The 60,948-nt window shown below is 40.4% G+C and overlaps 7 protein-coding genes across 7 annotated transcripts in view; 1 reads left to right on the top strand and 6 right to left on the bottom strand.

Moving 5' to 3' along the window:
* Positions 1 to 14,365: 14,365 nt before the first annotated feature.
* Positions 14,366 to 16,290, bottom strand: LOC146715261 (uncharacterized). The gene is made up of 6 exons (XM_085452817.1): positions 16,232 to 16,290; positions 15,698 to 16,042; positions 15,571 to 15,606; positions 15,366 to 15,476; positions 15,231 to 15,259; positions 14,366 to 14,540 (listed from the first exon to the last, which is right to left on the bottom strand). The coding sequence occupies exons 1-6, from the start codon at positions 16,275 to 16,277 to the stop codon at positions 14,418 to 14,420; spliced, it is 690 nt and encodes a 229-aa protein (XP_085308943.1). The 5' UTR covers positions 16,278 to 16,290; the 3' UTR covers positions 14,366 to 14,417.
* A 6,776-nt stretch (positions 16,291 to 23,066) lies between these two features.
* On the bottom strand, positions 23,067 to 24,950 carry LOC146715260 (uncharacterized). Its single transcript, XM_085452816.1, has 6 exons — positions 24,895 to 24,950; positions 24,425 to 24,769; positions 24,266 to 24,304; positions 24,029 to 24,139; positions 23,892 to 23,920; positions 23,067 to 23,244 (listed from the first exon to the last, which is right to left on the bottom strand). Exons 1-6 carry the CDS (start codon positions 24,941 to 24,943, stop codon positions 23,122 to 23,124), a joined length of 696 nt encoding a protein of 231 aa, XP_085308942.1. The 5' UTR covers positions 24,944 to 24,950; the 3' UTR covers positions 23,067 to 23,121.
* Positions 24,951 to 27,474: 2,524 nt separating this feature from the next.
* Positions 27,475 to 29,362, bottom strand: LOC146715259 (uncharacterized). The gene is made up of 6 exons (XM_085452815.1): positions 29,307 to 29,362; positions 28,865 to 29,203; positions 28,713 to 28,754; positions 28,481 to 28,591; positions 28,343 to 28,371; positions 27,475 to 27,736 (listed from the first exon to the last, which is right to left on the bottom strand). Exons 1-6 carry the CDS (start codon positions 29,350 to 29,352, stop codon positions 27,614 to 27,616), a joined length of 690 nt encoding a protein of 229 aa, XP_085308941.1. The 5' UTR covers positions 29,353 to 29,362; the 3' UTR covers positions 27,475 to 27,613.
* Positions 29,363 to 31,888: 2,526 nt separating this feature from the next.
* On the top strand, positions 31,889 to 33,964 carry LOC146715258 (immunoglobulin alpha-2 heavy chain-like). Its single transcript, XM_085452814.1, has 2 exons — positions 31,889 to 32,248; positions 33,155 to 33,964. The coding sequence occupies exons 1-2, from the start codon at positions 31,996 to 31,998 to the stop codon at positions 33,598 to 33,600; spliced, it is 699 nt and encodes a 232-aa protein (XP_085308940.1). The 5' UTR covers positions 31,889 to 31,995; the 3' UTR covers positions 33,601 to 33,964.
* A 9,192-nt stretch (positions 33,965 to 43,156) lies between these two features.
* LOC146715257 (uncharacterized) lies at positions 43,157 to 45,242 on the bottom strand. The gene is made up of 5 exons (XM_085451673.1): positions 45,178 to 45,242; positions 44,364 to 45,029; positions 43,681 to 43,803; positions 43,564 to 43,586; positions 43,157 to 43,408 (listed from the first exon to the last, which is right to left on the bottom strand). The coding sequence occupies exons 1-5, from the start codon at positions 45,230 to 45,232 to the stop codon at positions 43,274 to 43,276; spliced, it is 1,002 nt and encodes a 333-aa protein (XP_085307799.1). The 5' UTR covers positions 45,233 to 45,242; the 3' UTR covers positions 43,157 to 43,273.
* A 4,102-nt stretch (positions 45,243 to 49,344) lies between these two features.
* LOC146715256 (uncharacterized) lies at positions 49,345 to 51,787 on the bottom strand. Its single transcript, XM_085440990.1, has 8 exons — positions 51,665 to 51,787; positions 51,244 to 51,588; positions 50,787 to 51,153; positions 50,604 to 50,668; positions 50,378 to 50,400; positions 50,161 to 50,335; positions 50,044 to 50,066; positions 49,345 to 49,945 (listed from the first exon to the last, which is right to left on the bottom strand). Exons 1-8 carry the CDS (start codon positions 51,705 to 51,707, stop codon positions 49,829 to 49,831), a joined length of 1,158 nt encoding a protein of 385 aa, XP_085297116.1. The 5' UTR covers positions 51,708 to 51,787; the 3' UTR covers positions 49,345 to 49,828.
* Positions 51,788 to 58,989: 7,202 nt separating this feature from the next.
* LOC146715255 (uncharacterized) overlaps positions 58,990 to 60,948 on the bottom strand; it is a 2,195-nt gene continuing 236 nt past the window's right edge. Inside the window, exons 2-6 of the mRNA XM_085451674.1 lie at positions 60,631 to 60,948; positions 60,214 to 60,540; positions 59,917 to 60,024; positions 59,786 to 59,817; positions 58,990 to 59,690 (exon numbers count right to left, since the gene is read on the bottom strand). The exon at positions 60,631 to 60,948 is cut by the window's right edge and continues 27 nt beyond it. Of these exons, the coding sequence (XP_085307800.1) occupies positions 59,595 to 59,690; positions 59,786 to 59,817; positions 59,917 to 60,024; positions 60,214 to 60,540; positions 60,631 to 60,948 (881 nt within the window). The 3' untranslated portion in view covers positions 58,990 to 59,594. The remainder of the gene's footprint in view (positions 59,691 to 59,785; positions 59,818 to 59,916; positions 60,025 to 60,213; positions 60,541 to 60,630) is intronic.

The following is a 60,948-nucleotide window of genomic DNA, read 5'->3' as shown; positions in this document are numbered from 1 at the left end:
TACCCAAACATGGCCCAAATGCAAGTTTTATTTATGCTTTATTTATTCTTAATTCTCTGCAGTCAGGCAGGCAAAGGCTATCCTGTGAGTCTATCTTGTGGCAGCATAGATAACATGTGGCTCCAGGTCTCGTGTGGTAGGTCCACAGCTTCTTTTGGCTTTTTTTTGGAAACTTAGAGCTGCATAGTTCAGATCGCCTGAACTCATATTCTCAAATATCAAAGAATTTAGGTGAACGCTGTGTTTGTTAAAAATATGAAAAGTTGGTGGAGTTATAATATCTCAATAATAATACCGGATACACATAACATCATTACATATGCAAATCTGTAACACTCAGATTAATGACTATAGAGTCACCATATTATCATGTACAGAAAAACATTGAGTGGAGATGTAATGACCCAAGCCATCACTGTGACGTACAGTTTATATTGAGTTTTGAAATAGCAAATTCATAGCAGTTTGCTTTATGCACACATAGATACTTCAATAAAATATGGTGGCTGCTTTGTGTTGTAACAACATGGAAGAAAGTCTTTCTTTCTTCTTCTTTGACTTAACAAACTTCATGCTAATGCTTCTGCTTTCTAAAAACAGAAGATGTCACGGGTCTGGGTCCGTTGGACCCAGTATGTGGAGTTTCATGTTTTTGTTATTCCATGTTTGAGGTTATTATGTTTTGGTTTTAGTTTGCATCAGGGATTGTTTTCTTGTTCTCTTGTTGTGTTTATGATGATGATTATGATGTTTATTATTTGAGTTTCATGTTTAAGGATTTGTTCTCTGTTGTATCTCACATTTAGTTTAGTTCAGGTTCCATGTGTCATTCTGTCTGTCTCTCAGTGTCAGGTCTGCGTCTTGGTGTGGTGTTCTCATTTCCTGTTTTATTGTGAAGGTCTGGGTCTCATGTGAGTGTTCAGTTTTACCTCTGTCTCGTCTTGTTGATCATTCCCAGCTGTGTCCACCACCTGTGTGTAATTCCCCTGTGTTTCTCTGGGTGTATTTAAGTCATGTCCTCCGTTATTGTAGTTGCTGGTCCGTCTGTGTATTCCACCCTGCGTCATCTGTGTATCTACCATGTCACATCCGTGTGCTCTCCCTGCTGTCCATCGTCATTCTCCTCTGCTCGTTCTCATTCAGGTTTGTGCTTTGTAGTTTAGTTGTTTCCCAGTATAGTTTAGTTCCAGCTCCATTTGCCGTTTGTATTTACTTTCATGTTCAATAAACCACCTTTACACCTTCACGACTGCCTGCACTTGGATCCTCCTTCATTTCCTCCACACGGCTCACCTCACTCGCCGTGACAGTACGGACCAGCCAGAAATGGATCCAGCGGCATTCACCCCACCCACGGAACTTCGGGACCGCATAACGAACTCCGCTTCAAAATTAATCAACCTGTGGCTAGAGCATGAGGGAGAAGCATTTCTCTACCTTCTGGAAGCCAGGCTACAACAGCTTCTTTCCGATTATCCCTGGCTATTGGACTCACTGCACCCTCTGGTGCAAAACTTCATTCTCCACGAACTTCACCTACACCCACCAGCCGCTACCGCTTCCCAACCCAGCCGGAGGCCGGAGGTTTTGCCCGGCCCGCCGGAGGTTTTGCCCGGCCCGCCGGAGGTTTTGCCCGGCCCGCCGGAGGTTTTGCCCGGGAGGAAGCGACGATCGCGCCGTCGGCGCGTCGCCCCACAGCTGGAGAGTGGGACTTCGGAACTGCTGGCTGTGGTGAGTGGAAGAGACGTTCCGTCTGTTTCACCAGTTCATATGACTGTTTATACCGGGGCTGTGTTTGTTGAGTCAGCTGCTCAGCCGGTAGCTCGGTTAGCTGCCCAGCAGTCGCTAACTAGTCAGCCGCCCAATCATCACCTCCATTACAGTCACAGTCAGACCCAGTAGACACCATGTTACAGCCCATAGCCCAGTCAATAGCTCAGTTGGCAAGAGATTCATCAGCCTTATTATCGGTTCAGCCAGCCACTCCACCACCTGTTACTACTTCGCTACCTGTAGCTCAGTGGCCACCAGTTCAGCAGCCTGTCCACTCATTTACCCAGCCTTTATCCTCACAGCCTCATTACAAGCAGGGAACACACTCCACACAAACTGTAGCTGGTTCATTTAAGCTGGCCATCTCAGAGACAGTTGCTCCCTCTAGGGCCTCCCCAGAGGCTGGGTGCCAGTCACCAGCCGACTCTGGACCCCTAGAGGTCGAGATGCCTGCACCAGCAGCTTCATTAGAGGACTTTACTGAGCAGTCTCGGCCGTCATCCCCTGCTGAGAGCTCCAGTGAGTCCGCCCCTCTGCCCCTGTCCTCTGCTGGAGGACCAGAGGGACCCATTCAGCCGTCGATCCCAGCTGGAGGGCCTGAGGAGCCCAGCCAGCCTCAAGTCTCGTCTGCTGGGGGTTCTGGAGAACCCAGCCAGCCTCAAGTCTCGTCTGCTGGGGGTTCTGGAGAACCCAGCCAGCCTCAAGCCACGTCTGCTGGGGGTTCTGGAGAACCCAGCCAGCCTCAAGCCACGTCAGCTGGAGGGCCCGAGGAGCCCGTCCAGCCTCAAGCCACGTCAGCTGGAGGGCCCGAGGAGCCCGTCCAGCCTCATGCCACGTCAGCTGGAGGGCCCGAGGAGCCCGTCCAGCCTCATGCCACGTCAGCTGGAGGGCCCGAGGAGCCCGTCCAGCCTCATGCCACGTCTGCTGGGGGTTCAGGAGAACCGCACCAGCCTCATGCCATGTCAGCTGGAGGGTCCGAGGGGCCCGTCCAGCCTCGCGTCTCCGCTGGAGGGTCCGAGGGGCCCATTCAGCTGCCTGCTGCTCCATCAGCTCCGCCCACGCCGTCGTCTGGTCCAGCCTTCACTTCAGCCTCGCCTGGTCCTGCCTCCGTGCCTTCATCAGCCTCGCCTGGTCCTGCCTCCGTGCCTTCATCAGCCTCGCCTGGTCCAGCCTCGCCTGGTCCTGCCTCGTCTGGTCCTGTGGTTGCCATGCCGCCGTCAGAGCCAGCTCGACCTGTTCCGCCTAGCCTCTGCCGGCCGTTTTCCAGGCCTATAAGGTGGCATCATGGCCTTCGGGGACGGCCTCCGGAAAAGGTTTGTCGCCGCCGCTGGCATCGTGGCCGCCCTCCGGACTTCTGTTGCCACCCCCGCCTTCTGCATGGACGACCTCCTACACGCCGCCACTGCCTTCCGCATTGCCGGCCTCCAGAACTTTTAAGCATGTTGAGCATCGGCAATATTTTCATGGACCGGCCTTTAAGGTGTCGCGGATAAATACAACAGAAATAAAACTAGTACCGGTACCGAAAAAAAGAAAATTTATTCATAACGCACGTGAAAAGACCCAGGAAAACTGAGTAAACGATAAAAACAATAACAAAATAACGCTGAAAACCAATAAAAACCCTGAAAACTATACATTTCACACCTGAGCCTCAACTCTCGCGGCCCGGTACCAAACGACTCACGGACCGGTACCGGTCCGAGGCCCGGGGGTTGTGGACCGCTGCTATATTAGATACCAAAGGTTTAGTCCAGACTTATTGAAAGGACCGATTTTATCTAGTTATTTTGTCCCATTTATAAGTGCCTGTTTAAAGTTATTTTTAGAGCAATGCAGCACTTCCTTTTTATATATTTTTTAACTCAAGCCCAAGCTTGGAGAAGCCAAAAGGTATGGGTTTAATCCAATTTAATACAACTGAATCCTAAAAAAGTGAGAACTCATCAGATGCTTTTGAAACCTCTCAGCTTTGATGGCTTTCATTGTACTCTGTACTTCCTGTAATTTCTGGTTTGTGGAATGATGATACTGTGGTTTTTCCACCTTTGTCAGGAATGGGAATGCATCTTCCATACAACAGATAGAGGTGTTAAAGCATCCACAAACCTGATACACTGGGTTAGATGTCATAGTCTCTTAGACATGCTCTTAGAGGAGTGCTACTCACCACAGTTCAGTTTCTTTTCTTTTGCTGAATAAAATATTTAAGGATAGCTTTTAAACAGCATCAGATTAAGAGTGTTGGTTATTTATTTGCTGATCACCTGAGTGATTACTGGTTGATGGACTGGGACAAAAAATCGGCCCTGGCATTTTTGGTCCTGGCAGCCCACCATGGTCACTCAAAAAGAAAAGAAAATAGGAAAAGAAGAATGTATATGTCATGCATACACATATTATGTGTATAGTTTGGACATTTAATGATTTTTCTTTCATACATCGAATATATGATGCAAAATATATGTAGCAAAGATTGATAAATAACTCTAAATATGTCTTACATTTTAGATTGCTAAAAGTAGCCACCCTTTGCTTTGTTGACAGCATTGCAAACCCTCGGCCTGCCCTCAGTGAGCTTCATGATGTGGTCACCTGAAATGGTTTTTGAAGGAAATTGCCGTCCCGGGTTTCCTCCGTGGCGTGAGCGATAAGCAGAGTTTTGTCCTTTCCTTCTAAGATTCCTAATTATTTAAAGTAACACTCAGGTATGCCGTTCAGCTGGGTTAGTTACAGCGCCGGGAGCAGCTTGGGAGAACAAGGAAACACAGACTGCTTCAGGTTGCCTTCCCAAATCAACTCAAAGGTTTATTTGATACACAGCAGTTTATATAGATGAAAAAAAAGGTTCGTGTGTCAGCTTTCCCAGTTCAAACCGGTACAGACTAAATAAGGAAACGTCTTCCAGCCTTGTGAGCAAAGAAGTATCCTGTGTGTAGTTTATCAGTTCAGCTATAATTTATGATCATCCCAGCAAAATACACTCCTAGACATAAAATACAGAGTTCTTTCATTAGTGAATTCTGAAACGAACCACCTAGCCTTTAACGAGCCTTTTCCAGGAGATAAAGAAAAAGGGAGGATGGGAGTAAGGAAGTGGTCTCATCTCTGTGGTGTTTTCGACCTTGGGGTACCAGCTTGTGAGTCCTACACATTAATTCTTGGGTCACAGAGAAAGAGAAAAACAACTAGTAGATGGGCCATATTGAGTAACAGTTTTCCTGTATAAAACAATATCCTGTAAATGCTACTATGGTATCAAAATATCATAACAGTTCTCCCCTTTTATCATGAAATGATAACATAGTATAAAGACAGAATGTAATAACATAATATAAAGATAAATCATAAATGTGAAACAAATCATAAATGTAACTGGTCCTTCGAGTGAGCTTAATATCAAAAATTCCGAGAGCGTATACATGGTATCACACAACAGACAATAATCATCAAAAACATGCTGCAACGGTTACAAAGGCTACAATTAGTTTCTTCCATCTTCCAAACGTGTCCTGTAGCCACTTATGTAGCCACTGACCGTGACCTGCATTGGCAATTAGTTCTATCTGCAATGCTTCAAGTTTATTCATAGCTTGTGTGAATGAACCGTTAGGAGCGGTATTATTGGGAATGAAAGTACAGCATACATCAACGGTTACTAGACCACAGGTACCGGTCCAATTAACAGGTAAAGCTAATCTAAGAGTATTATTGCACATCCAATAAGCATGTGGGATTGCTCTAGTTAGGCGCGTGACCATGTGTGATTTAACTAACTCCCCCCAGTCAGTGTCATTTAATACACCGTCTGGGGGAACAATGATCGATTCTCTGCTCGAACTTGAACTGTGTGTGTGTTCCTCCAGATATGATACAACTTCAGCCACAGAGACAGCTAGCCATGTCTCATTACAGCGTGCACCTGGGGAGTCAGAGAAGAATGTATAGTTATCCTTTGTATAATCTATGTGTGTGTCTGGGCCAGTTAACTTTAGTCTGCGCAGACATATCATACTAGTATTAAAATGGAGAGGGATCTGTCCTAAGGGCAGTGAGGGCTTTAACCTATTCTTAGGGCGTTTCATTGGGGCGCAGGTCCCTGCGGTGTCATTAGATAACTTCAATAATTCGCCTAATGGAGTCTCAGGGTTAGTTGGTGTGTGTGTGTGTCTAAGTAGGCAGTCGAGAGGGCTCAGAGTCAACTGTAAAGCGTCTTTAAAGAGAGCATTATCTCCGCCGATTTTCTCTAGTCCCTCAGTGAGGGGGAAACCGGATATGGGGTATCCTACTATTACCTGTTCTGGATTAGCCTTTGAACAGACATAACAGTTACTGTTTCCTAAATCACGAGCGGCTGTTCTGGCATTTTCATACCAGGCGTTAGCTCCTGTTCTAGAGGGCGCATAAGATGGTTTATTAGTGGCGTCTATGTTGCTATTTACTGATTTTAGGGAACGTGAGGAGTGCATTAAGTAGGTGTCTTGCAAAATAGAGCATGAGGTATAGTCAGCAAAATATGACCTGCAGAAATGTGAACATGGTTGCAGTTTACAATACAAAATAGCAAAGAGAAATCCTAAGGTTAATGCGATAGATGTGATAAATAACCTAAATATATAAGAAAGACAGTTCTTCAGTCGTCTCCTGGCCTGGTCCCAGGTTCGAGAGACACAGAATAAGCGTCGTATGATGACAATGGGCATTTCATTTTCTCCATTATCAGGATGAAATGAGTCTGGCTTTATCAGGTTAGACATCATGTGGTACTTTTGGCTTTCTGTTCCTGCTGGATGTTTGAGTACCTTGTTGTTGTTCTTTCAGACGTTGTGTGTTAATCAGTGATTGCGTGTGTGTGTACATTGGATCCGGGCGCTGGCTCGCCTGAGATGTCATCTACCCGTGTGTGTTTATTTGCTCTGGATCCGGGCGCTGGCTCGCCGGAGATGTCGTCTGCTTGATCCGACGCCTGAGATGGTCCGATTGGGCTGGTCTTAACCCTGCTGGCATGAATCCACTGAGGTTGTCCGTCTGTGAGGATGCTGGTTCTTCGTCACTGCCAGTACAGTCTGGGGCTGGAACACGCGCGGCCTCCCAGAGAGTCCTTGGTTTTAGTGGCTTCTCCAACATGCATCTCCTTGTCTCCACTGGTGGAACTGTGGAGGGGAAAAGCTGAGAGAGACAAACTTTCTGATAGTTATTATTCAGTTTTTCTACCAGGTTGTGAACATCAGTGGACAATGCAATATACATCACCTTCTACTAGCGGTGCCCCTCTGGAAGCTGACCATGGTGTTGGAAATAGTCTTATTTCAAATGGAAATAATTTGGTTACTGCAGATTGAGTCATTCTAATCTCACACAGGACTTGAGTAAGTAATTTGACCCAGGTCATTAAAGTTTTAGCACACTTTTGAATTACTTCTAATGTGAATGAAGATCCTCTATCACTGTTAATCTGGTGAGGTATTCCGAATCTGGTTGCTCAACTTTTGACAGACTACTTCTGCAGTTTCTTTTGAGGTTGGATAAGCTTCTACTCATTTACTAAATTGATCCACTATTACCAGTAAGTACTTGATGCTTCCTTGTGCTGGCATATGTGTGAAATCAATTTGTAATGTATGAAATGGAAAATCTGGTTGTGGTAAATGCTGATGTTTTGCTTTTGAGCTACCTACATTAGTTCGCGCACATGTTAGACAGGTTGCTAATATGCTTTTTACTGCATGTGATGTTTTCTCAATTACAAATCTTAATTTTATTGCCCCTATTACCCCTCTTTGTCCGACATGACTCACACAGTGAAAATGTCGGGCAAGGACTGGCATCAGGGAATATGGGAGGGCAATCAAACCCTTAAGATTTTGTATAGGCCATCTCTGTCATCTAAGGTACAGTCATTATTCTCCCAATAGGTGTAATCACATGCAGAGGCTTGCTCTTGTATGAATTTTAAATCAACATTTGTGTCTAAATAGTCTGGGAGTGTAACAAGTGGCAGCTGTAGGGGCACAGATAATACTTTCTGCGGAGGTGGGAGCTGTGATGCAGCTGCAGCCTTGGCTGTCACGTCTGCTAAGGCATTACCTGTTGCTTCGTCTGTGTCAGCTGTACTGTGTCCTTTCGTTTTTACAACTGCAACGGCCGATGGCAGCTGTATAGCCTGAAAAAGTCTTTTAACAAAATCACAATTTAGCAATTTATTTTCCATCAGCAGATCTAAATCCTCTCTGTCTCCACAATGTGCCAAAGTCATGCACAACGCCAAATGCATAGCGGCTGTCTGCGTAAATTGTCACATGCTTATCCAAATGGAGCTCACAGGCGCGTATTAAAGCCATGAGCTCTGCTTTTTGTGCTGAGTGAAATGGTAATGAGTGAGCCTCTAGTATGATGTCAGGCAATGTCACCACTGAATAGCCACAAAGAAATGAGTTGTCATTCGGCCTTGAACAGGACCCGTCCACATAAACCGTGGCTGAGTCTGAGATAGGTGTTTGCTCTAAATCTGGACGTGGTGCTGTGGATTCCTGTATACGTGTCATGCAGTCATGATCATCAAGCCTGTCTGAGCCATCCTGTCGGTCAGAAGAACACAGCATAGGATCAATAAATGTGCTGGCGAATTGGGTGTGCTGCTCGCTTTTATAGTGAGATTTGCATGTGTTGTGTAGTTATGTTTGCTATAATGGTCGTGACCTGGTGATTGGTGTGTAGAATAGTGTCATGTGAGAGTGTGAGCTTCTCGCAGTCCCTTATCATGATAGAGCAAGCTGCTACTGCCCTCAGGCAGGCCGGCATTCCTGAACAATTCAGGCAGCACCTTTGAGTGGCGGAGGTCAGCACTCCCTGTAATGCATTGAAAGAGGCAGTCATTTCTGTGGACCACAGTATTCGAGGAGGCTTGTCTTTTTTACAACAGTCACGCAGAATGTGGTCATGAAAAGAACAGTCTGGTATCCACTGTCTGCAATAGTTCACCATGCCCAGGAAGGACAACATTTCCTTCTGTGTAGTGGGACGAGGGACAGAGGTCACAGCTTTGACCCTGTCTGCAGTCATGGAACGTTTTCCGTGAGACAGTGTGAATCCCAAATATTGAACAGAAGTCTGACAGTACTGCATTTTCTTTGCATATGCTTTGTGGCCAGTCTTTTGGAGGTGCTGGAGAAGCATGTGTGTAGCAGTTTGACACAGTTTTTCACTTTCAGCACAGAGGAGGAGGTCATCCACATGTGGATCAGGGTGCAGCCCTGGAGGAGTGAAGCACCATTGAGAAAGCAGCAGAGCTGTCTATCATGCCTTGGGGCAAACGAGTCCAAGTGTACTGCTTATTTCTATGTGTGAATGCAAATAACGGCTGTGTGTCACAGGTACTGAGAAAAAGGAGCGGAGCATAAATCCACCACGGTAAAATGTGTATGCAATGCATGTCAATATGCTGTGAACATCTGAAACGAGAGGTGGCAGAGGAATGTTGACTGCATTAATTTGCCTTAAGTCTTGTATGAAACGCCATACGCCAGGTTTGTTAGGCTTTGGCACAGGATTGACAGGAGTGTGGGCTTTATTACTCCTGTAGTCAATAAATCTCCTATGATGACATCTAGAGCTGCGGCTTTTTCGGCAGAAATGGGATGTTGCTTGACATATACTGGCTTGTTGTGTTTTAATAGGTGTACGTGATAAAGTGTACAGTCAATAAATCCTATATCATTCTCACTTCTTGACCACAATGTCATATTCTGGTATTCAGCTGGCAACATAAGTGCAGAAATAGTACAGTGGATAGGATAGGTTAGATCTATGTGACGACATGGTGTAGTTATATCATAACCTATGTCTGAGTTATGTGACAAAATCACTGTTTGACCTTCACTTGTGTGAGCAGTTATCATGTTGTTGAACAGTGTGAGAGAAACAAAAGTGTGGCTCCCAGTCATGGGATTACCTGGTAGTGGCGTCTGTACACGTTTTTTTGGCACAGTGTGTGACATACAGTACCGGACAAAAAGGATGTTGAGTTCATTCTCTGCTGAGGGTCCAGCTGACACAGAGGATGTTCCTTCTCCATCATGTCGGTACATAGGGCAGAGAAAACATAAGCTGTTATCAGTGTCAGCAAACATTTCACCCTTTGTGTTAAATTAAATACACAAATTCATTTTTGCTTTGGGTGTCTGCGGCTGCTGGAAAACTGAGCTAAATTTGCACCTCTAGCTTGTCCAACAGTGCATAAAGCGTTTTATGAATACTAGGATAGATTCATCAGGCTTCTGTTTACACATAGTTACTGCATTTAAGTCAATTTTGTCTCTGGACATTGTTAGCAGGAATTTCTTTAGATTCTTAAAGAAATTGGTGATTTTGTCATTATTTACCCACAAAAACTCTGCAGTTGTGGATGCTTTATCATGCTTTGGGTCTGTTTGTTTACTACCGCGAGTGTTGGCGTGAGGACCTTTGTCATTCCGGCTTTGTTTTTCCTTTTTTCCTTTTAGATAAGTCTTTATTAAAGTTCGGGTAACAGGTATTTCTTTAGCTACCTCTAAACCTCTAGCTACGATATCGTGGCGTTTCATGTGGGTGTCTATTGTGGACACTGCCTGATGCAAAAGTTTTTTCTTCATAGTCGTCTAAATTGTTTTTCATAAGTTCCTCACATTCTTCTTTCAAAAGTTTTTCTCTTTTTTTATGTTCTGCTAATTCTTCCTTGCGGCGTATATATTGTTTTTCCTGATCTTGTTTAAAGAGATGGCTAAGATCCGTTGCATGTGATTCAGATTTTTCGTCGCTTTCTTTTGAGCTGGTTGGATCAGAATGCTGACATTGTTTACGTGCAGCTGCTACAGCGACTATTAATTCGGTCTCATCGTAAGGGTGTGGGGCTGTAGGCTGAACGGCTGAACATGCAAGACTAGCTTTTCCTGCGGTAGGTTTATTTTCTATGCCAGAGCCTGCACTAGTTTTATTTGATGTAAAAGTATCTACACCTGGTTCCGGTCCCTTTTTCCATAGTGGTAACATTTGATGTATCACGTCGCGGCATTCTATCATATATTTTCTACAGGACTTTTTAAGCAGACTACTTTTCTTATCACAAATGATATTCAACATTTCTACTGACCTGTTTTCTGGCGATAATCGTTCGGGATAAGGCTCCGAAAAGAAATTAGAATGCATTGAACTTCTTAAGTTGTAAACAAAGTCAGTCACATAAGCACTCCCGCATGTTCTGGATACGTGATCATGGACGTCTTCACCGATTCGCGGACGTAGGTTACACGTAACCGGAAATGGGAGTTGTACTGAGCCGTTATTTGAGACTTTATTTTGTATTTTATTAATTTTTGGTTTTACAGGTACTTTAGATTTTTTATCGGACCTGTCTGTGGTCTTTGAATAATTCTGACTCATGTTCAGTGATTTCCAGAGGGGTTTACACGCTAGGAGGATTTAGGTTAGTATTTTCGCTGCGGCACAGCTGAGGTCACTTTAAATTTATTGCTAGCAATTTTTTGTTTGTGTGAGCAACTCTCACTTAGCGAGCAACTTCTCGCTTAACGAGCAACTTCTCGTAAAACAACAGGCAACTTCCTGTGTCTTTCTGCTTTTAATTTACTGCTTTTAACCCTTGTATGGTAATCGGGTCTGTGAGACCCGTTTTCAGTTTTCTTTCGTTTTTTTTGTTTTTTTAACAAAATTAAATTTAATTATTTACTAGCTTTCTGTGAGTGAGCAACTTCTCACTTTTTAACGTACGTTTCAAGATAACAGGCAACTTCCTGTGTCACTCTTTGGTGAGCAACTTCTCACTTAACGAGAAGTATTTAAGACAACAGGCAACTTCCTATGTCACTTTTTCTGAGTGAGCAACTTCTCACTTTTTAACGTACGTTTCAAGACAACAGGCAACTTCCTGTGTCCACCAACACCACACAAGGGTTAATTTACTTTATTCGGGGACTGAGGAAGTCGTCAGTGTATCTCTCTGGATCACTAAGTGAAACTTCGTCAGCATATCCCGTTTCTTTATGGATCGATCACTGAGAGAGGTATAATAGGTCTTTATATAAATATGAAAGACGCATATTTACCTTCTGTCAGTTATCCCACTTCTGACAACAAATTGAAGGAAATTGCCGTCCCGGGTTTCCTCCGTGGCGTGAGCGATAAGCAGAGTTTTGTCCTTTCCTTCTAAGATTCCTAATTATTTAAAGTAACACTCAGGTATGCCGTTCAGCTGGGTTAGTTACAGCGCCGGGAGCAGCTTGGGAGAACAAGGAAACACAGACTGCTTCAGGTTGCCTTCCCAAATCAACTCAAAGGTTTATTTGATACACAGCAGTTTATATAGATGAAAAAAAAGGTTCGTGTGTCAGCTTTCCCAGTTCAAACCGGTACAGACTAAATAAGGAAACGTCTTCCTGCCTTGTGAGCAAAGAAGTATCCTGTGTGTAGTTTATCAGTTCAGCTATAATTTATGATCATCCCAGCAAAATACACTCCTAGACATAAAATACAGAGTTCTTTCATTAGTGAATTCTGAAACGAACCACCTAGCCTTTAACGAGCCTTTTCCAGGAGATAAAGAAAAAGGGAGGATGGGAGTAAGGAAGTGGTCTCATCTCTGTGGTGTTTTCGACCTTGGGGTACCAGCTTGTGAGTCCTACACATTAATTCTTGGGTCACAGAGAAAGAGAAAAACAACTAGTAGATGGGCCATATTGAGTAACAGTTTTCCTGTATAAAACAATATCCTGTAAATGCTACTATGGTATCAAAATATCATAACAGTTTTCCCTTCAAAATTTCCATCAATGTCGCCTGCTCTGGCCCCTGGAAGAAAATTGACTATGGCTGGTGATGTCTCTAGCTTCACATGTCTCAGAACAGAATTGTCAAAAACCAAAGTTTGATCTCAGTCAAGTGTGTCGCCGAGTAGGGAAAAGCGTTTAGAGGCTGAGGAGTAACTAAACATCTGACACATGAACAGGAAAGTGCAGGAGGGACAGGTAAAGAGGCCATGCTGCTAGCTAGTCGGCTATGAGCTAAGCTAAGCTAGCAAAACCCTAAAGACACAGTGAGTGAATACTGTAACTATACATTTACGAGTGAAGCGAGTGTGCTACTGGTGAAGCACGTGAAGATTACACTGCTACGCATATAAGCTACCCAGCACATCACCGTTTGATGGAAAAGGCAGGAAGTGATACTCTACCACAGAAAGAGTGAACACCAAGTGACAGCGCCTCAACCTAGATATTTATACACACAGTAAGGTTTCTGAAAGTCAAAATTATTGGATTTATGAAGCTGAATTTAATAAATTGTGCATAAATTAGCAGTATTTATTTTCCCATTTGGATGTACGCATTTGTGAAATAGTTTTACGTGTAACCAAATTGCTGTGTATTTGTGGGTGGATTCAAGCATGTGCTTGGGAGTCTTCAGAAGTTGCACACAAATAATTGTACACATTCTTAAAGCTTAGTTTACACTTATGGATCATATGTTGCACATTTGCAACCCTTTTGAGACATATTTCTCTCAATACAGCAGCAGCATACTGTCACTGTGAGGCCAGGTTACTAGCTATAGCTGGTACTACTGGCAGCACTGACAGCTAACATGCAGGTTAATTTTGTACATTTTGCTGAATCTATTTTTAGTTTAGTTTCTTTTTATTGTTTTCTGTCAGCTTTTGACCTCCACCTTTCCACCACTTCTTCTAGAAGCTGCGTAAAAGGTTTGATTAGGCATTGTCCAGTGTAAGTAATGAAAAAGAAGGAATGGATTGCTGTCAGTGCTTGTACGGCCAGTACATCGGCCCAAAAGTGTGTTGGCCCACCAAGAAAATGCCCAGTAAGCCACATTACCAGTCCAGACCTGGTGATGCCCTGACTTTAAATCTATTTTCACAGTGCTTTTCATTTATGTTGATCTGATGTCTCAGCAACTCCTCCATGAATTTCAATGATATTTTATGACCCTGACACTTGGATTATGTGATGACACTAATCATTGATAAAGAACATTACTGAGAACACTGAGATATTTTTTAAATTAAAAACTTGTTCATAATATAGCCAAAATATGTTCTGTGTTTAATCTCTAACCATAGGCATTATGATTGTATAAAACTGAAGCAACTCGTGTAATAAAATGTTGAGTGACGTTGTTATTATTGCCCAATAAGTTTGTTTGACAGCCTAAGAAATTTAAAAGACATTGAAGATAAAGTTAAGACATGTAAACACAGAAAGCTAGTTTGAATCGATCGATCATTATTCTGTTGCTTTTATATCGTCCTCGAGCTCTGATTTTAGAGACCTTGTGGTTTTCACCTCAGCTCTGCTCACACCACACTGTGCTTTTCTTATTATCTGACTCCTCCAGACCAAAATTGCATTAATCAGTTATTTCTGAATCTTCTTTATCATGTCTACGTTTTTCTTCTCAGACAACGTGAATAAATAAGAAAAACAAAGAGGCACAAAGCAGAGATTTAGAAGAAAAAACAACCTTGAATGCAAATTTTATTCATAATTTTATGTTTTTTCCAAGATTCATGTCACCCACAACACACACACAGAAATATATCGGCAGGTTATATTAATAAGAACTAATTCTTCTTCCTAAGTCTATCGTGTGGCAGCATACACAACGTTAGGCTCCGGCTCACTCTGTGTCGCAGGCCTGCGGCTCCTTTTAGCTTTTGTCTGGAAACTCAGAGCTGCGTAGTTCAGATCATCTGAGTTCATGTTCTGAAAATTAAAATACTTTTTTAAACAGATGAACACAATCAACACAATCTGAAAAGTTTGTGGATTTGTGAGTCACATGACATAAGATTTCAGTAAGATTTTATTAGTTGAATTAAACAAGAATCAATAATGATTCTAATGTCTTAGAGTGGTTGCATTAATTTTCTTTAAAACACTGTTTTGCAACTGATTTACCGGTTGCATCTGCATTTCACAAACTACATACAACTAGCTGTAATGTAAAGAACAGCAGAGCAGGAACAGACATCCCCAACAAAGTAACTTCTAACCCAACAGGAACATTTATTTTGAGACATATTTTAGAAGAATAATTTATAATAATAATCTAATATTTTTATAATTTTTTCTACACTAACTTTTAAAGTTACAATTGGTGTTAGAAATCTCACAGACAATGTATCATAATGGTGTATGTATTCCTTGTATTTTTGTGTATAATTTTTAAACTAAACTATTGCTTATTTGCAGCTATCATCAAGCTTTTTTTCTGCTGGGATTATTTTTTTACTTTTTTAAAATTTCTGTCAGATACTGATGAATGTGGTTAATGAGAAGAAAATACATGTGGATGCCATAGGTTGATATTAGTCATAGAATAATTACATGTTTAAATGCATCTTTTTAAATCATGACATGCAGTTCACACAATATGAGTAAAAACACATTTACCTTTAGTTCTTCACCCTTAGGTTCCGTAGCTAAACAGCAAATAGAAAATTGAGATGAGTTAATTTTCACAAACATATTTTTTATCTTCTTGTTTCAGTTTACTGTAGCAGGTGAAACAGTTACAGCCAAGTCTACCTGTTTGTAGGTTCCTGACTTTTAAAACCAGAACAATGACCACCATAGTAAGTAAACCAGTCAGACTACCCAGCACGATGCTCATCAGGTGTATGCATCTTTCAGGCTCTTCTACAAACATAATTGGAGTGGAATATTTCAGTCTGGTTGAAGTCTGAGCTCAACAACAATCAAAGTGCTTAGAGACCAAAAAAAAATATCGTACTTTCAGTCTTAGATTCTTCATCATTCGTTTCACCACCTGTAAAGAAACATGAGTATTATAATAATTTGTGACTTCCAGTTGTCATTGAACGTCTCATCATGCTGTTGTGCTACTAAGGAAAGCTTACCTTCAAATCTTAACTCTACTGCATTGGAAATAATAATATGCACATCCATGTAAAATCCACAGAAATACAGCCCAACATCAGATAAACCCACTTCTGTCATTTTAAGAAAGACAGAAGTGACATTCGAACTCATATTGAATTTTCCATTTTGAAATCCGTTACAGAAAGAAGCTTGGCCATGAGATCCAAACATAGATGAGATGCAGCTCGTTTTAGTCGTGTTGATCACTCTGAACCACTCTGTATGTGTTGGACTTGTGGAAATGTTGGAGCACTGCAGTGTGACGTCTTCGCCACGCTGGACCGTCACAGTGTGAACCTCAGAGCCAGAGATAAAGATCCATCCTGAATCAAACAACAAAGACAAAATGAGATTCAACTCAAAGTGTACGGTACAACAGACGCTGTAACAGGGCAACAACTTTTCATTTGATTTAATTAAATCACTGCTTTCTAAACTCAAATTTAAAAACTCTTGGGCTCCTCGTCCCATTACTTATTTTAAGGTGAGAGTAGTAATGTGCCAGTACTTACTGAGGCTGCAGAAAATCAAAGCTGTTATCAAGACGAAGCTCCTCATCGTGTGTTTAATCCTTCACTGCTCGGACAGTTAGTGAACCATGCAGCTTTTATAAAGGGGTTTAGAGGGGCGGGGTGATTTAGTTTGTCATCTTGCCAATGAACTACAAAGGCAATGCAATGCATTTACATATCTTTTAGCACTGGCTAATATCAAACAACATTAAAGTAGTTTGTTTATTTGTTTGTTTATTTCTTATTTTGTGTTATGATATTCACACTCTTAGGATCCAGTCTTTTATCTGTTTTTTGATCAAGTATCTTATTTTAGTCCCTTAAGATCTGGTGCAGCATATAAAGGAAAACAAAAATGGGGATCAATAGTGTTTTTAAAATTTAATATACTTTTCACATAGGATGTTTGCATTCAGTAGACCTAAGTTAAAGCTCATTTTATATATCCTAAAGTTGTCAAATTATTTAAAGCTGTTTAACCCTGTAGTTGTTTTCCCATACTTTCTGTGAGCTTTTGCAATCAGAATTATGCAGATAACCCTGCAAAGTTGATAGACGATGCATGCAAATCACATGACCAATTTAAGATGATATAGCAGCAAGATCCACCCTTGATAAGTCTTCGTTTTAACTTGTGTTGAAAGTGCAGACTTCAAACTACCAAGTAATAAAGGTCAAGTAAAAACAAAGTTATGATAAATAATTCACACCATACTTTGTCTCAATACTATCATCATTTAGTACAAGAAAAAAACTTAAACAAAAGTATTTTCTAAGAAACATGACTTAGTTAATAATCTTAAAGATGTAGGGATGTAGATCGACCAGTAAATTGAGAGCCTCACTCTTGCACTCTTATCACCACGACTGACCAGTACAGCATCCGCGTCACTGCAGCCGTAGCACCTATCTATCCATTGATTTCCCCCTCCCCCCACTTGTGGACAAGATCAAAAGACATCCTCCACTTGAGGCAACAGCTCATCTCTGATCCGAAGCGGGCACTCAACCCTTTTCCGGTTGAGGACCATGGCATCAGACTTGGAGATGCTGTTTCTCATTCCCACAATTTCACATTCCAACAGAACCACATCATCTGCGAAAAGCAGAAACAAGATTCTCAAACTATCTTGAAAATTTCTGCCACTTGGCTATGCGAGAAATTCTGTCCATAAAAAAAATATTTAAAAAACTAGTGACAAGGGGTAGTCCTAGCAGTCCAGGAACATGTCTACATCGCCACTGACACCGGCCTCCTGCTAAGTAGGGCTGGGTATCGTCACTGATTTCTATAATCTATTGGATAACAAGGTCCTGAATCGATTTGATCCATGATTCGATTCGATTCGATTCTTTTTTTTTTTTTTTTGCCTGTCCCGTTTGGCTCTTTTGCCATCAGAATTGTTGTCTAAAGGCAAACAAAGATGCCCAACGGATTTACTTTACCAAATTGACCATCCCAGCCTTGCCGTAATGGTCCATTTGATTCACCTTTTATTGTTTATTTTATTTTCATTTACTGAATACAGGACAGACTTGACTGGGGGAAAGAAGGGGAGAAAGAAAGAGGGAAAGAGAAACAGCTGAGAAGAGGGACGGGGGAGAAGGGCAAAAAACATAAACCAACAGAACGGGCAGAGAAAAAAAAATGCATATATCAATCACCTGGATCACCTGCTGAGAAAGAAAAAAGAAAACAAGCAGAAGAGAACAAGAGTAATAGAATAAACAACATCACAATGATATATGGGAATATGACAGTAAATACTAAATATTAAACATTATTGTGCAGCACATAAGATCAACAGAACACAGTGTGCTTTGAGGTAGGAGCCAAAAAGGGTGTAGTTTGTGGGTGTGATCACCCGTGTGTACACCTGTGAGCATGGACGCGCTTGTTTTTTTTGTTTTTTTTTTAAAAGGTTCCTTCATGTAATAATCTGCTCGAAGGTGTGGGGGGGGCCACAGCCCCGTCCTCCAGGGCATGAAGCAGGTATGGAGGAGATCAAAACTCCAGACATCCAGAGGCCCCCAGAACACAAGAGACCAAGGAAGACCAACAGAGGGGCAGCCGCGCCACTGTCCCAGAAAGAGCTGAGGAGAGTCCCAGATGAGGGCTCACTTAGCAGAAGCCAGGGGGAGTTGCAGTGACGTGCCCGTGAGCTCCGCCGGCAGCCAGCCGTGCCTGAGTGACCGAGCCCCAGGCCGAGAGGCCGGGGGCACCCCACCTCCAAAGTGGCCCGAGCGAGCCCCAGGCTCCAGGCCCCGATAAGCGGCCGCCAAGGAGTGAGCCGGTGTGTACCTGGACGCCCATCCCCGGACACAAAGAACCACCAACGCACCGATGTCTGAGGGAGTCCGCCACTGGCAGGGGAAGTGGTGGTAGGGGGAGATAGACCTCCAAACTTTGGAGGGCCTGAGATGTCCCCAGAGAGGTGGCGCCTGACACCCAATCTGACATATAGACACAGACATACAGGCACACACAGATACAAACATCCATTCCCACCCTCATGCTCTCATATGCACTTACTCCACACTCAACCAACGTGGAGACAGACATAAAGAGACGCTGTACACACGATCACACTCCCCAAGCGTACTCTACAAACCGGGTCTAGGTACCCTTGCCCCTGGAGGGGGGAACTGCACCCAGACCCAGGTGGTGTTACCCTTTTCCTTGCGGTGGGGGGAGGCAGACCGCCCCGACTCCGCAGCAGCAGGAAGGCCCCACACTCCAGACCGCAGTCGGACGGCCAACTCCTCCTCCTAGCCCCCCCGCTCCAGCAGGTCACAGAGAATGGGGGTGAGAGAAGACTCCAAACCTCCCTCCACCCGCTCATTGTAGTGTTGATGCATGTGTGTTCTAAGGTGCATTTAAAACCCAGGAGGGCATGGAGCTACCTGCCAGAGAGCAGCAGGTAAGGTCCCTCCTGCTAGCCCTCAATGTCTACGTGTATTTACAATTGAGAGGTGGGCAACGACGCCAGGGGTGGGGTGTACACCCTGATGGTACTTTGGATTCCGTGTATCGTGCCCACCCCCAAGATCCTATATGTATGTGTAATGAGAGTGTGAGTAATGTGAATGTCTAAGTTGTGGGATAAAATTGAGGCAGAGGCAGCCAGAAGGGGACAGAGATTCTTGGAAATTTTGCCTCAGACAGTGAGAAATATTATAATTCAGATCACGCATCAGTACATTTCCATAAAAAGAAAGCTGACACTTGCGAGACTTTATCAAAGGTGTGAGCATCACAGCAGATGAGCTGAGGATAAAACAAAGAAAAACATGAAGGTGATTTTCCTGGGATTTTATAAAAAATATTCTGCAGTAGATCAAAAATGAAAGAAAACCATTAATCAACATATGAACATTACCTGATGCTGCTGAAGTGAAGCAGAGCAAAGTTAAAGAGGTTTTATTAGAGACACAGCTAAGCGTTTTGCAATTTTGCATAATTTTAAAAAGTTTAAATTTGTTCACTAGCCTATTGAACAACAGAAATGGGGTTTTCTTTTCGGAAGTAAGTAAAAGGAAAAAAAAAACACAGCGTCCGACAGCGCTGTAAATAACAGTAGACTTGTGCACAACAAGCAAGTGAATAATGCAGAAAACAGATTTTTAGACGGGAAACTGTTCTTGAAGTGTACTGAGAGAGAGAGAGAGAGGGAGAGAGAGCTGTGCATGAAGTGTGGTGGAAGCAAAACAGTAAAAGTCAGAGGGAATTCATGATGATGTTTATGTGAAGCGTAGTTTGGATCTTTTGCTGCTGGTTCAGTCAATATTGTTTGGAGAGAGATAAAACCTACAGCTTCAGAATCAGCGCAAAAAGGGCGTAAACAACGCGCGGACCCGCCGAAACATCAGAATCAGCGAGCTGTCAGCTTTAAGCCCCGACCGTGTCCGTGCTGTCATGTGAGAAAGGCGACATCTCACTGATTCTGAACCGTCAGCGGGTCCGTGCTTTGTGTTTACGTCTATGTGCAGAATCCGTGTACCTGCTCTCATTTACTGTTTTAGCTGTTTGGTGGTTGTTGAAATTTTGTGAGGTTTAACCTGAAATTCTGGCATTTCGGGCAAAATAAATTTATATAAAAAAATCAATTCAGGATTTTAATGAATCGATATCACGTTATCCAAGCTAGAATTGATTTTAATCGATAAATCGATAATCAAAACCCACCCCTACTGCTAAGCCACCTGTAGCTCTGTTGTCAACATTCTCCTGTCAAGCCACGCAAGGCTTCATGTTTCTGATGATGGCGACTTGCCAAACCCGAAGATCAGGCCACCTGAACTGCCTTTGGGTTTTTTTGTTTGTTTTTTTTGGACTCTTGTGCTTCAGATTGTCTTTGTTCAATTCTTAATCTAACAAATGTACTTCTGGAAGAATGGTCAAAACTTCCCATAAATACACACCTAAACCTTGTAAAAGCCTTCCCAGAAGGTGCAAAGGGTGGGCTGGCATCACATTAGACAGCCAGTTAAGGCTTTGTCAGGAGAGGAAGGAGGAGTAATGCTGACTCTGGCATGCTGGGTTTTAATAACAAAGAAAGAACGTGAAAAGTGAGAAAGATTGAAAAAACAAAAGAAACAGTTCTTTCAGAAGTAAAAAGTTTGGACCAGTTGGATGGGATACTATACACAGTATATGCACTACCAGTCAAAAGTTTGGAAACACCGTCTCATTTAATGTTTTTTCTTTATTTTTACCTCTTTTCTACATTGTAGATACGAACTGAAGACATCAAATATATGAAACAGGAAATTTGGAATTATGTAGCAAAGAAACAATTGATAAATATCTCATGAATAAATAAATATGCTTTATTTTAGATTCCTGAAAGTAGCCACCTTTTGCTTTGTCGATAATATTGCAAACCCTTGGCCTTCTCTCAATGAGCTTCATGATGTAGTCACCTGAAATAATTTTCTCTTTTTCTGTGGTGGAAAAGTCAGGTTGGTACACAGCTGACAGCAGTGTCAGGTTGGTACACAGCTGACAGCAGTATTTTGACAACTTCATAATATAGCAAGAACCAATCAGGTCAATTGGTCCAGAAAATTGCAAATTGTAAATGTGTGCAGTTGCAAAAACCATCAACTACTCCTAAAAACTGTCCTCAACTAGACCTCAACTATGTCCAACAGTCGCTGTTTATTGAATCTGATTTGTGGGTTCAACCAGCCCCACGCTATGACAGAGGTCCAATAATGTCTGGTAGTGCCAGATGGATCGGACACATTGGGATAAAAGGACAAAGCTGAAAGAGCAGTTCAACACACTGATCTCCAATTGAAGCTCCTGCACATTGGATCTGCAGTAGAGACTGACAATCATACACCTGGTAAGCAGAAATGTTATTACACCACCAGCAAGAAAACCAACAACAGAACAAAAGCAACAACAAAGTCAAATCTGGGTCTTTTACCCCAACAGAGCAAACAGGCAGAGAGGTTTTTATTACTCTTCAATTATTGCGTAAAAATGTAACTAAAAGTTACAGCTGCTTACGTTTCTTTAAGCAGGCGTGCTGGGCTCCTCCTAAGGAAAGTTTGAAACTTCATTTCCTTCATGCTGGTGAACTTTTTACCAAATATTTTCATCAAAGCTTCTCCATCACTGACAGGGATTGTTTGGATCTTCACACTCATCTCCACCAACCCTAAAAAATGAGTCTCACTTTGCTCATATAATGCCAGGAGTGTCTCCATATTCCACAAAAGTCTATGCAAACATGTAACAGTATCCCATATTCATATAAATATTAATGATATTATAACAAAAGCTGTCACCAACACAATTGTCCCAAGTGCTTTTTTTATTAGTTATTGCAAATGCTTGATTGCAGTTCTTGCTAGATGACAAAACCACTTATTAGGTTTAGAAGGAAATGACTTTTTCTACATGAGGTAAAGTTGGAGAGCTGTTTCCCCAAACTAAATGAAATCATCATTTGAAAAACTACAATCTGTATTTACTCTGAACATCTGTGTTAACATTTGAAATTGGAAACATGTAAGTGTAACAAACATGTTAAAACATAAGAAATCAGGAAGGGGCATGTATAGGAATTTCTTTTACTTATGCATTAATCACATTATTTTATTGTATGATACCTTGGTGCCACTGGATTTTAACATGTCTCACACTCATACAGTAAGACAAATGCAAATTCCTCTACTGTAAAAATTCATTTGACTGCCTGCAAAAAAGGAACTGTACAGTGCTCTTCCTCTTTTTAATAAAAATATAAGTAGAGCACAGGAAATATGTGGCACTCTGCCCTAAACATTTAGGATAAAGTATGGCAGTGAGAGAGAGTAAAGAGTTATAGGATCTCTGCTTTGAGCCACTAAAACTCCTAATATTAGCTATTCCCGCCACATCAGGCAGCTTTTTGATGATTAAATTTACTGCAACTGGAAATTCACTTTAATATCCAGTAAATTACATGCGACAAATGTTACTGAATGAAACTGATGTTATCAAAATGTCTAAACATAACAACCGGTTTAAATTAGAACTATGTCACCTTTATACTTCCTGAAGGGCTTGGAAACCTTGTGATTTTAACCTCAGTTGGGCTCAGACCACACAGTGTTGTCTCTTCCTGTCAAAATGTATTTCTACTCTCCCACAACAGAGCATTAGACTCTCCCCAAAAGAAAGCTTCACAATCGGTGTAAGACCATTGACTTCTCCCTCATCAACATACTTTAAGAGTAGTGTTTTCCCCCTCCAACAAAAGGTGGACAAATAAAAAAGACAATGACACAAAAGTAAAGATACAAACACAACTTGAATGCAAATTTTATTTGTTTTATTTTTTGCCATATCCTCCACAAAACAAAACCTTATCTGCAGGTTATCACAAAGCACGAGTCTATCTGGTGGCAGCGTACACAACATGTGGCTCCAGCTCTCTCTGTGTCACAGGCCTCCGGTTTCTTTGGACGTTTTTCTGGAAGTTGAGAGCTGCGTAGTTCAGATCGTCTGAGCTCACATTCTGAAAACCAGAATATTTACACAGCTGAGTTTGCTACGTATATATCACGTATTTGCTGATATGTGGGTTAAACCAAAAATGATTTTACATAAAATGTGATTTTTAGAGTTTAATACTAAAACATCATACTGGAAGAACACCTGTGCTGTCCAGTGTTAAACACAATTCAATTAGATTATACAGTAAAAAAAGAGTTTAGCTTCAGTAACATAGGCCAGAAATTGGAACTAATGCAGCTATGTAGGTAAAGATGTCTTTTAAAAAAACAAAAATCTTCAGAAGGAAACTACTGAGCAGGGATAGCTCAGTAGGTAGAGTGGTTGCCCTACAATTGGGAGGTCGGGGGTTCAAATCCACTGAACAGCTACCCTGAGATACCCTTGAGCAAGGTACCGTCCCTACACACTGCTCCCCGGGCGCCTGCTTAGTGGCTGCCCTCTGCTTCACTGAGTGTATGGGTCAAATGCAGAGGAAAAACAAGCAATTTCCACATGGGGATCAATAAAGTATACATTATTAATTCTACAGTTACCATGACAAACTCTTAGACACTTCTCTTTCCAACATTAATATATCATGACATATTGGTTGCGCATTCTAAGGAAAAAGAAAACAACAGGAACAACAAAAAACAAATAAACATTTACCTTGTTGCTTTTTGGTTCTTGTTCTGCCACTAAATACCAAATACAAAAGTGTCATTAGTTCATTATTACCAGCGTACAAGAGGAGGTACAAGATTTACCTGCCAAAAAGAAGTGAAACAAATTAAAGCCATGTGTACCTTTTTGAAGTTTCCAGATTTTAAAAACCAGAATAATAACCACTATAGTGAGTAAACCAGCCAGACTACCCAGGATGGTGCTTAGCAGGTGTGTCATTCTGTCAGACTCTTCTGCAAAAAACAAATACAAACAAAAACCCATCAGTCCACTTTAGTTGGATTGATTGAAACATAATATTGATATTAACTTTTAGCACATTGAACAGCAAAATTTTAGAAGCCATAAAATAATTTTACTTTCCATCTTAAAACCCTCTCCTTCATTGGTTTCACCGCCTGTAAAGAAACATGGCTATTATAATATTTTGTGATTTCCTTTTTGTCTCTGAGCTGATTTTGGATTACGTATGAACATAAAACTAACCTGGAGGACAAAAGTCCTCCCTACAAGCTTACCTTGAATTCTTAACTCGACTGCATTGGAAATGACAGTATGCTTATTCACATAAAATCCACAGAAATACAGCCCGACATCAGATAAATCCACTTGTGTGATTTTAAGAAACACAGAGGTGTTGTTGGAAGTCATATTGAATTTTCCATTTCGAAATCCATCACAGAATGAAGCTTTGCCTTGAGATCCATACATAGCAGCAATGCAGCTGGGCTTAGTTCTGTTGATAACTTTGAACCAGTCTGTCTGTGTAGGATGACTCGAAATGTTGGAGCACTTCAACGTGACTTCTTCATCAAGTTGGACCTCCATAGTCTGAAACTCAGAACCTGAAACAGAGATCCAGCCTGGAATGAAAGAACATGATGTTTATGTCTGAACCTACAGTGTTACAGGACAACAACATCAACTACATTTGTTTACCGGCGTTTCTCATTCCATTATTTGAGAGTACTGAGGTGCCAGTACTTACTGAGGCTGGAGAGAAATAAAGCTGTGCTCAAGACGAAGCTCCTCATCATGCGTTTAATCCTGTAACTGCATGGATAGTTTGTATCGCACAGCTCTTATATGGGGGTTAAGAGGGGCGGGGAGTCTTTTGTTTGTGTGTGTGTGTGTTGGCTTTATATTTTGTGTTTCATCTTGCCATTGCCGCCCTATACAATGCAATAGCTTTGCATGTTTTAGCTTAAGCGAATATCCATTAACATAAAATTTCCACTTTATCATTTTACATTATGTCTGCTTGAGATACGATTTTCAGAAAATTATACAAATACTTAAAAATCCAGTCTGCAGCTTCTGCAGTTAGAAGTATTTATGTGTTTCTAGTCCTTAAAGGTCTAAAAGGAAGCAAGAAGGGGGTACATTGGTTTTATGCTTGGTGCATTTATTAAGGATCCCATTTATCATGTATTATAATGTCTTATAATCCAAACTTCAGCTCTAAATTGTCTTTGATCTAGTGACACAGGACACAAAATAGAAAATATGAAATGTACACAAGTATTCACGACCTTTCCTCAATACTTGAAGTGCTTTTGGCAAGCTCAAGCTGCATCAGACTGGACGGGGAGGATTGTGCGCAGCTATTTTCAGATCTCTCCAAAGACATTCGGTCGAGTTCAAGTCTGGGCTCTGGCTGAGCTACTCAAAGACATTCGCAGAGTGGTCCAGAAGCCACTGCTTTCTTGTCTTGGATTTCTGCTTAAGTTTTTTGGCCTGTTGGAAGATGAGCCTTTGCTCCAGTCCGAGGACCACAGTGCTCTGGAGCAAGTTAATATCAATGATGACTTTGTACATTGCTGCATTTATCTTTCCCTCGACCTTGACAAGTCTCCCAGTTCCCACAATATAATGTTGCTACCACCATGCTTCATTGTAGGGATAGTATCCTTGTAGCATTATTCTCAAAAAGACTTGTGGCTGTAATTGCTGTCAAAGGTCCTTCAACAAAGTATGGAGCAAAGGCTATAAATTCTTATGTATACTGTATGTTATCCTTGACCTAGCTTTGACCCAATATTGGTCATGTGAAACATCACATAAGCCAAGATGAGAAAAAAGGCAATTATCATCATTCATGGTCAAGGGTGAAACGTCTGTGAGACCTTGCCCCACCTCATCATGTGACTTGTTAAAGTTACTGGAGGCAAGATATGAAGAAGAGGTTTAATTTGAAGGGAAGGGATCATAAGACTGGATTATAAGTGGCTGACAGCTGGTGTTGTAAGCCACCACCTCTGTTCAATGGCATTCTTGAAAATTTTGCTTTGCATTTTGTACAGATATGACCTTTTTACTCTAGTATCACCATGAATATGACTTTTGTGGTTCCCGTATGTCCTTAACCTGCTGTTTGAGCTCTTAGGTATAAGAATACCAGTCCTTTATTCTATGTTGTTTTTTTGTTCACATTGTGGTGGCACGAAGGAGGATAACCAGTGAAGGTGACTAAGGCATGTTGACAACACCGCCTGGGGAGGGAGCTACACCCCACGAGAGATTTCTATAGCCAATGTGGATGTTATACTAGCTACCAAAGCCCACAGGCTCGTTATTAGCAAGCAGAGGTGAGGCAGATCAATTTTACAAATCAAAATTTATTAGGAAAAACTATTAAAAGCATAGAACTGTAAAATCAGAGAACTTCTTAAGGTAGCAAGGCTGAGAATGCAAGACTGTTAATTAAAGCACTTTATTAACAAACAATGACTAAAACGACAAGGCTCGCTGCCACAGTGCTACCCTAGTAAAATAGAAGCTCGATAGAATAACTAAACAAAATGGTGGAGACCGGCCACTTGAGGAGGCAGCCTACAGAGAGGAGTGCCCAAGGGTGCCACCAATTACTCACCCGTGTAGTTCCACTGCAAACCTCACTGTCACTCACACTGCAATCTAAGTGGTGCAATCTACCTATTCCTGCTGTGTACACTCTCATGCATCAGGGGGGTATTCCACCTCACGTGGCTAACCCCACAGCAAGAGGCCGTACCTCCACTAAAGCAACAAAACAACAAAACATATACAATATTAAACAATTCAGTAAAAGAGATAAACAAAACAAATACAGCCTAAGATACACTTCTTTATAAAAGCATGATTAAAAGACCATGAAACCATGAGTCAGTCAAGGCCAGTCCATAAGCGTTTATAAAATGACAACAAGACTGAAAAAAGACAGCAGCAGTGGCACAATCCACTCTCTAGAGGGCAATACTAAAATGAGCAGCTTTCCTGAAGAATCAAACCGCTCTGCAGTGCTTAGCCATCTATCACGCTCGGCCACCTTGGATGTGAAAAGTATGCCAAAAAAGTATGCGCCCAGACCACATGTTGCTCTTTCTTCCTGTCAGACGTCAGACTGACATATGTATGTCACTCCACCCACAGCAGACCATTAGATTCTCCCACGAGGAAGTCAACAGACATCACTCTCATTTCTGACTCACTCACTATAATCACTTAAAGTTTTTTTTTTAATTTTATTTTTTTATCACAAAAAATCATCTGAAAATAACAAAAAAGCAGAGGATGCAAATATGGACTGGATGCACATTTATTTAGTTATTTTGTAAGACATTTATGTGAACCACGACACATACAAACAAAAAGAAAAAAATCATCAGAAAATTAACAGGAATAAGGTATATTCTGTTCAGAGCTTGAGCTGCAGGCGCTTCCTCAGTCTATCTTGTAGCAGCATACACAACATGAGGCTCCTGCTCTCTCTGCGCCACAGGCCTGCAGCTTCTTTTGGTCTTTTTCTGGAAATTCAGAGCTGCGTAGTTCAGATTGTCTGAAGTCATGTTCTGAAAATCAGGATATTTAGTTAAACACTATATGAGACAACCAAGGTGGATTTGTGGGTTATGTGAGTTTCAGAGTGAGATTTTTAGAGGTAAATATAAATAAAAATGAGAAACCACATATACAGTACAAATTATTTTCTTTCTTTTTTTTTTCCGTTTTGATTGAAAAAGTTAAAAAAAAGTCCTTTTGGAAAAATGAACGTGTTTAAAAAGCTTCCCAGACAGGAAATATGTCATAAGGACAAACTCTTCACAGTGAACGCTTCAGCTAGCATTTTACCCACATTACATTTTAGAGTTATAATTGGAGTTTTGCAAACTATAGATTTTGCCTGTTTTTAAAAAAACAAACAAAAAAAATTAACTTTTTATTTAGTCTAGATGAACTATTACTAAATAATTTAAAGTTATTAAGTTTTTCTACATTTCTGATATTACTTAAAGTCAAAGAAAATAAAAGATTACAATTGCTTGCTTGAGTTTACTCTATGATGCAACAGGTTGAGGCTATTCACAGAGTAATTAGGCATTTCAATGAAGCTTTTGAATCACAGAAAACAGTTGTTAGTTGTAAAAAAAGAAGAAAAACTCAAAAAGTGAGTTTACCTTGTTATTTTCTTCTTGCTCTCCAACAGCTAAATGGAAATACCAAAAATTATTGCTTGTTATTAACAACCAAATACATTGTTTTGGACAGGTTAATCAGTTTAGAAGATGAGTGAAGTAATTTGTAAGTAACCTCACCTGTTTGAGATTTCCAGATTTTTAGAACCAGAATAACGACCACTAAAGTGAGCAGACCTGTCAGACCTCCAAGGGCGATGATTATGAGGTTTGTCGTTCCACTGGGCTCTTCTACAAAAATAATTAGATAAAAACATAATTTTTATGATTACTTTAGATATACTATTGATGATAGTGAAATAACTACATGGAAACTGAAAAACATATTTTGAAACAAAAAAATCAATCTTACGATCAGTCTTATTAAAATCCTCCTCTTCTCTGGGTTCACTGCCTGTAAAGAATCATCGTTATAATATCATTTTGTGATCACATGACATGTTTTCATGCTAAACATGATCAAGAAACGAAACAAAAATATCTAAATCATGAACAAAAGCTTACCTTCAATTCTTAACTCAACTGCATTGGAAATGACTGTGTGCCCACTGATGTACAATCCACAGAAATACAGCCCGGCATCAGATAAATCCACTCGTTTGATTTGAAGGAAGACAAAAGAGACGTTGGAACTCATAGTAAAATTTCTGTTTCTAAATCCATGACAGAACGACGCTTCGCTGTCAGAGCCATACATAGAAGAAACACAGCTGGGCTTAGTTTTATTGACCACTCTGAACCAGTCTGTCTGCGTTGGATAGGCGGAAATGTTGGAACACTGCAGTGTGACCTCGTCCCCGTGCTGGACCTCCACAGTCTGAAACTCAGAAGCTGAGATCCAGCCTGAAACAGAAAAACAGATACAACATAACACTTATTTATGTAATGGACAGATAGAATTACATTTGTTTAATATTAAATCAGAATAATGATATGCTGTACTTACTGCGGCTGCAGAAAGCCACTGCTGTTATTAAAGTGAACCTCCTCATTCTGCGTGTAACTGTCTTACAGTCAGGAAACTTTATGTTCTGTAGGGGGGTTTCATTTCATTAGAAAGGGGTGTGGTATTGAATACATCATGCCAGGAGATTTGAATCTACACAGCCTATTTTCATCAGTACCGTTTAAAATGTCAGGCAGCAATTTATTCACACTCGTGCAGGTTTATAGAAGAGTTATCGACGCCTTGTGTGGAAGTAACAGCACACCAGAAAGTGAGACAATAAACATGAATCTGGTGCTGTGCTTTATTGGCAAGAGAAGTTGTTTTGAAGGTATGCAAGACTCTTATTTGGGTACTCCCCCCACGCGCTAAGAAACCAGCTTATTCCACTTATGTCCAACTGCAAATATTCACTTCTGTTTCTTATTGCAGCCCATGAGCGTCTTATTTGTCCTCATAAAGATTCAGGTTATCCATTCTTTGCTACACAAGTAGATGATGATACTTCCTCTTTCTGTTTACTGCTAATCATTATCAAACTTACCAAAGCAGCATAGTGTCAATAGTACTCAGTCAGCTATGTAGCCTTTTGGGATACCAGTGCCCAGTATGGAGGGGGTCAAAGGTGAACAGCCACAAACACTCTGAGGCACTAATGTTTATTCAATATTTGTTAGTAAGAACGCTTTTTAATAGTTCATTCTGTTCTATCTCGTGTTTCATGAACAACATGTTCCAACATGTTCTTTTTTTCAGCTCTTTTTTAATGTAGTTATCACAACCTCTGTTTCCTTGTCATGTCTAGGTTATATCACTTAACTAAACAGTGGATGTATAATAACATATAATAATAATAATAATAATAATAATAATAATAATAATTCCTTTAAATTTAAATATGTTTATATTGTCTATCCTGTAAAATAGTCAGATGTCTATTCATATTAATGTACAGAATTCACCTGCTTGCTGCTACTACTGCACATTCACCCAGTGTATATACTATATATATATATATATATATATAATGTTCCTCCTCTACACCCCCCCCCCCCAATTTTTGCACATGTCGAGGAGCGTGTCAGGCTACATTTCACTGTGTGTTATACTTGTATAACTATGCATGTGACAAATAAAGAACCTTGAACCTTGAACCTTGAACACTGACCCCTCTAGCTGATGTGTGTGTTTGAATGGGAGACTGACCAGGAATTGCATGTCAATGAGGCCAGTAAGTTACGTTAGGTGCTTTCATGAAAAAATGAAAAATTTATTATCATTTATATTAAAAACAAATTGTTATGCTCACTGCTAGCTCTGGTATTTTATTCTTTAATACCAAATAATCTGTATTTATCTTATACTGGGTCTGATAGGCCCTTGGTTCATCCGCCATCTGAAATGAGTCTGCAGATTTTCTTGGGAGTTGCTGCCTTTTCTAAACAGAAAACTGACCTGAATGTGGGGCTTCTGTTCTTTTAGGGAGATCAGTTCTTGCTCACAGGTAGAAAACACTGGAGTGGAAGGAGCATTTTTTACATTCAATAATCTCATTTTATGAAACTTTGGATTTGTTTGATATGAGCATTCATATCAAACATATAATGCCATATACATGGAAGAAAATGGGAAAAGGGTTTATAGGCCTAGTTGAATATATGCAAATTTAGGTCTGTTAGAAAATCAGACAGTTTATATCACAAATAGCTCTGTTTGTGGATGCAGCTTCTAATACTCTATAAGACCTCCAAGAGTCTTCTTTATCAGCTGATTCTCTGAGATCATAGTCTGGCTCTATGAGTCAATCTCAGCAACACGACCACCTGACTCACCACACATTTCAGCTTGTTAGCTCTAGGAGGCACTCCAGATCTCTGTATACTTAAGAAGAGCTGAATTCCACTGCAGTAAATATTTAGCCTGAGTCAGTTTTACTGGTGTTTTAAACAGTTTGAACAACTTTTCACCAGGACATCATTCTTTTTGGTCTGAAAAGAACTTTGAATTTGCTCTCTGTGTCAAGTTCAATTAAACTGCATATAACTACATATAACTGACAAACAATATTAAATGTTTAGTAAACAAATGACTTCATGAGGACTTAAATATAAATTTGTTTCTCAAATATAAGTGTTTAGTCTCATATACATAGTTACAGTCAGGTATTACAAAAAAGACTTCCACGTATTTATTTTATTTATTTATTTTTTAATTTTAAAAATAGATAATATAACTGCATGACTATTTAAAAAGTGGAGAAATGTAGAATATATTTATTTGACATGTGTGGCTTTGCTGTTAAACAGATTAATTTTTCTATGACACTGAGACGGAAGTTTAAAACAACACACGGGGTGACCCTTTTAAGAACCAATCAAGAGTAACCCAGTTTTTATGCTGTTGGCTGCTCTTTTCCTCCAAATCTTCAGTTGACGAGACCTCTGAAAAGATGCATCTCTGTATCATCCTCTGTGGGATATGTAAGTGTCTCAGTAGAAGATTCATGTATATTCAGGTAGGGTTATATTTTCATACCTGATTATGCTTCTTTAACAATGTGTATTTTTCTGACACAGTTCATCTGTCAGCTGTGAGCCAGTCAGCTACAGTCAAGCAGGAGACTGGGGTGAGATTTGCTGCTGTTGGGGACAACGTGACTTTGCGTTGCTTTTATGAAAGCCAAGTGGCGATGCACTTCTCCTGGTACCGACAATTCTTAGGAAGCCAACCTAAGCGCCTCTCTACAATTTACAAATATGATAAGCCATCTGAAGTCCTCCACACATTGGAGAAGAACCCTCGTTTCTCTGTGGAAAGAAAGGAAGGGACCAATCATCTACAAATCTCTGGTGTCCGCCTCTCAGATTCAGCTACATACTACTGCGGGAGCTCTCACTCCAACATGGTGGAATTTGGAGAAGGGATCTTTCTGAGTGTTCGAGGTATTTTGCTTCTATTTTTCATGAACACCTTTTATTCCATGTTCCTTTAGCGTTCCCGTGCTTAGACTCTAGGGCCGATGTGCCATTTCCCCCCAGTCACTCCCTCCAGCTCTTCCAAGGGGACACTGGGGCCTTCACAAACCAGACAAAAGATTTACTCTTTCCATTGAGTCGTTGTCTGCCTTGTCTGAATGACCTCAACTGACTTATTTTCTTTTTTTAAAATCCTTACCATCCAAAAAGATTCGTGTTTTATTGTCTAAATATTATAACTGGTATGAACTGGTTCTGTAATGGAGCTTTTCTACTGTAACTGAGCACTCAAATCACTTTAAACCAGCAGTCCCCAACCTTTTTTGCGCACAGACCGGTTTATGTCCGACAATGTTTTCACAGACTGGCCTTTAAGGTGTTGCAGATAAATACAACAAAATAAAACCAGTACCAGTACCAACCCCCCCCCCCCCCCCCCCCCCCAATATTTATTCATAACACACAGGAAAAGACCTATGGAAACCAAGTAAACAATAAAAATTTCACACGTGATGTGGATTTTTATATTTCTACTTACCTCCTTTGTTTTTTGTCCTCTCCACTTATTATTATTTTTAGTTCACCTTTGCCTTATCAGCCTTTGTCTATTCAGTGTAGCCTACTGTGCATTTAGCTTATATTTTTTTTTTCATCTAGCCAGTTAGCGAGTATATTTTTTTACCTGCCGTTATTGTGCATTTTTTTGGTTTTTGTTTATTTTGCAGTGTCCTTTTCTTTGAAAACCTGTTAATATTTTGTTGGTGTAGATTGGGAAGATCATCAACAGTATGTTCATTGATACATGCATATACATTCCAGATCTACAAAAAATGACACATAAAGCTACTTTCTCAAATTTCTACTTTTTTTCAGCAGCTAATCACCAGACAATTGACCAAGAACCAGCATCCATGACCATCCAAGTTGGTGACTCAGTGATGTTCAACTGTACAGTACACACTGGAACCTGTGACGAAGAACATAGCGTCTACTGGTTTAGACGCGGATCTCACCCAGGAATTGTTCACACATATATAAATACAAGTAAACCGGTCTCTGTGAAGTCTCCTTCACAGAGCTGTGTGTACCATTTGCAGAAAATGAACCTTAGCTCCGTTGATACTGGGACCTATTACTGTGCGGTGTCCTCCTGTGGGGAGATACTGTTTGGTAATGGAAGCAAGCTCATCATCAGTGATGATGTTAAAGACCGAGATGCTGAGGTAAAGATTTTGATGTGGCTCTCTATCATTAGAGCCGGGATTCTCTTGATCTTTCTACCCTTGTGTATTTGTGTATTTGTCAGAAAGAGCTGTTAATTCAGCAAACTTGTGTTACGCAAAACTTAAACACAAGTTTATTTGGTCAAGAAGAAAATAGATGAAGAGATGAACGGGTGTCAACATGTTCATGTACTCAGTCGCAATATTTGCCGTTGTACATTTTTATTTTTAGAATATAAGTTTATTACTGTAAAGACTTTTAAAAAATTGGACGCAATTAGTAACACCCACCCAGACACAGGGCATTTCAAAATCTGTATTATAGATTTCATACATTCGTTGTCATAATGATTGATTACATTTTCACATTGTGTTAGAGTTTGCTCATGTTTCATTTATATTAATTTTTTACATGACTGTATAAGTACCCTAAAGTGTGTAGTTAGTTTGTTGACCATCCCCGTGTATACACATATAGTTGTAACTGGAGTGATAATATGTTTGTTGCTTAATAATTGTTAAAAATAAAGACGTATCAAGAAACTTGAAATTTCTTGTTTGACTTGTTTCTTTTAGTAAATGAATTTAACCCCTTCATTCCTAATTCACAAACCATAAGCTCACACACACACACACACACACACACACACACACACACACACACACACACACACACACACACACACACACACAGCAAAATAATGCAAAGAACCAAATTTTTAAGACTGAGAATCCTTTGCAAACAGTAATAGTTAATTAGTAATCAGCAAGTTTCTAAGCAAAAACATAGCTTACTTTTCTTTACTCGTTGTTTGAGAAGGGGAGATGTCATTGTATTGCATATCATGCTTAAAACCAGTAAGAATAAAGTGAATGTGGAGTTTCAAACAAGCACATGACGTTTTGTTTAGGACTATGATAAGATCACTACTACCATTATTTTTTGATATGTAGCGCACAAAAAACTGATGACGACATAACATATAGAAATGAGACTGATACCTAAATTCATTATACATCTATAATGTAAAAGCATAAACATAAAGTACGGTAGCACACAATATTTTCAGATACAATCATAATGTTAAATAGGATCTTGCTGATACTTCTGTAAGAAGCTTTCCAAGTCACAGTGGTACAATGGTCCTTTTTTTTTTCCTGGTGTATTTCAATTCAGGCCTTTCAGTCTCTTTGGCTGACCATGACATCAGAATAAACCACGGTGTCCTGACTGTTTTTGAGAGATGATGAGATGAGATAGCCTTTATTTGTCAGTTGCAGGTCTTTTGCCCACAACCGAGATGACAGACCTTGCCGACCGTACATACAATACAAACATCACATTGGGGAGACAGGTCAGGCCAGGTAGCGAGGAAAAAAAAACATTGAAATGTGCAACACAAAAGGATAATACAGGAATGCACAGGTATCAACACACCATAACACAATAAACACAGACAAGCAACACGGGAAAGAGTTCCAGTGTGTACATCTGATCTGGGACCGCTGCAATCTTTCGACTGCGCCTCCAACTGACCCGATGTCCACATCATGGGGGAGGTAAGCGTTGGAGGTGGCGTTGGATCCGGGGTAGGGAGGGTGATGCGTCAGTGAGTGCTTATCAGTATCAGTATATGTATGTGTGTGCGTGTCCATAGTTCAGCTGAGACAGTGTCCTTCGCCCTGCCAGGCTAAGTAAACAGTCTTCCAGCCAACCCAGGTGGCCTTGTAGGGAATGGGAAGGAACAGACTCAACACAGTCGTTATCAGGGAGTTGTTGTTCGGCTCCAGCCTTGAGCTGGCGCTGAAAGGGTAGCCGCATTATGATGGTAATTGAGAATTTCAAGCTGTTTTTTAACACTCCGACACTGGTCTCTCAGTCTCCCGTTAATAGCTGCGAGCTTGTTATTAGCCGTCGATTCTGTGGTCTTGTCACTCTTTTTACTCACATAGCAGATTCTGAGACCTCACGACCGCAGCCAACTGATCCGAGGTGTAATCGAGCTCCGCCCAGAGATGTTGTTCTGAGTTGATTCTTTCCTGATGTAATCCAACATACATACGCTCAAAGGTGTTATTCTGAGCATTCACTGCAGTCGTAAGCAGTGTTGGGTAAGTTACTTTAAATTAGTAACTTAGTAACATTACTAGTTACTTCTATCAAAAGTAACTCAGTTACTTCAAGTTACTCGTTACTTTCAGAGTAACTAGTTACTAGGGAAAGTAACTTTGGTTTTACTCAGAATTCTCTTGTTAATGTGTTGCTTCCGTAACTGGATACCCAGCAAGATTGCCAGTCTTCTAGCTTGCTTACTTGCCACAAGTGCACTGTGCCACCTACCAATAGAAAGGAAAAAATAATGTGCACATTTCCACGAGAGAAATCCCACACCTGATTCTATCCTAGCCTGCTTTTTACATCCCACACAAAAACTGCAGTCGTGGTGCTTTCGATTGTACTCAGAACTCGGAAATTCTGCCTTCTGAATAGGAAGATGTAGGTAACACCAGACTGCAGATGAGCTGCATGCATGGCTGGACTGGGACAAAAAAATCGTCCCGGGCATTTTGACTAGAGACCGGCCCACCATTATAGGAAAAATCATAAAGCCTTTGAATGAAAACAAACACTGTTGTGACAATGATGTACACTGTTCTGATGGTATATATGTATCAATCTATCAATTGTTTGTTGCAAGACTCAGATAATTATTTTTTTTAAAAGTGAGACATTTTAAATGAGAATAAGAAAGTATTTCTTTGTGCCCCCCTTTCCCTTTTAATGCCCTACATGGCCCCCTGGCAACACTTTGCTAGATCCGCCCCTGCACAGTTACCAGCTGTCAGCTACTTAGAAAAGGATCCTGGTGTTATTTGTCTCTTAGAAACAGTTCATAACTTCCCTTCAACTCATTCATGTCACCTAAAAGGTAAACCTGTTTCTCCATCACAGCTCTGATGATTCAGTAAGGACATCTCCTGGTTTCATCTTCATGTTTCCCTCTCATCACATAACCAAACCGATATCATGACCAGCAGGTTTACAGCTGTGACTCCAGCCAACATCAGCTGATACTAGAAATTAATATTAAATAAATTCTAACAACAGCTGATCAAGCTTAAAAGTGCTGCTGTTGTTTACCGCGACATCTGCTGGTTTCCTCTTTCTGGCGCAAAGTGGGCAATAAACAAACAAGAGAGAAAAGCCGATCAGCTGATCATTGATCAGTTTCATGATTGAAGTAGAAACAGGAGAGGGAGGGGGGAGAATGAGAGAAGAAGAGGCAGCTGTGCAGCGTAAACACAGAATAAATCCAGCTTTGTGTCTTTTTCATTGCAGCTGAAGTCCGGGACAAACTGTGTTCCTTTTCACCTCAATACGAAACGCATGATATTTTCTCTGAATACGAGACGGTTCCGTTTTTTACGGGATGGTTGGCAACTCTAATAATTAACCATATGAACAAAATAAAGTTCAACATCAGTATCATAGCACCACCCAGCTGTATAGAAACTCCGTCATGCTAGCTAGCACGCAGTATGAAAAAGTCAGCATAACGAAAATAAACTCCACCTAAACTTGGTTTATATGTGACTCAGATACACTGCAGGTCATAACTTCTTACCTGAAGTTCAGTTCACCTGATACTCGGACCGGCGGCTGCTTCGGGTCTCTCCTCTTGCCTCCCTTTTCCTTCATCCACCTGCTGGCTACCACCACTTGCTAATGTTATTGAAAATGTGGAAGCTCCGCGATAGCCACCACATGAAGTAACGAATAACGAGCCTACCTAAATCCCAGTAACGAGTAACGCGTTCCTGGTTTTGGCATAATAACTAGTTACCGTGCTCGTTACCACAATAATAACGTAGTTACTGTAACGCGTTACTTAATAACGCGTTAGTCCCAACACTGGTCGTAAGCGCCTCCAAGCTCTTAACCATGCTGCCTTCAGTGAGCCCTTTCTGAGAAGTCGCACCTGTCGTTCCAATCCCAGCGGGCAGCCTTGTGGGAGTTTGAACAGCCGGTTCCGCTCTCTTAATTCTCCGATAAGCCAGGGCCAAGCCAGCTCCGATCAGCAAGAACCCTGTTATCATGGTTCCGAACAGGTAGATATCTTCAGCGTCGTCGATCGACAGTCCCGCCAGGCACACGATCCTCTGCCACCCGTCCATCGTGTATCCGGCAGGGAAAGTCCCTCCAGGGCACTCGGGTTCTCCCGAGCCCAGACTTCTCGTTAAAGGGTGTCAATAGCATTCAGAGACCAGTTGATCAAATCCATAATTCTCTTTTAGGTTTTAGACACAGACTGTGAGAGAGTGTTGCAGGGAAAGTAATACAAAAAAGACACGAGACTAGACAAGGACATAAGAACTAGCAGGGAAGATAAGGGAGAGGAGAAAAGTGCGTCCGCCTCCTCCGAGAGCCAAAGACTGATGATTTTTCACTGGAGATCTGCAGGCGGAAATTCTGGGAGCAGAAGACACTGAAGCATAGATGACTCCAGATCTACTCTGAAAAAACATGAAATATATATAGATACGTCACACATGTTCTGACTGCTTGGACAAAGAGAGACAACAGCTCATATTTTATTTTATGAGGTAAAGGGCCATTGGTCCTCATGTAGTTATAGTTCAAATAAAATGTCAACACTTTTATGCTTGAAATCCCCTGTCTGTAATAGCATAGCAGTAAGTCTATTTATTCCCAAATAGCTAACATATTGCACTATAAAGCCAGTATTTACGTTGTTTTTGATTATGTACAAGGGCTGAAAACTATGACCACAAATCTGGCACAATGCTCACAACATTTTTCAAATTCTTAACTCTGAGGTTGCATTTCTCAAAATAGCTGATGCATGCAAACAGGAGAAAACAGGAATTTCTTTACAGCGATACTATTAAATTAAGTCAGCAGTGTAATGCATATGCATGTATAGATAGGTGGCAGTATATGTAGAAAGCAAAATCAAGAAAGCCAAAGAGCAGGCTGTAGGTGTGTTTGAGAGTCATAGAGACAAGGCGCAGGAAGGAGGGAGCTGAGCACACCAAGCCCACACCAAACCATCGAAGCTCGTGCAGCCAATGAATCTTCAGTTAACTCCTGCATGACAAAATATAGCACAAAAGAAAACAAAAGAGAGACACCTAGTGCCAGGATGATCTTGAGATAACCAAATGTGCAAAGAGGTGTAGCTCTCTCACAACCTTTAATTCATGTTTCAAAATGCCAATTTTCTTTGTATGAGAATAAACCATCACAATGATTGTAATACACTGTGTACTAGGGAATAATCGTTCACCTAACAAAGCAGGAAATATAAGCCCTGTCTTCCTGACAAGAAATTTTAAGCTTTACCCTCTTAAAATCTCAATTTCAAGAGATTAACTTGATTGACAGAGTCTGCAAAGACATTTAGAACAAAGCCTAACAGACACACAAAAGTCCACTATTCTGAGAAAGTTTCTAAAAACTTTGATGACTCCAGTTTCTATAATGTCAAGGAACCATGTTTGTTACTGCTGATGATTTATTCATCATCACTGAAATAAAGATTTTGAGTGATTTCAGGGATTTTGGAGACTAACTATAGTTTTTACTTAAGTGTTTTGGTAAATGCACTTGGACCTCTTATTTAAAGGCTAAAACTAACACATTTATACTGAGTATAGTATATTTTGGATCTAATCATTGGTATATGCGGTTTGCATTTAGGTTGTAAGGTATCTAACTAGTGTGGAAAGAATAATATGAGCCTTTTAAAAAAAACTTTAGGGTATAAAACTTGCAGAATAAACAAAGGACAAAAGATACAAAAAACATTCATGCAATACTTGGCTGTCTTGTGGAGATCCATCAGATTCGGATGTTACTGTAAACAAAGATATAGACAATCAGTGGTAGTTACTGTATATATTTGAAATGTCAACATATAGAATCAAAGCATTATGTACTATAAAGTAACATTTAGCCTTTCAGCTGGATAGATAAAGAGAGAGAGCGTTCAGTGTAAAGTATAATTTTACATACTTTTCAGGTCTTTTCCGTGATTCTTCCAATGTGCCCATGCAAGTAGAAGAGTCGTTATCCCAAGGATAATATTTGAAAGCATCAATGCAATAAAAGCAGGGCTGATATCATGTAATTTGGTGACACGAGAAGAATAAAGAAGAAATAAATAATTACATTTACATTACATCAGCTTAGGTATGTTAGACTTACTGATACAAAACATGCACGTCTTACTGCGAATTTTGATTGTGGTTCCATTTGCAAACATTGTATGTCCACATGAAGTCACAGCACAATAGTAGGTCCCAGCATCGTCCAAGGTGAGGTTCCATATGAACCTCACCTTGCTGATTTCAGTCCTCCCATATGGAAAAGATACATATAAATCTTATAAAGTTTGTATCTGTCTTGTGTGAAACTTGTATGAAAAGCATATAAGAGTGAAAACAGATATAAGATCCCTTGAAAAATTATATAATGAAACTAGTATGTTTCGGATACTTACTAAAACAATATATGAAAGTAATGAGAAAGTGGCCAATTTCATGAGTAAATCATGTAAGCCTTATATGATTTACTCATGAAAGTGGCCACTTTCATGAGTAATCACATATAAGTTTTTACTATTTCTTTTCCATATGGGCTCTGACATGTGTTCTCATTTTCAGATGAATAAATCATCTCTGGAGCAGAATTCTCAGAGTTTTTTTATCCATGTGATACTAGTATGTTCTGGTGCACACTGAGCAGAGGTAACTGAACAGCTGATAGTCACAGAGTCTGCTGACTGCACTTTCTGGGACTCTGACTGATGGATTACAGAGTCACTGATCAGGTTTGTACCTTGGAAAAGAAACCGTTGACCCAGTTATTAGCTTTGTAGTCAATTTGAGAGAAAGAAAAAAAGATAAATGAATGAATAAAAACTTTTGAAATGTAAACACATTGTACCTTTAATCAGGAGAAAGGTTCCTTGTCCAAATTCACACTTATTTAGTGTTAACACTCCACACTAGTATGCACCAGTGTCGTCCCGTATAGTCTTGGATATGGTCAGATGACTCTTGAAGCTTTTAGATTTTAATAAAAAAAAATGCTGAGACAGTTCTTTGAATATTGTCAGATAATACAGATTTCTGGAAGAGCTGTACCACGAACAAGCCACTTACTAAAGGACCATTAGGTACACATAGAAACGTCCACTCCAAACTTACCCACCGTACACCTCCTATCAAGGAGAAGCAGCTGAAAAAACAAACTGTAAGAAGAACTACCTCAAAGCCAACTCTGAAGAACACTTAAAGGTTGGAAAGTCAGATTACGCTGATAACTAACCAATTACATCATGTTACAATGGATCTAAATACTTTTACTGAATTTTTCCATTTTTGTGTTTTGCACATTATATAGAAGCTAGTTTGTTACAGCCATGAAATGCTGGTTTGCCATGCGCCATAATGTTATCATAATGTTGTCATAATTGGGGTGGCTGTGGCTCAGGTGGTAGAGCAGATCAGCTACTGATTGGAAGGTTGGTAGTTTGATTCCTGGCTCCTCCAGTCTGCATGCCAAATATCTTTGGGCAAGATACTAACCCCAAATTGCCCTCCGATGCGTTCATCGGAGTGTGAATGTGTGTGAACTTGAGTTTAGTGTGATTCCGTGAATGAGGCATGTTGTGTAGAGCGTTTTGAGTACTCCAGGAGAGTAGAAAAGCGCTATATAAGAATCAGTCCATTTACCATAATGTTGTCATAATGTTGCTATCTAAGGTCATTTAGGATACCGCAGAACAGGCCAGGAGAAAACAGAATGACATTATGGGTAAATGGTTTAAATGCAGGGTTCTCATAATCCAGAATTGTGAAGGCTTTTTTTACTCTACTGACTATATACTGCATTCACCTGCTTTTAGCACAGACAACAAATCAACCTCAGCAAACTGAGAGCCACAGATGCTGAGACATCCTGCTTAAACCACAAGGCATTTTTACTGTTAACAGCAAAGAGTCTATAAAAGTATCCTGCTTCTATAGTTAGAGTCAACAAGTAGAAATAACATGTCAAGACATATTTAGAAGACTTGACCTAATGTATGTTCACACCTTACACGTAATTACTGTGTGACAGAACCTGTTGGCTAACCTCACCAGCGCACAGAGGTTTAGGTGATTTCTTTTTCTTAGAAAAGGTCCACCCATTTGTGGTAAGTGCTTAAATTTGAGCTTCACTGCACCTAGCATTTGTTAGAAACTCTTTCAATAAGCAATGAATCAAATGTCATGAGTTACATTACTCTGATGAACCCTTGTCTTTTAAAAGTTCTGAATAGGATAAATAGTAATCTGTAACATATTGCATATCAAAAGTAACCCTCCTGAAACCTATTATTAAACGTGAACCCAAAACACAATAAATGGCCTGCATTTGTATAGCGCTTTTCTAGTCCATAGGACCCCAAAGCGCTTTACACTACATTCAGTCATTCACCCATTCACACACTGGTGATAGCAAGCTACATTGTAGCCACAGCTGCCCTGGGGCGCACTGACAATAACTGGATACACATGTAGAAACACATGTTTCTGCACATGTAGAAATCATGGAGATTGTGCAAACAGCTGTCACCATCCTTGTATCTTCTTCTGTGGTTCCCTATTACACACCCTCCTCTTTTCTTTTTTCTTTTTTGAGGGTTTGTTTCTTGTGTTTTTACTTCCTGGCTTTGTTCTTTGGGTTCCCTTTTAAGGTCTATTTTACAAAGAAAGTTTAACATGGACTGCATCTTTTGCTAATCTGCTTTCATAATTGTAACAGGTTACTTAAAATTCCAAGGAAACTCACCAATGAAATTGTACCATAATATAATCTTTTATGATTAGCTGATAAGGTCTGTGGCCCATTAGCCACTACTACCCAAGACTCTGTGAAACCAGCCATTTCAAGATGCTTGTCTAAGTGTGGTTGTATATAGACCACTAATTTGCACCTCCTCTTGCATGTTGAAGTGTCCTTAGAGAAGATACTTATCCTCAGTACCCCCAGGTTGTTTGTACACTTTACTTAAAAGGTCATTTTTAAATCAGGTCTCATGTTTGCCGCCTGCCTTGTGGAGTTCATTTGTCATTACAATACAATGTTAGGCCAGTATAACATTATGATGAAGTGCTTTCTTGCATGGCTCTCATAAACCACACATCAGAGTGCTTTTTTTTTGTTTTTACATGAGACAACAAATCAACCTGTGAAATACTGATGCTACAACATCCTGGTGAAACCACAGAGTATATTTTACTGTTAACTCCAAAGAGACTATAGAACAGCATCTCTTCTTTTTGATGGTACACATCAGCAAGAGGAAAGATGCTTCTCTGTGTAGCAAACAGAAAAATAACCCACCAAGAGTTGCTCATAATGAGTTTGACCTGGTATTTAGTAGATGTTATGCCAGTTAAGCAGCACTGAAAGATGGTTGGCTAATTTTGCATGCAGTGTGTTGAGGGGGCAGAATGCACAGCTGTGAATGTGAATCTTCTCTTTCAAATGTTGAGCTTGGTTGTTGACATGCATCATCATCATTCTGTGTTGAAACAGCATTGGTCACTTCATGCAAACCCCCCAAATACATTTTCAAAGAGCTTTTATTAATAAAGGGTAAACCTGTCATTTATACAATTTCAAACAAATTTAAAGTACATTCTTCTGAAACCTCCAGAGCAACTTAAATAAAGACAGTTTTGGTCCACTTCTTCACCTCTGTTCCTTCACACTGGAGTATACACACTCACTCTGGGTTTGATCTGTTTTTTTTCTTGATCTGTTAGTCTTGTGGTTGCGCAAAGCAGCGTAATGAAGGTTTTCTTTGTATTCGCTGTCTTGATGTAACTGGTGATAAAAAAAAAGAAAAAATGGTCCACCATTATTGTATAAGACGTTATAAGAAATTATTGTATAAAGAGCTAAACTGCAGCAGCTTACAGGAGAGAAAGAATAAAGATGCTATGCTATTATTAGTTTTTATAGTAGAAAACGATTCCCACCTCTGTGCAAGCTGTAGAAGTTTCTGAAGGTGTTACAAAAGAAATTAAAACATTATTTAGATTTCAATGGAACAGGATGATCAAAACTTAATGTTGCCTTAAAAGTGTAACACTTACCTGCGCACCGCCTGTGCTGTTTGCTCAGTTTGTACAACTTGAATGCCAGAAAACCAGTGAGGATGGCAGTTAATGCCAAGGCTCCACTGAAGAAATGCACCAAGAGAAGAGATTCTGCTTTTTCTGCAGAGAGCAACAAATATGACAGTGCTTTTAGCCTTTTTTTTTTCTGGTTTAGGAAAAAAAGACTTTGACTACGTTCAAACAGTACTAAAATGCCTGTTTCTACTGGTTGATAGTGGTTGTTGCAAATTGCTGGTCTTAATCATGATTATCACAAAAAGACACCAAATTAAAGAAATTTACTTTAGGCTGATATAGGACAGAATTCCAAAGTATCCATGAAAATGCATTTTACAATTATCTCCAGCTAATACGGATGCAGCAAGTCGGTGAAGTGGTCAGCAGTTATGCCTCACAGCAAGAAATGTAAACCTGCTGATAAACAGGAACCTTTCTGTCTGCAACAGAAAGGTTTATATGTTCTTCCTGAACCTGTATGTTTTCCTTTGGTTTCTCCAGCATCCTCACACAATTCATTTTTAATGGTCAGATAAGAAAGGCTAACAGCAGCCTGAGTTGGAAAATATGTTTATGAAAAATCATTATTCTTGATGGGTTGTACGTATTATATCTAGATCTACTTTTATGCTTTAAGGAATTAATCCTACAAAGTTACTTACCCTTCACTGCAGTCCCACTTCCATACAGTATGTGTCCACATGAGGCCACAGCGCAATAGTGCTGAGAAAGATTCAGGCTCTTCATCGGCAAGTTGTACACACAGGTGCTACCTTGTGTGTTGGGTTTCCTCTCACAGGGATCGTTCCTGCTTCCATTGGTGTAAATGATTCCTGGAAGACTTGCTTCAGACTTTCTGAACCAGTAAACACTGTGTTCTCCATCACAGGTCCCAGGTTGTACTATACAGTTCAGAACCATAGAGTGCACTGGCTGTAGGGTTTCAGATGACAACTGGTAGACTAAAGCTCGGATGTTCTGATCCGAACCCTTTACACTGACAATTGTGCCTTCACAAAATTTAAAGTCATATAAATTGCTCATTACGCAGTAGTAAGTAGCTGAGTCTGAAGTTCTCAAATCTGATATCTTCAGTAAGTTTCCAGTAAGCAGTGAAAAACGGGGATCGTTGAACGGATCCTGAAAAGTACCATTACGACTGTGCTTGTAGTATGTAGACATCAGCTGTGGTCTATTTCCTAAAGTTTGCTTATACCAGTAAAGCATCACTGCTGATTTGTCTTCACATTGGCATTCAAAAGTCAGAGTTTCCCCAACATGGGCTGGTTTAAAATGTAATGCTGTATTTTTCAAGAGCGTTGTATGAGCTGAGGAGAAAATGAGGACACAAATCACATAAATGTGAAAATAAATGTAATATATATCCAAAATATGCATCTTCCACCATAAGAATGCAACAAGCAAACATGTTGGTTTTAGGTTAAAATGAACAAGAAGGTACAAAGCACAACTTACCCATATTTGCCACGAACAGACAGATGAAATACAAAGCACAGGTTGGAGGTGTCATCTTGCTTCAAATGCTGTGAGGAATGAACACAATCTGTATACGTTTTCCACTCTTCACAGAGAAGACTGTGTCTGATTGGCCAGTCAGTCTGAAGGTCCTATTTTGGAAACAGTCAAAATAAACTCTCTCCTTAGCAATAGATTGCATGGTTTATATATTTATACAATTCAATATCTATTTGAAATTCCAACAATATTTATATTAAGTCAATTAACTATGATTACATGTATAAAATATAAAACTTTATAAAGTTATATCAAACTTCATCAAAGCTTCAAAAGGTAAGTTTTTGTAATTAAACAAAACTATAGCGTTTAACTTTGTTATAACCCAGAAATGAAGAAGAAATGAGGATTTACTTCCCTGCTTGGTAATATTAGTACAGTCCAGCAGCGGGACAAGCAGTGTTTTCATTGAATTGGCATTGTTAGCAGTGTAACTTTAATTTTTACACTTTGTAAAGTTATTCGGTGGATTAGATTAAACCTTCAGGTCAGGGAATATGTTTGACAGCTCTGCACTAGAATAAGAATCACATATGGAAAAGAAATAGTAAAAACTTACATGATTTACTCATGAAAGTGGCCACTTTGTCATTACTTTCATATATTGTTTTAGTAAGTATCCAAAACATGCAAGTTTCATTATATAATTTTTCAGGGGATCTTATATCTGTTTTCACTCTCGTATGCTTTTCATACAAGTTTCACACAAGGCAGATACAAACTTTATAAGATTTATATATATCTTTTCCATATGGTACCACATACCACACAATATACCACAATATCACAGTGGCCCATAGCGAGGGTGGGAGTAGGAGTCAATGCAACTACTGTTGGTTTGATTAGCTTAGCAGCATCAGAAATGTTCATGATTCAAGTGCAAATTTCTGAAGTAGTTTAGGACATGAATGTCTGTTTTCAAAAAATTAGTCACCTTCATTTTTCAATGGACACATTTGAGTTGGTTATGTGTACACATGATTGAAATGAGACAACTGACATCTGACCCATTTGGATAATCTCAAGAAGCCAGTGCACAATTCAAGCAACATATAACTTATAACTAACTGCCATCAGTGATTGCATTGGTAAGGGAACGCCTAAGACTGTTCACTGGTTGATAGACATCAACAGTATGATGTCTGTGATGCCCAACTCTTGGTTTTATTTCATCACTTTATAAACCACTTCACTATAAATTATGTTAAACAGTATCAAGTACATTTAGTGATTAAAACACTGCAAAGTGTTTGCCAAAGTAAATGAAGGAGCGCTTCAGCTCATGGAAAGCTGAATGTAACATGGTATTCGCTTCAATACTGCATCTCCCACTGCATTAAACATGAACGTGCTACTCCGTTCAGACATTTTCTAAACAGGGTTGTTGCCACTAATGAGGTAACACGCAATACACAAAATGGCTTCTCTTGACTCTTCTGTCTGAACTTGAGCACACTGTGGCCTAGAAGCCACAGGCCAGCCTTCCTGTACACAAGATACGTCTCAAGTTTCCACCAGTGGAAACCTGTTCTCACCTTATTCACCACAGGACTCAAAACAAAAGTCAACTGCTATGAGCTGGCTACTTTAAAGGTTGCACCCTCCACTCAAGTCACTGGTTACACGGGAGTATTAATAGATCAGATGGGTTTTTTGTGTTCGTCTTTGTCAGCATCTATTTCTCACCATTACATTACCTTGTTTCTACTCAGTGGTTTTGTTTGGTTTTGCTTTTTTTAACCGTAGTAAACAAACTGTACACTAATTTCTTTGTGTTGTGTCATAACTTTTGCAAAGTGTAAAGCCTCCTGTGGTCGTGGGCGACTGTTTTCACACATTTATTCCTGTTCACACTTCACCAACTACATTTAAGGTGTAGTTGAAAAATACTTTCACCACTGCATTTCATGCTGTTTTGGTTTTGCTTCCTGGAGTTTTGAGATATGCATCTATAAGAGACATCATATTTTAAGATGGTCAAAACTTTGTAAAATTGCATTAGATCTTCCACACAGCTACAGTGGGGCATAAAAGTACTTAGTCAGCCATCAATTGTGCGAGTTCTCCCACATAAAAAGATGAGCGAGGCCTGTAATTTTCATCATAGATATCCCTCAACTATGAGAGACAGAATTAGAAAGAAAAACCCTCAGAAAATCACATTGTCTAATTTTTAAAGAATTTATTTGCAAATCAGGGTGGAAAATAAGTATTTGCTCAATAACAAGACTTAATGTCAGTACTTTATTACAAACCATTCAAATGTTTAAACGTTTTCTTTAAGTCTTCAGAAGGTTTTCACACATTGTTGCTGGTATTTTGGCCCATTCGTCCATGCAGATCTCCTCTAGAGCAGTAATGTTTTGGGGCTGTCACTGGGCTAGACGGACTTTCAACTCCCTCCAAAGATTTTTTATGGGGTTGAGATCTGGAGACTGACTAGGCAACTCCAGGACCTTAAAATGCTTCTTATGAAGCGACTCCTTTGTTACCCGTGCGTTGTGTTTGGGATCACTGTCATGCTGAAAGACCCAGCCATGTTTCATCTTCAATGCTCTTGCTGTTGGAAGGAGGTTTTCAATCAAAATCTGACGATACATGGCCCCCTTCATTCTTTCCTTTACATGGATCAGTCATCCTGGTCCCTTTACAGAAAAACAGCCCAAAGCATCATGTTTCCACCCCCATGCTTCACAGTAGGTATGGTGTTCTTTGGATGCAACTCAGCATTCTTTCTCCTCCAAACATGTAGAGTTTTTACCAAAAAGTTCTATTTTGGTTTCATCTGACCATATGACATTTTCCCCATCCTTTTCTTGATCATCCAAATGCTCTACAGCAAACTTCACACAGGCCTGGACATGTACTGGCTTACGCTGGGGGACACAACTGGCACTGCAGGATTTGAGTCCCTGGTGGCGTAGCGTGTTATTGATAGAAGCTTTTGTTACTTTAGCCTCAGCTCTCAGCGCGTCATTCACAAAGTCCCCCCATGTGGTTCTGAGATTTTTGCTCACTGTTCTTGTGATTATTTTGACCCCATGGGGTGAGATCTTGCGTGAAGGAAATAATGGAAATAATTAGGTTGCTATAATAACATGTTACCATATGTTGCAAGTGCACTCCAGGCCAGCTACCTGTTAACCAGACTGTTGACAGCTAGCCAAGTGACCTTTTCAGTTTCAGCTGACTGCAGGTTTCCCCAACTTCATAAACAGATCATGAAACTGATGTCATTGTTAGTCAGTGGTGCCAGTTTCAGTCATTATGCAAATGTACTGTTTTTACGGTTGGGAAAATCTGCAGTCAGCTGAGACTGAAGAGGTCAAGTGGATGAGTGATGAAACATTTCTCTCATGGCTACGTCCAGATGAACAGAAATAACTTTTTGGGATTTTGTTACCTGGATGATTGAGCATGCATCAAGACATCTGACTTGTATAGTTAAGTTATAATTCTTTTCATAGCTATCGTATCTTCATCTCCTGAAATACAAAAACTTAATCAAAATTACGTTTTGAAAATGTAAAATAGATGGATAAAATTTACAGAATGTTTGAGCCCTCAGACAGACTGCAAATCAACTTTGTGTCAATGATTCCCACAAAGACGACAGTTTACTGTGTTAACATCCCATCTGAGTGGGGTTTGAAAGTTTTTGTCCTTCTGTGGGAGATGTGACCAAAGAATCTGTCGTATTACTAATGATAGCCTGTGCTGTCTGACCTGTACGTTCTTAAAACTATGATGGCAACTTTTCAAACAAATTTTTTACACTAAGGTGTGGACCCTCCTCTTTTGGAGTGCCCATTTTAAAGCACACTTTTGGAGGAGAGATGTAAAATGAATAATAGAAAATAGTTTGTTTCTGTGGACAATGTATCAATCACGTGAGAATAAGTGTGATAGCTGCCTATGAGTTGCTTTTTATTTGAAAAGTCAGTAATGAGTGTGCAGTTTATACAGATGTGTTTTCAGGAGCTGAGCTCCACAACCTATTTCTGCCTCTCAGTAATATTGGTATTTGAATGTAACAGTGCAAAGAAGAGTATTTGCTCAACACAGGCAATAATTGCCACGTATGTATTAAAGTTATTTTTTATAGCGAGCAAAGTGGTTTGTAGAGTCACAGCAAACAATTCCACACGTTCACATCTCAGTCACCCACAAAAAGAAAGGTAGAACAGCATTCTTCAGGACAATTTGTGAAATGGAAAGACTTTCATCCAAAAGTAGCATTATTTTAAAACAGTACATTTTGTTTCTACAGTGCAACGTACAGTAAATAACTGAAGAGAAATACATTCTGTTAGTGGTCAGCAGGGTTTTAAATATGACATTCCATGGAAATCATGCTGGTTTTTGAATCTTAAGTATATAAAAATATAGTTTAGGTGAAGTTGCCGAAATGTACTAAGCTTCAGTGACTGAGAAAGATCTCCAATCAGGAAGAACCTGCAGAAACTCTTAAAGGCGCAAGAAACAAACAGAACAAAATCCAGCAACCATCATGAGCGTTGCAAGACATCCCTTAGCCATTATTTATCATAGCTTGGTCGTATTCCCATGATGAAACTTTGATGTTCAGTTGTCAGGGTTTGAGAGTAGAGTAAATTACAGCGTCTCCATTGGCTTTTACTGTAGGTTGTCTGGGCCTGATACTACTGTGAGCCAAACCCACAGATGTATAGACGACTGTATCACCAGTCTGTGAAAAAAGGAAATTCCAATAAAATAATCTATTGCTCTTTGATGACTGGGATAGGCCATCATGGGGTGGATGGATGGATTAAGACAAACTCTCACCTGATCGCCTTCATCGGCCGCTTCTGTGAAAAACAAAAGCATTAAAAGATACCAATAGTTAGTAGTTACTGCAGAATAACAGAATGTGGATATCGTCCTGCATAAAGTTTTACACACCTGCAGATTTTTTCATTCTTGTCTTGCAAAATGTCACTACAAGGAGGAGCGTCACAGTTCCAAGACCCATGTTTGACAGCATCAGTGCAATAACGGTCAGACTCAGTGATATGCTTTCAGTTTCTGCTGTAAACATGATACATGATTTAACATTTAAAATTTGATTTAGAGAAAACTAATTGTGACAAATTGGATTTTTGTAAGTTTAGCTACTTACTCTGACCACAGGCATTTCTTTTTCTACACAAATGAGCCAAATTCAAACAGCAGAGAAACAAATAAAAATGAATAAATAAATAAAGTAAACACCATATTTAGAATTCCCTTTATAACGTTCTCTGTGATAACCTGTTGGCAAGTGAAAACCTTATCTCATCTCTGATCTCTTCAAAGCTACCACATTTCTTTGACAAACACTTATCTCGGAGAGGAGGATCTGCCACTTGACTGAGCGGTTTGTGGGGTTTGGGGGCTGGTATTTTTAAAGGGTTTAATTTGATCTGACATTCTGATAAAAAGGACAAATCTGGCAAAGTTTCACAGACTTGTTGTCTTTGGATCTAATCTACTGGAAACTACACTTTAAAGAAACACATTTAAAAACTGTTGAACCTTAAAGTGGAAGCCTTAAAAAGTTGAAAAAAGCACTGTGTGTCTTACCATTATTGACTGTTGTCCCATTTCCAAGCAGTATTTGTCCACATGCATTGACAGCACAGTAGTAGACCCCAGCATCATCCCGGCTCCTGACGACAAAGTTGTACTCGCAGGTAGTTCGTCCTCTGTCAGTTCTCTGGGAGATGTTGTTCTTATTGTCAGAGCAATAAATCATCTCTGGAGCAGAACCATCCGAGTTTTTCAGCCACATGAAACTAGTGAGTTCTGCTGTGCATTGAGCAGAGTGAACAGAACAGCTGAGAGTCACAGAGTCTCCGGACCTCACTGACTTTGATTCTGGCTGCTGGACGACAGAGTCGCTGATTGTCTTTGCACCTTGGAAAACAAACCATTTGGACTGTGATTGTTAGCACTGTGTTCACATTCAGTTGAAATTATGTGAAATGCAAACATGTCCAAACATACCTGTCAACATCAGAAATGTTCCTGACCCAAACTGAACCTCACTTATGTGTAAGACTCCACAGAAGTATGTTCCAACATCTTCCCATGATGTTTTATTTATGGTCAGATGATTGTTAGTCATGTCAAATTTAACTGAAGAACGGTTAACAAATTCATCACTGAACTCTCTCACATTATACTGAGAATCAGCTTTTACCACCAGCTGTAGTTTCCTCCCTGTAGTCACCTTGTACCACACGGTTTTCTTTGATGCGCTCTTTACGAAGCATTTAATAGTAGCTGAGTCGCCAATCTTCACTGTTTTCAAAGATTCAGGCTGAGAGACATCACTTAACTGTGCTGCACCTGAAATAATTCAGACAGACTCAGTTTCACACAAATGAAGATCAAAAGTTTACACAAGTCAATTTCTTTTACTTACATAAAGAGCAGATCAGGAAAACGTTCACAAAGGACATCTTCATCTTGTCTCCTTCTTCAGTACAGCAGTCCACACCTAATGAAGCAGCAGTATACTTCTCAGATTTAAAAACGCCAGCTTGTCCTACATTTTGCCACATCTGACAGGTCTGATTGGTTCATCACCATCACACTGCAGAACATGATTGGCTCTGTCGAGTAAAGTGGCGTAATGAGAGAGATTGAGGTCCCCTGGCCGTCCCCTGCCATCAAAGCTGAGGGGGTAAAAGGACTTGACATTCAGCCTTCTGAATAGAATAGAATAGAATAAACCTTTATTATCCCATCAAATTTGTTGAAAAATGTGTTGTGTAAACATCAGAGAGCTACAACAGAGCTTTTTCCTCCAGTTTGTTGATCATCTTTATTCTTAGTTAAAGACAAATAAAAAATGTAAGTGATCAATATGCAGAGAAAAGCAGTTTAAGTTGTGGAAATGTCTGTTCTAATGTTTAGAGTTTTGTGTGTAGACATGAGCCATAATCAATCTTTTGTATTCATGTGCTGGACTGAGAAGATAAGTGCTGTGTTGCCAATCTGTCATTATACTTGTGAACAGGGTTAAACACAAAATTATGGTTGTGCTCAATAGTAATCAGAAAATATTTGGTTAAAGATAATTATGTTTAAGTTGACAATTTTATATTGTGAAAAACTAATTATTATTTTAAGGACAGGCTGTGCTGAAAGCCTGTGTACAAAATGCCTTCAGACATGTTTGTGTGTGTGTGTGTGTGTGTGTGTGTGTGTGTGTGTGTGTGTGTGTGTGAGAGAGAGAGAGAGAGAGACTAAATGAGAGTGCACACAGGACATTCTGATCTCTGAATGTCTCAACTTTAAAGTGTATGATTTAGTAAAAAGGGGATTATATTGAGTAAATTGTCACTGAGAAACAGTTTTCAAGAGAAAACGTATTTGGATTAAAAAGGATTACGATAAAGTGAATGTTAAAAATGAAAAGTGAAGCTTATTCAGATATGATTGAATGTTCAAAAGTAACTGAACTGTCCATATTAAAAGACATAATAACAATAAAAAATTTTATTTAAGAAAGCATCTTTCAAAAAACTCAAGGACACTGTACACAAGCAATAACAAATAGATAAACAAATAAATAGGGAAATAGAGAGAGAATGATAAGTTGTGGCTGAGGATCAGTTGACCTGATTGGTTGACTAGATATTAGAGAGAGAGAGGTGGGGCGAGGTGGGGCGAGTCTAAACCTGGATGTATGGAGGTGTTGTGGGTCTGTTCCCAGTGGTCCTGTAAGATTAACAATTTAGACGATTGGATCGAGAAGAGATGCTCAGAGAGTGCAGACTACATTCTGGACTTGCTCTGATGCCAATTAGCCAGTCATCCATAACACAAAGCAAATCCAGGCATATTTTGAATATTTTTATGGAGGTAATTACATATTCCAGCTGTGGTTTGTATTTACACAGAGCTGTGACAAAGCATTTGGCCACTACCAGATTTCCTGTTATTTTATATATGTCACACTTTATGTTTCAGTTTTTACTTAACCGTGCCGCACCTGAAATAATTCAGGCAGGATACACTCAGCTTCACACAAATGAAGCAGAATACAGTCACACATAGCAAACCTAGGAGCGCCGCCTTACTTTGAAATCTATTTAACATGCACCATGACAGGACGAATTATTAATTAATTCATGTTTAAACTTAACTTAGAGTTTTTATATGGGAATATTTGCACTTCTGTTAAATTAAACTTTTATGTTTCTTTTGTTTAGGAGCAACAGAAAAACAGGAGCACTAGGAGTCCAGAAACAACAAAAACAAAAAAACTAGGCACAAGAGTCAGGGCCAGCTGCGTGAAAAGTGGCAGCACCGACACAGTTCAGCGGGCCGACTGCGTCGAACGCCACTGTAGCATAGGTGAAGCAGATCCCGACTCAAGCCACATGGAAACCCGCAACGGTGACACAGGTGTGGATGCCGACTGCTTGGAAAGCGCCAACAGTGAGACTGTCCAGGGCACTGGCCGTGAGGACAGTGGCAGCAGTGACGTTACGTAAATGAAGCAGGTCTGGAGGCTGACCGTGGTGGCAACACAGTTCAGGAGGCAGCCCATGACGATCCTAAGCTGATGGCCTGGAAAGTGGCCAGCGACGGTGAGGTGCAGGCCGTGCTGGACGTGCATGTGCAGGCTTGTCTGGACGAGGACGTGGTCATGGCCGTGGGCTCATGGACAGCTTGGCTAACAGCTGGTATGCAGGACCAGACGAGACGGGACCAGAAGAGGCAGGACCAGACGGTAGCATGGTGTTTGCAGGTGGTGGCACGGAAGCCGTGTATGGTGGCGCTGACGGTGGTGCTGATGGCTGGATGGGCTCGCCTGAGCTCCAAGCAGGAACAGAAAACAACTGGGTGGACTCTCCAGAGCCCCCAGTCAACACTGATGGTGGCGTAGAAGTCACGGATGGCTGAACCGACTTCTTGGAGTCCCCACCAGAGACAGAGAGCTGGAGTAGCTCTCCAGAGCCTCCAGCCGGAACAAATGGTTGGACAGACTCTTTGGAATCCACAGCAGAGACAGATGGCTGGTGAGGCTCACCAGAGCCCCCAGCAGAAACAGAAACAGGGCCAGCAGACACAGGGCAAGCAGGTGCAGAGACCCCTGGCTGAGACAAAGCTGGCTGGAGCTGTGCAGGGCATTTGCTCTCCTCAGGCAATGACAGCAAAATGAAGTCCTCAGCTGGCTGAATAAGCTCAGTAGAGCTTCCGGCAGAGGATGGAGGTGGCTGGAGTGGCTCACCAGAGCCAGCGAGAACAGGCAGTGGGCCACAAAGTGCAGAGGCCCCTGCCTGAGGCGAAGCAGAGCCAGCAGGTGTGGAGAACCCTCCCTGAGCTGGCGGCTTAGGAGGTGGATGAGCAGAAGACTGAGCTAGCAACTGAACTGATGACTCAGGTTGTAACAGAGTAGATGTCTGAACTGGTAACAGCGCTGTTGATTGACTCTTAGCTGCTCTTCTCTGGGGAAGTAAATACTGGATAAATACTTATATTTAAGTTTTTATTGTTTCACAAAAGGTTAGAAATGGAATGTCCACAGTTTAGAGTTTATTTGCAGATGTTTTTTTAAATAAGCTTGGCAGAGGCAAAGAAAAAGCAAAAATAGAAAGAATAAAGAAAAGAATAATGAAATCACGTCAATTCTACTTAATTAACTCTGAGCTAATGATGAGTTTGCAGTGAGGTGGAACACATCTTCAGTGCTGAAAGTCCCTATCTCACCACCAACCTCTCTCACTCCAAAAATAGGAACATAGTGCAGATCAATTAAATGCATCACACTTATATCAGAATATATCAGTTCTCCCTGAGCTGCATCTTCTTAATCTAAATTGCGATGCTGTTGTAGAAACCTACAGTGTATCCAGAAAGTATACAGTGCTTCACTTATTCCACATTTTGCCATTACAGCCTTATTCCAAAATTGATTAAATAAAATGTTCACCTCAAATTTCTACACACCTTACCTCATAAGGACTTGTTGGTGAGGAAGTCTCCCCCCTCACAATGACCAGACTCTGTGTCTGACCTCGGCTGATGTGAGGAAAACTCTTCACAGAGTTAACCCAGGGAAAGCTGCTGGTCCAAATAACATCCCTTGGAGAGTACTCCGAGAACGTGCAGACCAGCTGACAGATATCTTCACTGACATCTTCTACCTCTCCCTGAGCACTGCTGTCGTCCCAACGTGTCTCAAGACCACCATCATCATTCCTGTGTCAAAGAAGTCTTCAGTGTCCTGCCTCAATGACTACCTTCCAGTTGCACTCACACCCATCATGATGAAATGCTTCAAGAGTCTCCTGATGAGTCACGTTAAGACCAGGCTGCCACCCACACTGGACCCACTGCAGTTCACCTGTCGCCTCAACCGGTCAACAGATGACACCATCGCCACCACTCTACATCTTGCCCTCACCCACCTGGACAATAAAGACACATATGTACAAATGCTGTCCATTGATTTCAGTTCAGCATTCAACAAAATCATTCCTCAGCACCTGATTGGAAAACTGAGCCTGCTGGGCCTGATCACCTCCCTCTGCAACTGGAGTCTGGATCTGTAACAGCATCTCCAACACAGCCACACTGAGCACTGGAGCCTCTCAGGGCTGTGTGCTCAGCCCACTGCTGTTCACTCTGCTGACTCACCACTGTGTAGCAGTGCACAGTTTGAACCACATCATCAATTTTGCTGATGACACGACTGTGGTGGGTCTCATCAGCAAGAACGAGTCAGCATACAGAGACGAGGTGAAACTGCTAACAGACCGGTGTAGAGTCAACAACCTGTCTGTAAATGTGGACAAAACAAAGGAGATGACACTCTTCACCCTGCTGTCTTCTGGAAAGAGGCACCAGAGCATTCATGCCCTCACTGCCAGACTGCGAAACAGCTTCTTCCCCCAGGCAGTGGAGTGTCTAGAAAATTTTTGTTGGTGGGGGCAGATAGGGGCACAGATTTGGAGAAGGGTGGCAGATGTAATTGGCAGATAATGTTAAAAACAATTCTACCAACCGTTAACCATAATTCAATAACCCTGTAAACCTAATAACCGAATGCGCTTTTAACTCCTATTAGAATGAGATTTTAACCACTATGGTGCAAAGTTTTTAGATACTGCGTTGATAAAGTACAAGAGATACAATCAGTCAGTGTTTATTCAGCAAATACTTTCTATGCTGCCTTATGGTAAACTTTGGTAATATTGATGTATAAAGAACAACACTGGCTGATGATGACATACAGTCAGCTGACATGGTGACACTGCCAGTATAACCTGCAGGGCTGGACTGGGACAAAAAAAATTGGGCATTTTCACTACAGACCAGCCCACCAGGTATTAAAGCCATAAAGCCTTTGAATGAAAACAAACGCTGTTGTGACAGTGATGTACACTGTCTTTTTGGTATATGGATGATTTCTATACATTTTACGTTAGATAAAAACTTTGTTCGCAAGATTCAGATAATTATTTAATAAAAGCTAGGTATTTGAATTGAGAATAAAAAAAGAAAAGTATTTCTTGGTGCCCCCCTTTCCCTGTTAATGCCCTACCTGGCCCCCTGGCAACACTTTGCCGCCCCTGCACAGTTACCAGCTGTCAGCTACTTAGAAAAGATCCTGGTGTTATTTGTCTCTCAGAAACAGTTAATAACTTCCCTTCAAGTCATTCATGTTAACTAAAAGGTAAACCTGTTTCTCCATCACAGCTCTGATGATTCAGTAAGGACATCTCCTGGTTTCATCTTCATGTTTCCCTCTCATCACATATACAAACCGACATCATGACCAGCAGCTTTACAGCTGTGGCTCCAGCAAACATCAGCTGATACTAGAAATTAATATTAAATAAATTCTAACAACAGCTGATCAAGCTTAAACGTGCTGCTGTTGTTTACCACAGCATCCGCTGGTTTCCTGTTTCTGGCGCAAAGTGGGCGATAAACAAACAAGAGAGAAAAGCCGATCAGCTGATCACTGATCAGTTTCATGATTGAAGTAGCAATAGAAGAGGCAGCTGTAAAGACAGGATAACTCCAGCTTTGTGTCTTTTTCCATTCTAGCTAAAGTCCGGGACAAACTGCGTCTCTTCTCAGCTCAATACGGAACACGTAAATTTTTCTCTGAATGGGGGACCATTCCATTTTTTAAGGAGCTGTTGGCAACTCTACTAACTAACCTTATGAATAAAATAAAGTTCACTATCAGTAACATCATAGCAACCGAACAGCTGTATAGAAACTCGTCATGCTAGCTCACGCAGTATGAGTTATTGTAACTGACTGTAAAAAGTCAGCACAACGAAAATAAACTGCACCTAAACTTGGTTTATATCTGACCCAGATAGACTGCAGGTCGTAACTTCTTACCTGAAGTTCACCTGACACTTGGACCGGCGGCTGCCTCGGCGCTCTCCTCCTGCTTCACCTTCCCTCATCCACCTGTTGCCTCTGTGGAAGCTCCGCCATAGCCACCACCAAACAACTGAGTTATTTTTACACATCGGCCAGCATCTTGCCAATCCACCACCTCTCATTGTTCATGCCGTTACAAAAAAAGTCATCAGCCCACCATGCAAACGTCTGATGACTAGTCCAGCTATGTTAACTTGTTAATCTTTCGCCGAAAAAATGTTTTCTGCGGTGCCATCTTTCGTGCTTGGCTCGCCTACCTTTGCTAACATGATGCTCATAGTGCAGAAGCCGGTGCTGTATTCACTTACCCTCGGATATCTGAGCTTCACTGTGAAACCATAATCGTACATTTGATATTTCATTAAATTTTATTGTTTTAGCTTCGGGGTGGCACCTGGGGTGGCCAGTCTGGTTGAGCCTGTACCCCCCCAGGCCACCCCGCTGGACACGCCACTGCCCCCAGGCTACACACACACGTATCGTTCTGTTCTGTCTGGTGTTGAACTTTTTTTTTCTTGCAATTTTTGCACCTTGCACATTATGTAGTCACGTGTTTATTGTCTGTTATATGCCATATGTAGCGCCATGGTTTTGGAGGAACGTTGTCTCGTTTCATGGTGTACTTTACCACTACACATGGTTGGAATGACAATAAAACCACTTGACTTGACTTGATCACTACCAGCAGCCATGACTGTCGACATGAGGCAAGCTGGATCCATGCATGCAATGCTGAAAATCAGTCAACTCAAAAATAAATTAACTGTTAACAGTCTTTAAATTGTTTGATTTTATTGTCTGATCAACTTTTTTTTATTAACTTTTTTAGTATTTCCGCAATGATTTATAATGTTTCACAACATTTTTTGGCACATGGCTGTGTATTGTAGAACATGAATAACATTACAACAACAGACGGTGCGTTTTTGAAATTATCATTATTGTTTTAGCTTTAGACAGTTCCTTACCTTATCTGATTATAAAATCTGCTTTTAAATATTGTTTTTAAAGGGATATTTATTCTGTTGACCAAATTCAATTTTCCCCCTTTATTTCCATGCAGTACCTGAGGCAACGTTCTTTAACTAGAAATGAAAAAGCAAAAGTCACATCCTCCAGGATTTCATTGAATAATTGAATTTTATCTAACAGTGGAGTGAGTGTGATTGCTATTGTGACAAATGGGACTATTGCTGTGAACCAACAACACGAGGCTGAGAGATCTCAAACCAAGTAACTCTCAGAAGTGTCTGAATCAACAGTTTATTATAACAGTGACACTAATGGATCATTTCTGGATCATCTCTGTGATGAAGAGCCCCTTTACATCAGCCACTGAAATGAAGAAAACTCAGCACGAAACAACAGCAAAGAGTATTACTGAGTATGGATTATAATATATAGGGTCTAACTTACAATACAAAGCACCTTGAGGCATTGTTGTGATTTGGCGCTGTATAAATGGAATAAAATTGAACTGAAAGAGAAGACTTCACAAGGTCACAGATGCAACCTAACAGTTTAATAACACACAATTTATAAACTTACTGCTTACAGTAAAACAGTGAGATATGCTGCATGAAAAGCTGAAAATGCATTTTTTTAAAGGCATGATATGTGTTAATGATAAAAAAGAACTATCATATAGAAATGATGAAAAGAGAGAGAGAGAAAGCAAGTGAAAAATGTCATCAGCGTGTCAAGCTTTCCTCTCACATGCCTCTGTCTTACAGAAAAGATGCTAAAATATAAGTAAAATCAGTTAACAAGAAACTTTAGACTTAGAACAAAAAAAACTGAAAAAAAAAGAGCAGGCTTTAAACCAATTGAGCAGAATAATGTTAGGAAGAGCGAGAGAACAGCCTAAACATTTCAAAGCTGCAGTAATAAGTTCATGTCTAGACATGTGGCATCAAAGTCGTAACGGCTTCAGTTCAGTGTAGCTTCACCCTGGAGTACACACATTCACTCCAGATACCATCTCTCTGTTCATTTGATCTCTTGATTTCGAGGTTTTCTTCACCTCTAACCTGAGAAAAAGTACAATAATGTGAATGAAATCAAAATTATGAGCCACTTAGGATGGTGTAATGATTATATAAATATTCAACTAAACAGCACATACCTTGGACAGAGGTGAAAGTCCTGAGCTAAACTCTGAAAAGCAGGCAAAGTGATTGGTGTTATGCTCAGTGGAACACACAGTATAGAGATCAACAGCATCGGTTACTGTACAGTGGTAGCGGTTTCTCTTACTGATCATGAACACAGCAAAAACCAGATAAACACCCATGATGATGATGATGATGATGCATGACAGGGTTCTCTCACGGACACAAAAACTCTCGTGATCATTGATGTCGTCTGGCAATACAGACAGGAGACATTAGAATTTCATTTCAAACCAATTTCTAATGTATGAATTGAAAAAGCAAGAAAGAGGTTATAAAAAGATAATCATCATATGTGTATTTGGGAAATTATGAGTTTTAAACACAAGATTTTCTACTGCAAAAAAATCTTAAGTAAATTATACTCCAAAATTACTTATACCAATCTTGGTCCCATTTCCAAGCAGTATTTGTCCACATGCATTGACAGCACAGTAGTAGACCCCAGCGTCATTCCGGCTCCTGACGACAAAGTTGTACACGCAGGTAGTTCGTCCTCTGTCAGTTCTCTGGGAGATGTTGTTCTTATTGTCAGAGCAATAAATCATCTCTGGAGCAGAACCATCCGAGTTTTTCAGCCACATGAAACTAGTGAGTTCTGCTGTGCATTGAGCAGAGTGAACAGAACAGCTGAGAGTCACAGAGTCTCCGGACCTCACTGACTTTGATTCTGGCTGCTGGACGACAGAGTCGCTGATTGTCTTTGCACCTTGGAAAACAAACCATTTGGACTGTGATTGTTAGCACTGTGTTCACATTCAGTTGAAATTATGTGAAATGCAAACATGTCCAAACATACCTGTCAACATCAGAAATGTTCCTGACCCAAACTGAACCTCACTTATGTGTAAGACTCCACAGAAGTATGTTCCAACATCTTCCCATGATGTTTTATTTATGGTCAGATGATTGTTAGTCATGTCAAATTTAACTGAAGAACGGTTAACAAATTCATCACTGAACTCTCTCACATTATAGTAAGAATCAGCTTTTACCACCAGCTGTAGTTTCCTCCCTGTAGTCACCTTGTACCACACGGTTTTCTTTGATGCGCTCTTTACGAAGCATTTAATAGTAGCTGAGTCGCCAATCTTCACTGTTTTCAAAGATTCAGGCT

Source organism: Copadichromis virginalis, linkage group LG3, assembly GCF_057382275.1.
Source record: "Copadichromis virginalis isolate Kocher_CV1m ecotype Utaka linkage group LG3, C_Virginalis_male_GT1.1, whole genome shotgun sequence".
NCBI lineage: Eukaryota > Metazoa > Chordata > Actinopteri > Cichliformes > Cichlidae > Copadichromis > Copadichromis virginalis.
The sequence above is the reverse complement of the archived record's forward strand: the minus strand, read 5'-3'. Positions and strand labels throughout refer to the sequence as shown.

Excerpts from the sequence above, each read along its gene's own strand:
- LOC146715260 (XM_085452816.1), bottom strand. The coding sequence starts at position 24,943 with ATGATGAGGAGCTTCGTCTTGAGCACAGCTTTATTTCTCTCCAGCCTC. Across the intron at positions 24,140-24,265 it reads AGAGGGTTTTAAGATGGAAA|AAGAGTCTGACAGAATGACA; the intron begins GTAAAATTATTT and ends TGTTTTTTGCAG. Across the intron at positions 23,921-24,028 it reads AATCTGGAAACTTCAAAAAG|TGGCAGAACAAGAACCAAAA; the intron begins GTACACATGGCT and ends TTTGGTATTTAG.
- LOC146715258 (XM_085452814.1), top strand. The coding sequence starts at position 31,996 with ATGCACTTCTCCTGGTACCGACAATTCTTAGGAAGCCAACCTAAGCGC. Across the intron at positions 32,249-33,154 it reads GATCTTTCTGAGTGTTCGAG|CAGCTAATCACCAGACAATT; the intron begins GTATTTTGCTTC and ends ACTTTTTTTCAG.
- LOC146715257 (XM_085451673.1), bottom strand. The coding sequence starts at position 45,232 with ATGACACCTCCAACCTGTGCTTTGTATTTCATCTGTCTGTTCGTGGCA. Across the intron at positions 43,804-44,363 it reads AAGTGGGACTGCAGTGAAGG|AAAAAGCAGAATCTCTTCTC; the intron begins GTAAGTAACTTT and ends TGCTCTCTGCAG. Across the intron at positions 43,587-43,680 it reads ACAGCACAGGCGGTGCGCAG|AAACTTCTACAGCTTGCACA; the intron begins GTAAGTGTTACA and ends TAACACCTTCAG.
- LOC146715259 (XM_085452815.1), bottom strand. The coding sequence starts at position 29,352 with ATGAGGAGGTTCACTTTAATAACAGCAGTGGCTTTCTGCAGCCGCA. Across the intron at positions 28,592-28,712 it reads GGATTTTAATAAGACTGATC|AAGAGCCCAGTGGAACGACA; the intron begins GTAAGATTGATT and ends TTATTTTTGTAG. Across the intron at positions 28,372-28,480 it reads AATCTGGAAATCTCAAACAG|CTGTTGGAGAGCAAGAAGAA; the intron begins GTGAGGTTACTT and ends ATTTCCATTTAG.
- LOC146715261 (XM_085452817.1), bottom strand. The coding sequence starts at position 16,277 with ATGAGGAGCTTCGTCTTGATAACAGCTTTGATTTTCTGCAGCCTCA. Across the intron at positions 16,043-16,231 it reads TTTGATTTTCTGCAGCCTCA|GATGGATCTTTATCTCTGGC; the intron begins GTAAGTACTGGC and ends TGTTTGATTCAG. Across the intron at positions 15,260-15,365 it reads AGTCAGGAACCTACAAACAG|CTACGGAACCTAAGGGTGAA; the intron begins GTAGACTTGGCT and ends TTTGCTGTTTAG.
- LOC146715256 (XM_085440990.1), bottom strand. The coding sequence starts at position 51,707 with ATGAAGATGTCCTTTGTGAACGTTTTCCTGATCTGCTCTTTAT. Across the intron at positions 50,401-50,603 it reads CCCACAAACCGCTCAGTCAA|AAAAAGAAATGCCTGTGGTC; the intron begins GTGGCAGATCCT and ends TCATTTGTGTAG. Across the intron at positions 50,067-50,160 it reads AAGAATGAAAAAATCTGCAG|AAGCGGCCGATGAAGGCGAT; the intron begins GTGTGTAAAACT and ends TGTTTTTCACAG.